The following is a 72,089-nucleotide window of genomic DNA, read 5'->3' as shown; positions in this document are numbered from 1 at the left end:
AGATATATAGGATCATAGGGGAGCCTTACATTTGTGTGAGGACATATGTGATATAATATTAGAAACATATGTCAAATTAGAATTGGCTAATCTTTTGACAAAACGCACTTTACTCGTAATTGGGTAGATCTAAGATGTGTTTAATGCTTCAAGAAATAAAGTTTCAAAATCAAGTGTTAAAACCATGTAAGTCTGTCCAAGAAATAAGTGAAGAGGTGTTGGATTTTAAAGCTCAACAGCTAGTATTTATCGAGATTTAAAAGCTGCTAAAACCCGATGCTAGATAGCTATCTCGACAGATAAGCTTTCTATCAAGGTTTATGAAAAACAGATTTTCAACTCTGATTTTCATCAAATCTGTGCGTATATGTTTGGGTTTTATTTTCTCACAACCCTAAACATATATAAGGATTATTTTAAGGGCCATCAAAAGTTGCGCGAGTGTGAAGCAAAGTTATGTTTATGCAAATTGTGACCGGAGACAAAATTTTTTCTAGTTCATATTTCTTTTGAAGAAGCTACTGTGTTTGTACATTGTAGGGTTTTGTGACCAAGGAACTTCGTGATCTTCATCGTGTGATGAACATCTTTCTCTTGAAGAAGTTATTGTATATGTACACCGTAGGGTTTTGTGACCAAGGAGTTTCGTGATTTTCATCGTGTGATGAACATCTTTCTCTTGAAGAAACCGCTGTGTTTGTACACCGTAGGATTTTGTGACTAAGGAGTTTCGTGATCTTCATCGTGTGATGAACTGAAGAATTTTGCAACCAACATCTTTCTTAAATTGTAAGTAAGCCGCATATTGGGATCCGCACATTGAATTTGTTAGTCACGTACTAGGAGCCTTGCATTGAAAATGAAAGATTGTCACTATAGAACAAGTTCAATTGGGTATTGGGGTAAGGGTTCAACTATAGGTTGGTATAAAATATTGGAATTCCTTTACTTGTAACCGCTTGTTGTGATAATAGTAAATTCTCAAGAGTGGTGACTTTAAAATCACCCGGTGGAGTTTTTGCCGTGTAGGTTTTCTCCATTCGTAAACAAATCACCGTGTCAATTTAATTTTCGCTGCATTTAGTTAATTGGTGATTTGTTTGTGCTACCACGCATATTACATGCTAATTGAATTAATTAATTAACTTGGCTAATTAATTTGTTAATTCATCATAAAGAGTCAATACATTCTTGGCCTATCAATTCACAAGTTAACTAATAAAAAGGCCTACGCTAGGTTTGAAAAAGAAAGTGACCAATTCTAGGTGCGTCTCAATTGAGTCAATTCTTACTTGGTTGAGGTTTTATTTATGTGTGCATGATAGCAGTTTGTACTTTGTAACTTGTAGTATTGTATGCGTGACTTTTAATGCATTTCTAGATGATTACATGCAGTTGATTTCTCACGTCATGGACCAACCATGGCCAGGGGCTTCCACCATTAAAAGCTTACTAAATAACACGAGGACGCACGGACTCGAACAATCAAAAACACCAATATCTAATACTTAAGGTCATCTTGAAACCCAATAATTGATTTAAAGGTATACATTGTGTTGTGAGTCTTGTAACATTTAAAATCTTATTCTATCCAATACTCATAATTTATTTAAATTCTGTGGCATCATGTTCATATTTAGATTCATGAAAAAATAAATCTTCACATTAAAATTGTTTTTTTTTTTTTTTTTTTTTTTCATTTAGAAAACAAATAGGGAGGATCTTAACACACCATAATTAGTATAAGAAAAAAAAAACCATTATAATGCAAATTTATGCTTAATGATTATTTTTTTATTGATTAAATATCTATTACATGTATGAAATTAAACAAGGGTCGTCTTTTTTTTTTTTCTTTTTTAATTGCCAAATTGATTTAGTTTTTTTTTTTTTTTTCCTTCCATATAAAAATGAATTGCAACGTGATGAAGGGACCATTTGAGATAATTTATTTTCATTAGCTTATATTAGTTAAAAAATAAGTGGTTCAATTTTTATTTTATTTTTTTAGGAGGGGGGAGTAAATAATGATTAATAATATTATAGAGAAGAGGCAAAAGGGTACCTAAGGAACCTGCCCATCAACAACAATAGCCCAAGAGATAATAGAGGTGATGGGTTTGGGTCCCAAATCATACAAGAGGAGGCCCAATAGACCAAATCATGAGCTAGCCCATTAAAGGATGTGATGGACACTACAGAGAACGGGCCCGCCCAATAAAGAAATCATTTGAAGTCCCAGAGAAACGACACCGTTCCCCATACTCCGACATCATTCAACTAAAAGCACTACCCACCGCCATTCGAACTCAGCCAATAAAAGCCCAAGCCCAAACCTTAGGCCCAAACACGATGCTTCAAAGGGCCTGAGCTATTTTGATTTTTTTTTTAGTTTGCGAGCTATTTTAATTTTGAGATTAGAGGATTTGAATATGTTCATTAGTTTTGAACCACCTTCCTAATTCACATAGATACATTCATGTGTGCGTGTAGTATTCAAGCACCTCCATTGAAACATGCCAATTTTTTCTCCATTTAAAATTACAGACAATCCACTGATAGCATTGTTGATATATATATATATATATATATATATATTTATATATATAGTTAATTTGATTCAAAAGCCATTTCCATTAGTCTCTTTAATTTCTGTGTCCTGTCAAACTATATATTTTAGATGTGAACACTTCTCTAGCCTTGGGCATTAAATTTCTCTCTGTTTTCTAGTGGAACTCCTTGCTCCTATTAACTTTTATTGTGATCCATTAAATGATGAATTTCAAACTTTGCATATGCTTCAAATAGTATTATGCTTTCAAAGGGAAATCTGAATGAGTGGGGTTCTAAAATTACTAGTCGCATACCCGTGCGTTGCGCGCGGTAATTTTTTTAGGATGGTCTCATTAAATATTTTATTAATACTATAATTTTAGTGATTAACCATTTGATTTTCATTAGTTTTTAAGTTAACAAAAACCTTAAATATACCTTCTTCTTTTCTTTTTTTTTTACCTTTACACACACACACATATAGTGAATCTTTACACATACCTTCAAAAAAACTCTATATATTCCACTTTTTTGGATGTGTAAAATTATAGACTACTACTCTATAATGATAGTGGCTAATTAATTTTATATTTTTTTTAGTGATCTCATTTGTAACACTTCTTACCATTATCATATATTTACTAACTAATGATTTGCATAACAAAGACGATAAATGAGAGGTAGCATTGTTCATTAGATTTTTGAAAGTAATAGTGCATGAAAATTATATATATATATATTATAAATAAGGTTAAATGAAATGTCAAAAAATGGATTTTTAAATTTTCTACTACTATCAGAGAACATCTCTTTTTTAGTTATGATTAATATGGTTTCCATAGTTAGAATTTGATTAGTTTTAAATTTAAATTTAGTACTATGATTGTATTTAATTGTTGATTGTTGATTTAATTTTTTAAGTGAATTAAACAGTTTATGTTACTACACTGTAAAGTTTTTAATGTTCTCCACACGATAATCTCTATTTTATTTTTTACTTCTCCTAACAACCTCTTTGTTTTCCAATCAACGATTACTAATTGACGTTTGGTTTTTTTTTTTTTTCTTTAACTACTCTTTATTACTTTGTATTGGTTTTTTTTCTATACCATCTCTCTCTCTCTCTCTCTCCATTGGCAACCTATCGCTTTCCAAAATTTGATGATGATTCTATGACATTAAATATGCATTATTAGTTTTTTTTTTTTTTTTTTTAATTTAGTGTTTCTAACTTGATTTGTTTTGTATTTCATTCTTCCTTTGATGCATTGGGTGTGAGAATGAGTGTTTCCCTATCATTACTCCACTTAATGTGGACAATTTTATTTATTTAATTTAGGCAAAATATTATATTTAAAATTTTTAAAAATAAAAAAGGAGTGGAAATATAAATAATTTAATGATATATATGGGGGATGTGGTTGAATTTAAATGTTAAATAAAATGATATGAGAAAAAAAATAAAAATAAAATACATAACAATAAACACTAACTTATCCAAATAATTCTATGTAATATAATAATAGTACATTCTTATATACTATTTTTAATTATTTATAATGAAATATGATCATATTTAACAATCAAAGACATAAAAAATAAATAAAAAAATTTAAAACACAAAGCTAAATCCCATTAACCAAAATAGAGCTCTAAAGAATACAAAACTTTATCAGGCTAAAATAGAGATGCAAGAAAAATAAAAATAAAAATCTACCAAAAAATTGAGGGAGAAAGAGTGGGAAATAACCACTTTTCTATGAGATAAAATTATGTAAAGAATAGAAGAGTGAATGATAAATTTATACTAAGAGGATGATAATATGAAAAAACAAAATAAAGGAAGATAAAAGGAAAGAGGAAGAGTGATATCAAGGTAGAATTTTTGGGGAGATGAAAAGGTAAAGAGAATGAGAAAGGTTGAAGAAAGTGTAAATGTTAAAAAAAAAAATGAGTACAACTTGATGAGCACAATTTTCTTTTATTTGAATTTAAGTAAAATATTACATTTTTTATTTTTTAAAACAAAAAGAGAGAGAAAATATAAATAATTTAATGATAAGGAGGATGTGGTTGAATTTCAATATTGAGTAAAATGGAAGAGAAGAAAAAAATAAGAAAAATTAAAAGATAACAATAAACACTAAATTATCCAAATTATGCTATATAATGGAATACTATTTTATTTTTATCTACTATCTTTAATTTTTTATAATGTAATCAGATAAAATTTAACAATCAAAGAGCAAAATAATAATAATAATAACTTAAAACACAAAACTAAATCGTATCAACATAAATTAGAGTTCTTAAAAATACAAAATTTTATCAACCTAAAGCGGAGATGCAATAAAAAATAAAAATCCACCAAAACATTGAGAGAGATAAAAATCCACCAAAACATTGTGAGAGAGAGAGAGAGAGAGAGAGAAAACCTTTTTGTGAGAGAAAACTATGCAAAGAATGGAAAATAGTGACAAATTTATAATAAGAGGGATGGGATAAGAAGAGACAAATAAAAGAAGATGAAGAGAAGGATGAATAGCAATATTAAAGTAGAGGGTAGTGGGGAGATGAAAAGGTGAAGGAAGAAGAAAGGTTGAAGAAAATGTAAATATTTTAAAAAAATAAGTGAATGTAAAAAAAAAATTATAGGAAAATTGGAAATAAAAAAGAAATATATATAGATGTTAAAATCGACAAAGATGAATATGTAAAGTCAATAATCTATTTATATATATATATATATATTTGTAAAAAAAAAAAAGGAATAAATATTAATTATATATAGATATTAAAACCGACAAAGATGAATATGTAAAGTTAATAATCTATATATATATATTTGTAAAAAAAATAGGAATAAATATTAATTATGTGGCGAATGACGTGGTGGTGAGGTGGCGCAACAGGAGCTCAGCAGCTATAAATTCCACGCTTCAGCTTTTAGTAATATATTGATTAGCTGTTACTTACGAGGCAAACCTGATTTGTGAGTTCCTAGTATGATTGATTGCATGTGTACTGAAATATTCAACATCAAGCTGACTTCATAGTTGTTACAAGTGAAATAACTAATGTGAACAAACATAAGGGCAATAAGGGATTGCATGCTTCTCCTTTTTAAAATGTGATAAAAGTCATTGAAAGACAGTGGATTTTCAATGTGAACACTGAGTTTGATGGATCAGGGAGGGACTCTTTTGATGCTGGATCTATTTTTTAGTGTGAACTTGAAAGTTCATGCATGAAAAGGAAAGGACAGTAGCATTGAGATTTTCATGCATGCTGGATCTATAATGAGTTCTCCTCGATCTAGTTGTTAGCAACTTATTTTCTTAAATACAAAGTTTGCATTGAGACTTTGGCATTTCCTTCCTTAAGCATTGAAAAACCTGAATGTGGTCTTTGATTCACTTGCTGGTTTGGCCATAAATTTGGATTGTACTTAGCCAATCATTTTTGTCTGACATCTCATGCATTGGATGCTATGGAACTACACAAAATTTTAGCAGCATATCGTTCCTTTGTGTTCTGTGTAGCATTTGTTTTTAAGCTAGAGATCAATCATCAACCCATAAGCAGAGTGTCCACAATTTTTAGAATTGACCCTCTTTGCCCACCATGTACGGTATGGAATTTGGACCAGAAATCTTGGTTTATTTAATCATTAATCATCAAGGACTCATTTATAGTTTGTTGAATTTCTTCAGCCAAATTAAATTCTATGCATTTATTGATTGTTAGCTAGTTGAGGACTAATCCTAAAGCTCAAGAGGGTTGAATTTATATTTCTGCAGTCTTTGCTGCCACACTATAGTCCATTTGGTTCAGATATATAGCAACATTTCAGAGGGTTTCAATCATTGCAATTAGTACTGTTTTAAGTTATTGTAAACACTTCACTCTCTTGTGGAGGGAATCTCATATGGTCAGAAAGGAACAGCTTGGTGGAAGGCTTGAATTTGTTGGTATCATAAGGACAATCTAGGCCTCTTTTGAGAGGCTATGATGAGTATTGAGATTTTGTGCTCTTGATTTAGCCCTTGGTGGGCTACCATCTAATTTGAATATTGAAACATGGATAAACCACATGGAGAATCAACTGTTGTGCTAAATTTTTGTGTCTTTCTAGTATAGTAAATCCTTATGAGTGAACCAATCACTGCATTACAATAAAATTTACATTCTGCACGCCTGTAAAATCCTTTTCAGAGAACCAACACTGATTCAGAAGCAGAACACCTGATAATGCTGCAACATATACAAATGCCATGATATACAGACGATTGTTGTAAATAAGGCCCAAAAATCCAAATGGACAACTTCAGTATGTTAAAGGTTGTTCTGAGTTCTGTACTAATATTAGAACGATTGCAGATGAAGAATTATGACCAAGCCTAGTTCTTGTTCTAAAGTTGTATAGCCTATGTTTATGTGAAGTAGATGGAGGATTATGCTTTTATTTTGTGAAACTTATCAACTACGATTACAATCAAACCTTAATTCCAAAATTTTGGAGTCGGTTATAGATTCTTAACAGACTAATTTTTGTAAAACTTGCCATAAGTGTCTTGACCTAGTGGTTGTTCATATGAATCTTATGAAGCAAATGTGTGATAGAAATCCTACCATTTGACCCTACAAGAAATTATCAACATTAAAAATTTAACATTGTACATGAAGAAGCAAAGAAGTTAGTACCTGATCACTGATGTAGTAAAATACTATTCATCTGAGGAAACAGAAACAAAACATTTCATACTTTTGAGTTGATGGTAACAAGATTTGGAAGACTTCACTGGTGAAGAGAAATTGAAGGGTTTGTCGTTTGTGTGTGTGTGTGTGTTTTTTTTTTTTTTTTTTATTTCTCTTGAACTCAATTGTCTAGCTTGCATTCACACTTTTATTTTTACTAGTACTCACGTGATCTTGCTACATGGTTAAGAATTTAATGAGCTATGTGTGCACAATAACATGCATTCACTTGGAAATTGCTAAAATTGGTTTGATTGTGCCGACAATATTAAGGCTACCTAACTAATTGTTTGATGCTGTTAAAGATGTGATAATTGTTTGTGCAGGCCATATTGAACCGAGCAATTATGAGAGAATTACAATGAGAGTGTCTCCGTTCTTTGATTTCATTTTTATGCCTTGCTACTTTGATTGTGTGCAATCAAAGTTATTGACTCCAATCTAGCATAATTGAGCACCTATATGATGATGTTTACTTAGGATCATGACATGATTTGAAATATTTGAAACATGAACAGTGATTTTAAGGTTTTTAAAAATTTTCTACCCTTGCTCAATATTTGGTATTTGAATTTTAGATAGAAAATCAGGTTGATTCCAACACCACTAATATTATTTACTTAAAAAATATGATAGCAGCAACAACAAAATGATTATTAAAAATGTGCATATATAAGTTTAGAGCTAAAACATAGATATTAGTATAAAAACAATGTTATTCCAATTACAAGTAACCACGTTACGTTAGTAAGTAATAAAGAAAGTTACAAAAAATGTTATATCCCAAACATTACTCAAGATATTGATAATCACAAAATGTGCAACATAATTTTAAGATTTGCAATACGTAATGAGTAATTTTCGAGAAAGTTGACTGATTGCAGGAAAAAAAACCTCACATGATGAGTTGACTGTTGATGTTAATATGGGCATAGATGCGGGTCATGCGGCGTAGATTAGACTTTAGAGCTTTCAGCACATGAAGCAAAGGTAGATTGGCAAAGAGTCATTGAAAAGAGAGGTGGGCAAATGCAAACTTGAATTTTATCCTTTCACCAAACAAATTGAGTTTTATATGGAATTATTATAGTTGTTAAAAGAAATGAGAAGATGTAATAGTTACTCAAGTCATTGTTCTGGGACAAACCAACAAGACAAAAATAGGTTATTATTTTGTTTCCCTTGTTTAAATTAACCGCTTTATCATGACACATGCATTATTTACTGGTTGTGACAAAAAGGTAATTAAATTATTTCCTTTGTTTAAATTCACCTCTTTATCATAACATTAACACATGCATGATCTATTGGTTTTTCGAGGAAATTGGTTTGATTGACTGTCTTTGTAATCTATTAATGTTTTGTTAACTTTTGAGCATGTCTTCTAGAAAAATTATTAAGTCCACCAAGAGGATTGCTGAAGTGGTACTCCCAACCAATGAAACAATGTCATTTATGTAAATGTGTGAGTTAGATTCCTAATCAGCACAATAAAAACCACTAGGTGATGTCACTTTTACATAAACAACAACATTTTATTGATTAGAAGGATCAGGAGGATCATGGAGGTGTAAATTCAACTTCTCAAACGATTTCTCGAACTACTGATTCTCAAAAAAGAAAAAAACTTCTAAGCTTTTTTAAGAATGAGGTGAATATATGAAACCCAATTTTCTCATAATCAACTCTTTACGGCATATACTTTGAAAATTAAGCCATTTAACATGGAGGGGTGGATTAGGGTAGGAAAAACACAAGGCCTCTCTCTATTTATGTTGTACAGTTGTACCGTACCTAATGATCATAACAAACAGCAGATAATTCAAATGTTTGTGGTGTAGGTTTGTGCTGAATCCGACCGTGAGTATTTATTTAGGTCACACTGAATTATATAGGCGATTATGAGGACTACTAATTATAACTTTCAATAATCTTTTTGAAGTTTGAAGCATATATGACTAGCTAGCATTCTTGGCTAGCAGAATCTTATAGAGGTGTAAATTAAGGTGCATCCCCTCCAAGGCTGAAGGCACAAACCGATTAATGTCATCCTCATCCATTCTTTGTCTTTGGAGGGCCACATTTTTGTTCAGTCATGTTTGGAGGTTACATTAAGCCATTAAGTGTACCTAGCTAATTACATTATCATTGTAACTTCAACTTCTCAAACGAGGCCCCACTCATTATGGCTACTTTTCACTTGGACCAATTCCTGGTCGGTCCATGAGGCCTCATTAATGATGTTTGCCATGTACAATGAATGAGCTTTTTATGTTATACCTTTCATGGCTGAATTTCTTTCAATAACATTATTATTATTATGTTGCATGATTTTTTTTTTCTTTTCCTTGGTAAAATCCAGGAATTTTTATAAAATAAAACTGCTCAAAATCTAGAATTTGTTCTCGATCTCTCAAGGACTTCCAAAAATATCCTAAAGACTACGTGCTTTATATGTTGTTTAAAAAGATTTAAACCAATTGTGTGTTTCTATTTTCATGCTATATATATGGCAAGGAGAGAGGGAGAGAGAGAGAGAGAGAGAGTGCCAAACTTACATTGATAACGACTGTTCCGAGGACCTAAAAAATTTGTGACATATATATATAAATGATGCAATTTGTTATTTCAATTTCAAGCCAATATAAACCACATCCAACTATAGTACTGCTACTGCTGGGATGATCGATGGCAGATCGGTTGAGCCTAGATGAGTGAGAGTATCAGGTTAACACACACACACACACATATATATATATATATATATATATCCGCAAGAATCCCTAAGAAATCTTTGTTGTTGTGGGGATGGATGACCGACGACGAGAGTTTGATGATTAAGTTATTGAAGGTATTTTGTCAAAATATTAGTAGTGGTAGTTTTTGAGTCCTCTTCCATTCCAAGTGTATACAATTGTTAATCATCATTCATCACCCCCATTTTCCTACCCCAAATTAAAGCCCGACTTTTTCTTGTTGATTTGATGCTCATCTTTCTGGTTTGGACACCTTCGACCTCGAGGGTGGCCCTTTTATAACTTGCTTTTAGGGAACAAATCACGTTGCATTACTTGCGACGTCGGGAGGTCATTCATGGAACAGCTGACGTTTCTTCATAGCTACTTAAATTTTCATTTTTTATTCTTAATAGCAGATGATTTTTTTATAACATAGCAAATGATTTTTTTACTGAATAAATTTAAGTAGTTCTCTTTACCCCCACCAAACTCACCTTCATACTACAACTATAAAGGTTAATTAGACTATTTTGTAGTTGTATTCTGGTTATATAATATATTATAAACCTGATTTAAAATATTAATATTACTATTTTCGTATGTATTCTAATAAGTATTACTTTTTAGTTTTTACTTAAAAAAAAAAACTCACCCTAAGACTTATTGAATCTTAATTAAATTATTCTTCTCCATGTGATAAATTAATCAACCAAAAACATCCTGCGAAGTGTGAACTGAATTTAATTAGTAATAGCCAGGTGGGGGCAAGCTAATCTCCAAGTAGTTGAAGAGGAATATATATATTTTTTCATTGTCAAGAATTAAGCGCCGAATGTGACGGTCAGATTGGGCTTCCAAATGGGGAGCTGAATTGAATTGTGAATAATTCTTTAGAAAAATCGGTCCACTCAATCAATTCCCACATGTCAAAAAGTGACCATCTCCATCTATATATTACACAATTTTCCCACCCCACGAAAACCTACTACGTTAAATTGAAAATAAATCTAATTGGTAATCTTTATATCAATTGTGGATCATTTGATGCAAGCCCGACACCACCAAAACCCCCCCTATTCCTATACTTTCTTTTTTATGTTATATTTGATTTCTAGATTTTCTTTATGTTTATATATATATATATATATATATATATTATATGACATGTATAGTTGAAAAAGTATACACTCAAAAAAAAAAAAAAAAAAAAAAGTATAAAATTAAATGATAAAATACAAAAATCATTTATGATATTTGGGTTGATGAGGTAGAATCAATACTCTTAAAACATATTTAATTTAAATCTCAAACACAAACAACATGAAGGTCTTAAAGAAACTTATAATAGTGTATATCCAAAAGAGTCTAACTCTTGAATATACAGCATAAGTCTTAAACCTCTTTAACTCACACTCATTTTTCAATGTGGGATTAACCCACTGTGGTGTATATCCAAAAGGGTCTAACTCTTGAATATACAGTACAGATTTTAAACCTCTTTAACTCACACTCATTTTTCAATGTGGGATTAATCCACTGTTTTTTCTTTTGAAAATACTAGATATTTTTAACACACACACACGAGGAGAGGAAAGAAGGTCTTAAAGAAACTTATAGTGATGTATATCCAAAAGGGCCTAACTCTTGAATATACAGTACATACTTTAAACCTCTTTAACTTACACTCATTTTCTAATGTGAGATTAACCCAGTGTTTTTTCTTTTGAGAATAGCTTCAAGACAATTATATGTATAAAAAAATATAATTCAACTTATTCAATTGTCAAAAATAATAATAATAAGGCGTAAATGCACTTTTAGTCCCTACATTTTGACATTTTTCCATTTTAGTCCCTACATTTTATTTTTTCCACTTTTAGTCCCTAAAATCAATTAACGCGTTCCATTTTGGTCATTTCCGTTAGCCCACTACCGGAATTTGCTTAGGTGGCAACCGGAGGGATTAAAATAATAATTAAAATGCCACATCACCATGACACTTCAACATATAAATTTAAAAAATTAATTTATTAATTTAAAAAAAATTTAAAAACATAAAAACAAAATTTAAAACATAAAAATACATCAATTTGAATCAAACACACAAAAAATCCAGAATTGTGGTGACTTTTTTTCTCTCTCTTCATTCTCTCATCTCCTCTCTCTCTCTCTCTCTCTCATGTTGCTCTCTCTTCTCTTCAAACCCATTCTCTTCAAGGCTGAAACCCATGGTCATGAACACCATCACTAGAGCCACCCATGGCCGGACCCACTGTCACAGTCCACTGCAAGCCACCACCCACTCTTATTATTTCTCTTCCCTCTCTTCCTTCTCTCTCTCATTACAAATCAGCGGATGGTGTCGAGATTGGTGTTTAGGGTTTGGTTGTTTGAAGATCGGCATTTGGGGCGTGGAGATCTGCCTTTGCCGTAGTGGAGATCGGCGTTTAGGGTTTCTATAGGGCGTGCATATCAGCGTCGGCATGGTGGAGATCGGCGGGTTGTGGAGGTTATGGGCCGTGTGGGTTGTGTGGTGGAAGTTTTGGGATGTGTGGGTCATATGGTAGAGGTGGGATGTGTGGGTCATATGGTAGAGGTGGGTTGTGTGGTGGTGGTGTGGTGGCAGTTTCTGGGTTTGGTTGGAAGTTTCTGAAAAAGCAACCCATGGTCTCCACCAAGCAAAACCCAAACCCATAACAAACAAAACCCAGATCCACAACGAGCAAACCCACGACAAACCAACAGCGAGCAAACGACGAGCAAAATACATGCAAACGGCGAGCAAACCGAAAACCACCAACCCAGATCGCAACCACCGAAACACAAGACCAACACTCTAAAACCCAGATCGCAAACCGAAAATCACCAACCCAACTACCATCCAAATCGGCCAACCACCACCATTGAAACCCAAATCGCAACCCACTGACCAAAATCTTAACCCACCGGCCAAAATCTTAAACCACTACACCCAAATCACAAGACCCACTGATCCACAGCCGCTCCAATCCACTGCCAAAAAATCGAGAGAGAGAGTCCAAGAAAGAATAAAGAAGAAAGAAGAGTGAGAGAAGATGATTTTCTGGGTTGTAAGTTGATGGCTGATGACGGATGTTCTTGGTTTGATTTTCTGATGTATTTTTATGTTTTAAATTTTGTTTTTATGTTTTTTAATTTTGTTAAAATTAATAAATTAATTTTTTAAATTTTTATGCTGATGTGTCATTGGTGATGTGGCATTTTTATTATTATTCTAATCCCTCCGGCTGCCACCTAAGCAAATTCCGGTAGTGGGTTAACGGAAAGGACCAAAATGGAACGCGTTAATTGATTTTAGGGACTAAAAGTAGAAAAAATAAAATGTAGGGACTAAAATGAAAAAACGTCAAAATGTAAGAACTAAAAGTGCATTTACGCCTAATAATAAATAAAATATAATATACTATCTTTCATGGGCCTTCTAACATATAAATACCATTTAATATTTCACATGGGTGACATTTATGATATATTGAACTATGAAACCATAATTTACACTTGCTCATACACCCACACACAATAAACAGTAACTTAGTATCTTTAATTCTCTTTTTTTGATAAATTTTTCTTCAAAGCCATATAATGAAATCTCCTTCAATCTATTATGTGACATTTCATAAAATTATTAATATATATTAATTCACATAACTCATTAAAGATATTTAATTATCTATTATCATTTGAATCGTGAGTTAGCGAGGGGTTGTTTTAATTTGGTTATGATAAGCTCTTTGACAAAAATATAATCAATTTCCCAACATGCATAGAAAGTATGGAATATGAGTTCAACAATGATTTTTATTGCTTTTTTTGTTTATCAAACATTAACCCTAGGAATAGCATAGCCAATTAATTAGTCCCCCAGGAGACCCTTTTTCCTTCCTCTTGACTTTATCGCACTCTTTAATTAGCACTTTTCTTTTTGAGCATGCGTGCGACTCAATTTATATTAAGCTAATGTCTTTCAACATGGCCCCTTATATTAAAGCGTTTGTAAGTCATAATTTAAAATTAGTGATTTAAAAAAAAGTTTTTCCTTTTTTAAGAAATACCTTAACTTTCATTAAAAATAAGAGAAATTCAATACATCTTGAGTTAATGAAGACTCGATCATATTAGGATTTTCCTCTATTCATATTATAAAATTAGCAATACTCTTGACATATTGAGCCAATACATGTGCTGATTCGTTCCCTTATCGCCTCATATGACACACTTGTACCATTCTGAATTCTTGTAGTTTCTACTAGATCCCCTTAATTTAAAAATAAGTTAGATAAGAATATTCAAGATTGTACCGAAAAAAAGGGATGCAGATTTTAAAAAAACCTATACATAAATTGACTTCAAAATAAACTATGCTTCTAAACTCAAATAAATTCTATTTTCACCCTTTATTTTTACCATACACAGTACAATTAGTAACAGTATATAATCTAGGAAAGTAGGAATAGAATGGCATAGACAATTAAATTTTTTTTTTTAGAGATAATTACAATATACTGCTAATCCCGCAGTTCAAACCCTTTCCCCCTAGACCCCCAATCACTTTGTACATGAGAATGTGTCAATTCAGCTACAAGGCTTTTGGCAACATAGACAATTTAATTAGTGCAACCTTTTTTCTTCCTCTAGACTTTATTGGACCCTCTCTACCATTTTTTTTTCTTATCTTTTTTGGAGCTACTAATTCAGCAATTGAGTCAAGCAACTTTAATGGACTGGGTATTTATTATAGGTTAGAAGAGAAAAAAAAAAATGAAGAAGAAGAAGAGAGAGAGAGGTTTTAGTATACACTGACAAATGTTGCTGGTCAAGACTTACTGCGGCCTTAAGACATGAGAATTCATACCTCTCAGTTTCTCACTGTTATCAATTTAATGCTTAATATATATTCTCAAATGAAGTCACTCGTACCATAAGAATCCTCTAGTAATTGACCAAAAATATTACTACAATTTAAGCACTCACATTGACAAAGAATAAATCTTTTTCATATGATTTATGGTATCTATCTTTGGGTTTGGCATTCATATATATATATATATATATATATATATATGCGCGTGGGTGTGTTGAAAAATGACTATGTGTCGATTTTATATCTCATTTAATACACAATGCTCAAGTACACTTAGACAAAAGCCTTGACCTAAATCATTTTTATTAAAATGCATTTTACAAATTTGAGATTGTTTCTAAATCAATCGTTAGATTTTTGAAAAATTGCAATTTATGTTCTCAACTATTATAATGATGTTAATGTGCTCTTTTGTCATGATTCTTCACATTTCAATTTTTAACCCACTTAGAAACAATATCATTTTTTTTTTTTTAGTCCTTGTTCAAAACAATGTCATTTTATATGAGTTAACTATAAGATTCCAATGGATTTGACAAAAGGTTGCATGAATAATGTTTTAATACATGTAAATTGCAAGTAATTAAGGGTCAATTTACAAGAAACTGAAATTTTAGAAGGGATAGAATTTTACCCAATCTTTATTTAGTGTTAACAATAAGAATGAAATCATTTTTTTAATAATTGGATAAATACACTAATCAGGAAGAGAGGATTCAAACATTAACTCTCTTAATAAGAAAATGATAGACTATGCCACTATCACTAAGTTACAATAGTATTGACCAAACCCAAAAATTAAGATATGCAAGGGTGTTTGGTATGGGATTTTGAGCAATAATTTTCAGTTTTTAAAAAACATTATATGTATTTCCACATATTTTTTCATCCATACGTATTTTCAAAAAATACAAACAATGTTACTAGAACAACATTACCAAATAGGTCTGCAATATCATGAGGGAGTTTTTTTTTTTTTTTTTTTTTTTCATTAAGATATCGCGAGGGATTTTATAAATAACAAAAGTGAAATGAACTTATTGTGCAAACAAATAACATTGTTATTACTCAATGTAGTCTATATTTTCAAGCCTATACACACACAACCACTCCATTATATTTTGTAATATAAATATTATTAATTTGCCATTACTATTCTTTTGCCAATAGTAAAGCAGGACAATCACTCAATCAATGTACTTGATGGTAGACAATGAAACCTTCAAATGGTAGGAAACAATGAAATTAACCCGATATCTTCGTGGAAATACCTTTACTTTCCTCGAAATCTTTCTGTTTCTCCCACTATAATCATATTTGTCTTACTTGGCAAGTGTGACACAATTAATGGCAAAAGTGACACACAATTATGCAAAAGCAAAATTCTACAGTGAGGGAGGTCTCAAAAGTTGTCGTTTTAGACTTTTTCAGCTTTGGATTTTTTTCAGCTCTAAAGCATGTGTTATGTCAGTTAAAGGGAGGCCCATTATGATTTGATTCTTTTTTCTTTTTTTTCTTTTTTTTTTGGGGTAAAAAAAAAAAATTGTATACAAATCAGACATAGAGAGAGAGAATATTATATTATATTACATTTGTGTGTGTCAGAGAGAGAAAGATAGCTTTAGCTTTTCTTTTCTGTAATGTTGTATTATATAATAAACCAGACAAATCCAGCAAGGACACAGTAGTTGCAGTTTCTTCATATTTAGGCCTCTTCTACTTCCCCCCATGTGATTTAATCCCCGTCTCCTTTCACTTCCCATTCCTCTCTTGTTTCTTTAAATCTATTTTTCTATGAGTCATGCTCATTTCTGAGTTGGACTTGGCAGAGAGTTTTGCCAGTGAAGCAAATCTAGGTCCTCAAGCTTTCTTTCTCTTTTCTCTCTCTCATATCCAAGTGGCTTCAAGAACCAGACACCCAGATCAAGTTGAAGGCTTTAGAAGCTGATCTTGAAACTTATGGATGATGGATGCTTGAGTTCATCTTCACTCAGTTGAGGTAGAACTTAGAAGACTCTTTTCTGTATATTAATTTTTACACTGTCTGCATTTCTCTTATTTAGTAGTGAAGGCTCTAATTGTTGCATGGTAACATTATAGTCATATCAGAAAGAAAGTTTCTATTTTTTATCTTTTTGGATTAGCAAAGAAAAGAAAGAAAATATTTTGGTTTTAATTTTGGTATCATGAGAGACTTTCCTTCTTGTTTTGGTGAAAACGGGGTACAAGTTGCTGATTCATCATCTTCAAGTAGTACAACTAAAGCTGCTCAAAATGTGGTAACTTGTGTCTATCAATGTAAATTACATGGTCGTTCTTGCTTGATCACCATTACATGGACCAAAAGTTTGATGGGTCAAGGCCTTAGTATTGGAATTGATGATTTGGCCAATCAATGCCTTTGTAAGGTTGATATAAAGCCATGGTTGTTCTCTAAAAGAAAAGGGTCTAAGAATTTAGAAGTGGATTCTAGTAAAATCGAGATTTACTGGGACTTAACTAATGCTAAATTTGGTTCTGGGCCAGAGCCGATGGAGGGATTTTACTTAGCTGTTGTGTTTAATCAAGAAATAGTTTTACTGCTTGGGGATTTGAAAAAGGAGGCATACAAGAAGGTTGACACCACTGACCCTATTCATTCCAATGCAATTTTTATTGCCAAGAGGGAACACATATTTGGGAAGAAGCTTTATGGGACAAAAGCTAAATTTTGTGATAAGGGACAAATGCATGATGTCACAATTGAGTGTGATACTGTTGGGCTCAATGATCCATGCCTTGTGATCCGAATTGATAGTAAGACAGTGATGCAGATCAAGAGGTTGAAGTGGAAGTTTAGGGGCAATTACACCATTGTAGTGGATGGTCTTCCAGTTGAAGTGCTTTGGGATGTTCATAATTGGCTCTATGGGAATGCTATGGGCAATGCAGTTTTCATGTTCCAAACTTGCCTCTCAGCTGAGAAGTTATGGTCTAGCCACTCTATATTTGATCCTTCAGTATTAACTTGGTCTTACTCTCAGCAATTTAGAGATTCCCAATCACAAGGTCTTGGTTTCTCACTGATTTTGTATGCTTGGAAGAATGAATAGAAATGTATTTTTCATTTTTGAGTGTGAACAAATACTTGTAGCTTTGTTTTGATTAAAAAAAAAATGTGAATTACAAATCTCCATTATTCCTTATCATTTTACTTCTCAATAATTCATAAATTAAATAGCATAGAATTGTCACTCTTGCATGCTTTTATTAGTTCAACTAAGAATTCTAGTTTTGATTTTCCACTGAAAACTGTTTGTTGAGAATGACTAGTTCTGCAACACTCTGTTGGCTTATTGGAATATACCAAGAAGATGTTTTTGAGAAGCAGTTCCCTCATCAGTGTGATTAGCAAAGAATTGGGAACTTTTTTTCAGAAAGAAGAAAAAGAAAACAAAAGGTTGGCAAGCATTTACTTGATGTATTCCTTCAAGTTACAGGTGTCTAGATTGTTGGCATAGAATATGAATCTTACTTTTGGTTGATAAAGATTGAAAGTTCTCCAGAATCCATATATATATATATATATATATATATGAAAGTCATGGAACAAGTGCGGCGAATATCTCCCATTGTGTGTGAGTGTGTGCTCGCATATATGTGTTTGATAGGGTGCAAGAGGCAAATTCTTTGAACTGGAATTTGAGGCTCCTCTTAAGAAATTTGTGGTAACTGTTGGAAAATTTCAACTCACAACTGACCTTTAGATGTTCATGGAAAATACTGTTCTAATGGATAATCAAAATTTTAATGTTGAACTATGATTGATTCCTTGCATTCATGTCTCCTAAATTCTTTGTTTACCATCTGACCCATTAGATAGCCTACAATCTGATTAATATATATACTACTATATATCTGTAGGCATGGCATTAAGTCACAACTTTAACTTGATATTAAATCAGTGACCTCTGTACACTCCAAAAGAACCAGAATTATTCATTTTCTTTTCTTGTTATTTCTTTTGCATATATTGCAGGCCACATATTATAGATAACCAGATTTCTGTACTTTACTGTGAAACAAAGAGCGGTAGAACCAGTTCCTTATCAAATGAGTGGAGAGTCAGGAAGCTTGACTTCTTGTCTTATTGTCTTATCAATGCTTCAAATAATTTTCGTAGGCCACATATTACTTTCAAGCTCGACTTCTTCCTTATTGACATAGAGGTTTTTATAAATTTATTTACAACACTGCTCCAGATTATATTATGGGACGTACAAATATGAGGTATTGAGACGGTCCAGAGATTTGATACCTGACTTAAAAGGACACCTTTTCAATTTATCAAAAGAGTAAATAAAGTTAGTTTTCAAAGAGAAGCTTCTTTTGTCAATTCATCACATTTTCTGCAATTGGTGACATTTAACTATATTGGTTGTTTATGGAATATATAAATCAAGTGACTTAAACCAATTTCTTTTTTTGGTAAGTAAACTTAAACCAATTTCACTTCAACAATGATCAACTTGCTTTCCTTTGCTATGGTATGATAGACATGCTATCCCTACTGTCAAGATCTATCTGCATGTTAATTACACCAAGCAAAGAATTTTGATAGAGAATGTCTTAACTTTTCTTTCATCCACTTCTCTCCCCTTTACTTCTTATGCAATGCCGCATTGGATGGTCAGACCTTTTTTTTTTTTTTTTTTCTTTTTTCTTTTTTATGAAACTTTTATAATTATACTTATACCAACATTGGTTCAATCGTCTACTCAAAAAATAAATAAATGAATAAAAAATCGGATTAATTGATGTTCTAGAATATTTATTTCGTTAATCAGTATAATATCAAATTGCATTATTTATATGGAATTTGGTTTTACAAGTTAGGACTCAAAGTTCAAGTAGATGCAAAAAAAAAAAAAAAAAAAAAAAAAAAAAAAAAAAAAAAATCCTCGTGAACTTTTTGGATATAAATATCAAGGAAATTTAAGTTTGGGGGATTATACGGGTAAACAGAGAGACAACCCTAGCCTTTAAGGAAAAGTAAAGAAGCACTTAAGAGCGAGCAATGCTCAAATTCAATATTATAACTTCGAAATTTGATAAATTGGATACAAGATGGCCTTCAATTCAATAATAACAGTTCCTATGGATAAAGCTAATCTCAATAAGCGAAATAATAAAAATAAAATCCTAAGACTATGGGACACAAATAAGTATAACTAACAATTTAGAATAACAGAATCTTATTTAGCATGTCCATGCCCATCATTGGAACACTAGTGGCCTCCATAAACTGTATACTAAAAGAAAGCAGGGAGACATGTCATAGCCTATCTTTGCAGCCTAACCCAAAGTTTCCCAACTCAATTATTGGTTGATTTGAAGTCAGAGACAGTGAGATCTAGCAGCACAATCGATGTTTAGCTTAAATCACTGCCATTTCCCAAGCCAAATGTGTCTTCAACACCACTTGCCACCCTCTTCCTTCGCTCGGCAATCATCTCTGAATATGCCTGACAAAAGAGAATAATTCAATACTCAATTCCTTCCTTTCTTCTTTTTGTTTCTGTTTCTCTGAATGCAGATACTAGAACAGCTGATCCAAATTCTATATCTTTCTAAAATTCCAAAAGGAAACAAACAGTATGTGAACATGTTTTAAAGAATCCTGAGCAGATTTATGTCTATCTATTTCATGGTTCTTGATCATTCCCTCTAAATTCTAAGCAAGGGAATAACATGATTATTGCGAATAACTATTCATCTAGAAAGTACCCACTACGAATCAACAAGAGAAATATGAATTCATCATTCCAAGCAAGTACAACATGCAGTCCATGGTTTTGTGACCTTTTCTAGATGCCTCATTGCCATCGGTTTTCTAGAACCAGGACATAAATGTTTTAAAAGAGAAACACTCATATGTATGCAAACAACTTCCATATACATGTCAAATCGTACATGTAAAGCATCTCGTCATGAACAGTAAGTGCAGTCATCAGTGAATGTTATTTCAGCAACTAAAATTCAAGAATCCCAAATCTATAATGTCATGAAGCCCTTTCAAGAACCAAATAATCTTATGGATAATGGTTCATCATTGCTTCAACAGATGTATCTTATTTCCATAGATATCACAGTAAATTTTGTATTTTTTTAATTGTAAATAAATTAAATGTTTTCGTTGAAGTAGAAAGGGAGTATGTATAAATGTTTGTGTGAGAGAGAGACTTCAACTATTATATAGGGTTCCCATCCCCTGCAAATGTCTCCAAAAATTTTAAAATCCAGTATAAGAAAGAGAAACTGCTTCAAGCAGAGCATAATTAATTAGCATTTTCATGCTCCAAAAGAAAAAATAAAATGGGGGAGGAAGTCGAATTATTTAAAAAATCATACACTAGCAGAAGATGCACAAACCTGTGGATATGAATACAAAAAGATGTACCACCATGTGCATATTAGTAAGAGTATGACTACTGTGACTACTACTGAATGCCAAATTAACCAGCTACTAGCAATCACCGATGCTCCAGTTAGAATTATGGTCCATGGTTGACACCTAGCAACAAAATGATGGAAGGAATCAAACCAGATGATAAAGCAAGCATAGATGCAAAAATGGTCATTTTAAGATATAAGCATATTCCTTTTTATTTTCGAACCTCAACTCTTACACATGTCAAAACTCAAAATGCTCAATTCACCATAAGTTATTTGTTCAAAATATCAATTATACATGCCTTGCCTGCTAAACAATTTTAGTCGTTGCTGCTCATCTCCACTTTCCAGTACATGAACAAAACTTATACAATACACTGTTGCTCTATTTAGTTGCCAAAAAGTGGAAGGAAGGGAAAGAAAGTTTGGATTCCTAAAACTACCATTTTAATCCCAGATAGCTATAAGATCCCTCGGGAAATAAATGAAGCATAATTCAAATGTTTGTCATGACAAACTGTGAAAAAAACCTGAATATACATAAAATTTTATAAGAACTTATTAAATGGCAGAAAGGACTCTTAGGAACTCATTCGGCTTAAAGTCATGTATCACACCGTAGTTAACTAGATATGCTTATTGTTCAGATCAGCAAACTTGCATTTTATTCTGTCCATCTTCCACTAGATTCCTCTAGTAGTTAGCATTCAAAATTACAATCAGTTCAGGCCACATTGGTTTTGACATGAAAGGTGGACCTATCATCTTAAATAGGACCAAGGAATAAAATTGAAACCACTGACTATACCAATATAGCACGTGGCCGACCTTGAATAGTCTGTTGATGATCTGTAGCCGACCCTGAAATTTTGGGACTAAGGCTTGGTTGTAGTTGTTGTTACTGATGTTGCCCATACCAATATAGTATGGGGTCTTTATTATGATCTCATGACTAGCCATCATATCAAGCTCAATTACCATGTGGCAATGACTATCACTTTAAAATAGCACCATGCAAGGGGACACACATGCCCTCTTTTTCTTGATAATCTGAAGGTTATGGTCAGTCATCTGGACTATAATCTTTATGTCTTCAATTAACCAAAACCTAAAACTAATGTACAATTAAATTCAAAACTATGTAGGCAAAATTGCACTAAAGTGTGAACCTTAATACAAGTACCCATCAGAACCATTATAAACATTAAGAAAGAAGCAATTCAAAAAAAAAAAAAAAAACATTAAGAAAGAAGAATACCAGTTCAGAGAATACTATACAGTACCAAAAAACCAGGAAAGATAAATATAATTCAAATCTCTAGAGCCTAGAGGGCACTCTATCCATTCATAGACTCAAAAATAACACATTTATATGTATACATGCTTTTAACATAAAAGGCGAAACACAAAACATTAGCAAACTTTGGAATCACAGTGAAAAAGCAAAAAGGTAATGACAAACAATGAGAATTGTGAAGTATCAGTGAAAATGAGAGAGACCCATGAAGGGAAAGATTCACCAGGATGGTTTGGTGTCCCAGACAGAGTCATATTCGAGAGACAGGTAGTTGAGATACCCATCCATGTCATCAACACCACCGTTTTCATCCAAGAAAAGAGACTCTTTTGGGTCATTTGTGTTGCTCCCAAAAGCTATGGTTTTGGAGGGAAACTGAAACCTTTGTGATTTTCTGTGAGTTGTTGAGGAGAGGAGTGGGTAGAATATGGGGTTGGAGAGTTGAGTTCTGAAAGTGGAAGAAAAGGGATTGGGTCGCAGTGTTGAAGATAGGGAGAGAGGGAAGAGAGATAGAGTTCCCATTTTGTTGGTCTTCTTGTAGAAATTGTACAGTAAAATAACTCTGTTTTTTTCAAGTTCCACTTTAGTATTTTTATTTTTGGGTTTCGTAAACTCTCGTCTTTTGTTTTTTTAAAACGAAAGAAACTATATGGGCAGGCTTATTTCCATTTCTACATACATGAGAAAATAACATTTTCTTAACATTATGGGTAGAACTTTGAATCCCATAAATAATATGATGTGGATGAAAGAGGATCCTTGTTTCTTGGAACAAGTTCTTTATCGTGATGTAATGTTTTCTTCTGTTTAATAAAAGTTTCAAGTTTGTTATCAAAATAAAAAAATAAAAAACCGAAAGAAGTGTAACCTAGCATTATAAAAACTTAAACTTAACTTAAACTTTAATACACATTGATAGTGTTCGAAATCAGTAAGGTAGAATGGCCTGGCTTCGGTGGGCTGTTCAAGCGGTTGATGGCCTGCAAGGAAGAGAATGCGATCAAAAGAGGAGACCGGAGAAGACCGGTCGAACCCCCTCCGATGGAGAAGTTAGATTTGTAGAAGAATAAATTCCAAGTGTTTTGGAAATGTGTCTGAGAGAAAAGCCTTACCTCTGTCGGGTCCAGACCGGTCTCTTATATAGGGAGCCTGGGGCGGTTATTTGTTCGATAACCTCCCCAGGTTTTGTGGAATCCAACAACTCCGGAGTAAACTCCCTCAACGGATATAAAATGGTAACTGCTAAATGGAAGTTAACTTATTCGAAGGGTTTGTCGAGATAGTTGAGGGTTGCTGAAAGTCTAAGTGTTGAGGTTTCGTCCATCTGGTGTAGGGTAGTTTAGTCGTCCAAGGATATTTGACGACTTCTCATGGACGAACCTCATGGACGAACCTCATGGACAATCTTGTCGTCCATGGGAGACTTAAACTTATGGAGTGGTGCTATTATTTAATGGACGTCTCTCCTTCTTCTGGGTTGACTCTTGGATCAACCTGCGCTGTAGGCTCTGGACGAACCCTTTGGACGAGCTGGAGATGGATTATTTTCCGCTTCTCTATCAGTTGCCCCTTTGTTCAAAGGGTCGTCCAGGACATCGTTGTGATTTTGGCTAAATTTCACTTTTTCGTACGCCACGTGTCGCGAAACTGTTGGTTGGCCAGTCCTGTCGATCTCGTTTCCCAAAAGAATCGCCACGTGTCTGTCTCTGAGTGGCGAACGTCGTTTCGTTGACCCTGTTGCTGGGGCCTATAAATAGTACATTCTCTTTCATGCCCCTCACTTTTTTCCTCATTCTCTCTTCTGCCAATTCGTCCAAGATTCTCGTCTAGCTCTCGTCCTAGTTTCATCAGGTATTTCCTCTTTTCTTTTTCTTTTTTTAGGCTCTCATTTTAAGTCTTCTACATTCCAAACATGTCTTCATCGTCTAGTTTAGAGAGAGAGATAGACGACTACCTGGACGGCTCTAAGAGTGAGGGTAGTATAGGTAGTTCGTCCTGTAGTGATTCCTCAGACGAGCATTACTCGTCTGGGGTTCCTGGCATTCCTTTAGAGGAATTTCAGGAGCAACGACGTAGGGCAGCTTCTGGATCTAAGGCTAGTTCGTCCAGACAGCCATCTAGTCCTCCTCAAGACGAGGAAGAGGACGAAGAAGATGTAATCTATAGTTGTGCCCCAGAGGTAGCATCCACCTTAGACGGTGCTAAGTTAAAAACTCTTGTAGATAGATACCAAATCCCTAAAGAGCTTAACCCTCGTCTACCCCAGCCTGGTGAATGGTGTTGTTCCCCTTCCTCTGGCTTAGGGGTATATACTTCTTACCTATTAGCTGGCCTTAGGTTTCCCTTAAACTCTTTCTGCAGAGACCTCCTCCAAAGGTTGGGTATTGGGCCAAACCAGCTCAACCCCAATGGCTGGAGGACGATTGTTGCCATGCAAGTATTATGGCGTGAGGCATTGGAAGGGAACCGTCCAATTACAGTGGACGAGTTCCTTTACTGCTATAAGCCCTCAGAGATCAAAAAATCTGCTGGGTTCTACCAGTTTTCGTCCAGAGGTACATATTACAGTTTAATAACGGGCCGTAGTTCGTCTGACCGGCTTTGGAAAAAAGAATTTTTTATTATTTCTGGAAATTGGGCTGGGGACCCAGCTGATGTGGGTATTCCCCTCTTCCCACCTTTTACCAGCCCTCTAGGTCGTCTTCGTCCTGAGGGTATGTCTTTCTTTCCATTTTACCCTGTTTGTCCCTTAAAATTTCTTATCTGTTACTCGTCTAACCATTTATCTTGGTGATGCAGCTGTTGTTCGTCCACGCTTGGACAAGTTTTCCTTGGACCGGATAGACGTGGTTCGCACCTTTCCAGGAAGGACTTTCCACGACTTAGTTACTCTTAGTCGTCTAGCAACTTGGGGACTTGGTCCACTTCCTACTGCTGAGAACCTAAGTCACGAGGAGGTCACTCGTCGAAGTAAGTGTCGTCCATTATATTCTATTATTTCAGCTCTCTTTTCTTTTGATTTTCTTTTTAAATTTTTCTGATTAATTTTTCTCGTCATAGGGATAAGCACAATGAGGGAAAACAAGGAAAAAACAGTGGCTAGCGGGGACGAGGATGTTGCTGCTCCAACTCCCAAAGTGGCTTCCGTCCAGGCTGGGAAGAGGAAGTCCAAGCCAATTTCAAGCAATGTGGACCTGGACGACCTTCCCAGTCGTCGTGGCCACAAAAAGCAAAAGCCAAGTAAGACTTCCCTTCCCAAGGTTCCAAAGTTCGTACCACCAACAGTGAACTTGGACGAGCCTGTGGACGTGGAGCCCGTCCAAATAGTTCATCCTGTCCAGTCTGATCCTCCCCCTGCTCCCAAAACTTCTTACAAGCCTAGCCCGTCTGAGCCCTCTGATCGTCCCTCTAATTTGGTTCTGGACGAGGGTTATGCATGGAGGACGTTCAAAGGGATCGTCACTGATCATGAAGTTAACGAATGTTACAACATGTCAGTGAAGGAGTTTGAGCGTTCTGGCATCCATGACCTTTTCAAGGTAAGTTTCTTCCTCGTCCTTGTGTGTAAACATTTAACTTTGAATGAAATGTCTAACTCCTTTTCGTCCAAATGCAGGCCATGTCAAAGTTTTATACAGCGACTTGCCAGGCCAAGGAGCTTGCTACTGAGGCCAAGACTGCCAAGGATAAGGCTAAGGAGCTAAGCCATGAGGTCTTATCCAAGAAGGGGGAGGTCATTAGGTTGACCGAGGACTTTAATCGTCTGCTGGGGAGCGAGACGAAGCTGAAGAACGATGTCGAGGAGCTAAAAGCTGACAACTTAGAGAAGGATACTCGCATCGTCCATCTAGAAGGACAAGTTGCAGAGCTTACCTCGTCTTTGGAGAAGGCACGTGAAGAAGCAATTGCTGCTTTTAAGAAGTCTGACGAGTATAAGAATCGTCTAGACAGTCATTATGCAGCTGGGTATGAAGACTTCCGTGCTGATGCCAAAGAAGCGTATCCTGATTTGGACTTCAACTCGTTCAAGCTTCCTCTTGCTACAGAGAGTTCTGTGTTGCAGACGAGTTCCGAGGACGTCAACATCATGGACGATGCTAACACTGAAGTTACTCAGGACGAACCCAAGTGAAGTCTATTTCCTTAGAGAATTTGTTTTTATTTGCTTTTTCATGGAAGTGCCCGTTGTTTTGGGCTTTTTACTTCTTTTTTTTTTTCTTTTATTTTAAAGCTCATGCAAGTACAATCATCTCGTCCAGGATTGTGGACGAGCTTTATATACATATTCAAAACTAAAGGGGTTTTTGGACGTTGGTCGTCCACCCTTTGAATGAAAGAAATGAATAATTCTATTTTTACCTTCATTGTGTTTGAATATATATGTTTTCAGCTTTATGTATGAACTTTTTATTTTCATATCAGCAATGTGGTTCGTCCATCTAGGAATTCAGTTCACCTCGTCTTGGTCATGGGGGTGAATTTTATTACATCACCAAGATAAAGTATGTTGATTCCTTTGGCTAGATTTTCCATCATTCCGAAATTATGGACGATCATTTTGTCGTCCTGGATGATTAGACTTTTAGCGTTTCTCGTCCAAGGTAATGGATTGTTAAGCTAATTTTGAAGTCTTGGCTCGTCTGCGTTTCGGTCGAATACTTTTGGGAATTCATCTCGTCTTGGGGTCTAGACGAGTATGCCCATTTCATCTCGTCCCATGTTCTGGACGGATGAATCATGCTTTATTTTTCGCTTGGGTTTCATCTCGCCCTGTGTTCTGGACGGATGGACTTTTGTATTTTAGTTTGGGTTTCATCTCGTCCTATGTTCTGGACGGATGAAACTTGCTTATTTAGCTTGGGTTTCATCTTCGTCCTATGTTCTGGACGGATGAACCTCCGTATTTTAGCTTGGGTTTCATCTCGTCCTATGTTCTGGACGGATGAAACTTAGTTTCACTTTCAGGTTAGGTTTCACCTCGTCCCATGTTCTGGACGGATGTACCTTTTCATCTTTCCTTTGGAGAAAGGTTTATGGACGATATATCCTTGCGTCCAAGGATTTCATTCGTCCATGCTTGATTTCTTTTTGCGGATCAATCTGAATGAACATATAAGGATTCCAATAATATATTTGAAAACAATATATATATATTTGAAAACCCAAACTTATGTAATCATTCGTCCACAGGCATGGCACATGCTTATTAGCTAGTGCCTTATTGAATTTAAAAATACAAACCAATTCGTCCATGAATAGCACAAAAGTGAAAACACTAATGTACTTTCTAAGGGATTATTAAAATACTTAAAAACACTTAACAGTAGTAAAATACTTCTTCTCGTCCATACATCTCGTCCAAGGACATCGGTGAAGAGTCAGCACTTATTGATGGTACTTCCTGAGGTGCTCAACATTCCAAGGGTGTTCCAGCCTCCGCCCATCCAAAGCTTCCAAATAGTAGGATCCTTGCCTTTTGCAGTTGATAACCCTATAAGGTCCTTCCCAATTTGGGCCAAGTTTCCCGTAGGCTGGGTTTCTTGTTGCCAAGGTAACCCTCTTCAAGACGAGATCTCCAATGTTGAAACGCCTAGGCTTTACCATAGCATCATACTGTCTTGCCATGAGATTTTTGTACCTTGCTGTCCTTTGTTCTGCATCCATCCTGACCTCGTCCCTAAGGTCAAGGTTAAGACGGAGCTGTTCGTCATTTTCTTCAGTTTGGTACTTCCTAACCCTGTGGCTCGTCATGTGTACTTCTGCTGGTATAACTGCCTCGCTTCCGTAGGCTAGCTTAAAAGGAGTTTCTCCTGTTGGAGTTCTCGCTGTCGTTCTATAAGCCCATAAAACACCTGGTAATTCATCCGGCCATATCCCCTTTGCCCCTTCGAGCCGAGTCTTGATGATCTTCAGCAAGGATCGGTTCGCTACTTCTGCCTGGCCATTGGCCTGTGGGTGGGAGGGTGAGGAGTAATGGTTCTTCATTCCAAGTTGTTCACAAAAATCCCTGAAGGGTGTGTTGTCAAACTGTCGTCCATTGTCAGACACTAGTACTCTAGGTACTCCGAATCTGTATACAATGTTCTTCCAAACGAAGTTCTTGACATTCTGCTGTGTAATTTTGGCTAAGGGTTCGGCTTCCACCCATTTTGTGAAGTAATCTATTCCCACCACCAGAAACTTCATTTGCCGAGTTCCAGTCGGAAAGGGCCCCAAAATATCTAGTCCCCATTGTGCGAAAGGCCAAGGGGCCATCATTGGTGTGAGATATTCTGCTGGCTGTCTGGGAATGTTGCTAAAGCGTTGGCATTGATCACAGACTTTGACATATGCTTTAGCGTCAGTTTGGATGGTTGGCCAATAGAATCCACTTCGGATGACTTTATGGACGAGTGATCTGGCTCCCGAATGGTTCCCGCATGCTCCTTCGTGAACCTCCCTCAACATGTAATTGGCCTCGTCCGGAGCCAAACATCTTAAGAGAGGCTGGGAAAAACCTCTCTTATACAACACCTCGTCCATAAGCACATACCTGGCTGACTTGACCCTGAGCTTCCTAGCTTCGTCCTTCTCTTCTGGAAGCCTTCCGTCCTTTAAGTATGCCACTATCGAGGTCATCCAATTTCCTTCTCCCTCTATCTGCATCAGTTCTGGAAGGTCTATGTTCGGCATGTAGTGTACATCATTCATCTCGTCCAAGGCCTCATTCGCAGATGCTTCCTTCGCCAGAGTATCTGCCTCCACATTCTCTTCCCTTGAGATTTGAATAAAATCTGCTTTTTTGAATTTCTTCACAAGGCGTACTACCTTCCTTAAATATTTCTTCATTCTGTCTTCCTTGGCTTCACATGTCCCATTGACTTGGCCTATGACCAGTTGAGAATCTCCCAGGACAAGTATTGAGTCTGCTTCCACGGACTTGGCCAGTTCCAACCCCTTTAAAAGGGCTTCATACTCCGCTTCATTGTTAGTAGTCTGGTATTGCAGACGGGCCTTGTATTTCAATTTGTCCCCTTCTGGCGACTGCAAAACAACTCCTATTCCTCCAGCATATAATGTAGACGATCCATCAACATGGACGACCCATTTGTTGTTGTACTCGCCTTCCCCCAGGTCTTCATAACATGGAGTGAACTCCGCAATGAAATCTGCCAAGGCTTGAGCCTTTATTGCACTTCTCGGTTGATACCGAATGTCGAATTCACTAAGTTCAACTGCCCACTGAACGAGTCGTCCTGCGGCTTCCAGCTTGTTCATTGCCTTCTTAAGCGGATGGTCCGTCATGACATTAATGATATGAACTTGGAAGTAATGTCTTAACTTCCTAGAAGCCGTTATTAGTGCGAAAGCCAATTTCTCCATTAACGGATATCTTCCCTCTGCTCCTCTGAGTGCCCGGCTAGTGTAGTACACCGGCTTTTGTATTTTCCCTTCTTCTCTGATTAAAGCTGAACTTACGGCATGTGGGGACACCCTCACTCTCAGAGCCGTCCAGGTAGTCGTCTATCTCTCTCTCTAAACTAGACGATGAAGACATGTTTGGAATGTAGAAGACTTAAAATGAGAGCCTAAAAACAAAAAAAGAAAAGAGGAAATACCTGATGAAACTAGGACGAGAGCTAGACGAGAATCTTGGACGAATTGGCAGAAGAGAGAATGAGGAAAAAAGTGAGGGGCATGAAAGAGAATGTACTATTTATAGGCCCCAGCAACAGGGTCAACGAAACGACGTTCGCCACTCAGAGACAGACACGTGGCGATTCTTTTGGGAAACGAGATCGACAGGATTGGCCAACCAACAGTTTCGCGACACGTGGCGTACGAAAAAGTGAAATTTAGCCAAAATCACAACGATGTCTTGGACGACCCTTTGAACAAAGGGGCAACTGATAGAGAAGCGGAAAATAATCCATCTCCAGCTCGTCCAAAGGGTTCGTCCAGAGCCTACAGCGCAGGTTGATCCAAGAGTCAACCCAGAAGAAGGAGAGACGTCCATTAAATAATAGCACCACTCCATAAGTTTAAGTCTCCCATGGACGACAAGATCGTCCATGAGGTTCGTCCATGAGAAGTCGTCAAATATCCTTGGACGACTAAACTACCCTACACCAGACGAACGAAACCTCAACACTTAGACTTTCAGCAACCCTCAACTATCTCGACAAACCCTTCGAATAAGTTAACTTCCATTTAGCAGTTACCATTTTATATCCGTTGAGGGAGTTTACTCCGGAGTTGTTGGATTCCACAAAACCTGGGGAGGTTATCGAACAAATAACCGCCCCAAGCTCCCTATATAAGAGACCGGTCTGGACCCGACAAAGGTAAGGCTTTTCTCTCAGACACATTTCCAAAACACTTGGAATTTATTCTTCTACAAATCTAACTTCTCCATCGGAGGGGGTTCGACCGGTCTTCTCCGGTCTCCTCTTTTGATCGCATTCTCTTCCTTGCAGGCCATCAACTGCTTGAACAGCCCACCGAAGCCAGGCCATTCTACCTTACTGATTTCGAACACTATCACACATAATCAATGTGACATAAATATTCTTATTTTTTTTAGATAATAGTAATATTTATTAGAACATACAAAAAATATATATATAAAAATATTTATATAGAGTTTGTTAATAGCTTATTTTAAACTAGTTTTAATACAATTTTTATAATATATATATATATATAAAGTTGTTAAACAAATTAATTTTTTTTTCTTTTTTTATAAAAAAAAAAAATTTCTAAAAAAATTTCCTAATATATTCCTTGGGTTGAAAGTTTAAACATTGTTATCATTTATTGTTTCTCAAACCAAAAAAAAAAAAATTGTTTTCTTTATTTATAAATATAGTAAAAAAAAAAAAAATTTAACGAGAACATATTATAATTGATGCCAAAATGGTAAAAAGGGTTATTAGTCCATAAACTTTGGTCCACTCCACAAGTGATTATAACCCCTAAAGTTTAAAGTGGTTTTTTTTTTTTTTTTTTTTTTTTTTTTTTTTTTTTTTTTATGACTAATAAAACTAAAAACTAACATATCATATAACAATGATGTTTCGTTGGGCATGCGGTTCCCAATAAATTGAGGGCTGTTTTCTAAAAGATCATGTTTTATTTATTCAGCAAAAAAAAAAAAAAACATTTTTTTAATGGAATAAAAGATCACTTTTAATTTGTTAATTACTCCAAATGATTATTTTAAACTTTTTAAACAAAAATAGTTCATAGACTAGAATTTAAACATTGTATTTTAGCTTAATAAAAAAAACAGTGTTAATGATTAATCCATGTAAAAATGATATATTGTTTTAAGAGAATAAGTTAGGTCCAAAACTGGCGTAAAAGACATCTTTTACGCAGCCAATCAGCCAATCATGAGAAGACACATCAGCCAACAAATTTAAACTCAATACACCTTATTACATGTAATTATAACCCAATTAAAACCCCAAATATTCCACAAACACGTTCAAAGGTTCTTCTCCAAATGGCAAACCAAGCGCAGACTCTCCTCCTCCTTCCCACAACGGAGCTTCATTCCACCACAGTGATCGCCAAAGTTGTTTTTAGTGCCTGAAATAGATGCCGAATCCGCCGTTAGTCTAGTGTCACAATCTCAAGGTTTGTGTTTCTCATGATTTGGTGGTTTTCCCCTATTTTTAATTTTGAAATATCAATGGGATTGAGTTTTTTTGGACGTTAATCACTTGATTTTGTATGGGTTTTGTTGATTTGGTATGGGTTTTGCTGTTTTTCTTATTGGATTCTTAAATCTTAAGTGGTAGGTTCAATGGGAGGGAGATGGATTGAATATGAACGTGGTCAACTTTTCTTCATTTTTTTCAGAAAAATTATAAATCTTAAGTAGGTTTTGATTGGATTCTTAAATCTTAAGTGGTAGGTTCAAACCCATCTGATTGTGTTTCTTCAGTGATATGAAGGAGAATAGGATTTTTCACAGTAAAAGACAAGAACTAGAATGATGAGAATAAGATTTAGGACTTCTCTCTACTTTTTATAAAAAATTTAAATAATTACTTCCTTATTTATACTACTAATTTAGAAAATTCAAAGAGAACTTATAGACTTTCGTTTGGAGTAGTATTTTTAAGAAGCAATTAGAGTGAGGGTTGTATATAATAGAAGTGCATAAGGATTAAAATGATGTTACTAATGTTACTAATTTTCCCTATGAGGTAGAAAAAAATTAAAGAAATTAACCAATTGCTGATTCTTGTTTAATTTCAAAGCAATAAACTTATGGTCAATCCCATTGTGCTCAAATTTCAGTTCAGTCAAAAGATATGCTAATAAAAAAAATTACAATTTTTACAAGCTAAAGTCATAACAGAATTTGAAGTACATTGGCATTGTTGGAAAAATACACGTTTGTATCGCATATAAAACAACGCAGCAAAAAATTAACGGATCTACTTCATTTGCAATTGATAACATGTACTATTTAAATTTCAGAATATAAAAACAAGAAAGTGTACATTGGTGTGGTGAAATTCAATACCAAAGATTAGAAGTACTTGGAACACTTTTAATCTTCACTCCAATTTCACTTGTGCCCAAGAAGTATGGTCTCTTAATCAGTTTATATGTGTGTGTTCAAAGAAGAATAAAAGTGTCCTACACTCACATACAAACCATTTCATTCTCACACAAAATTCTGTATATTTCTTTCCTTATAACTGATTATCTAATTAGGCTAACCTATTGAGTCATTCCAATTAAGTTTTAGTATGTGGCTTGGAGTGGAATCAAAATGGAACAAATAAGACACTAGCTCCAATGGGCCTTGGACTTTTTTGTCAACTCTTGACAAGTCCAAAGTTACCATTAATTATATTTAATACTACTATATAAATATAATTTCACTCTAGACCTTATTAATAAATTATATCTCAAGACTTTATTATACATGCAAGCCCTTCATAAAATATTCCTAGTAATTCAAAGTTATGTAGGTTGACTGCCACTTTGAAGATCACTACATCTTAATTCTTGAGTACCCGATTTAATCTTTTAAGTTATTCATCATATATTTATGAAATCCAATTTTATAAATATATACTTTAGTAACTCCTTACTAAAGTAGTTAGACCTAACATTCTAAATAACCAAACTCATTAAAATTATCTCAAGAGAATATTGTATATCTCCGTTAAGAGATTATAAATTCTATCTTGAGAATATATATTCTATCAATACTAAATGTGGTTGCCCAACATACTGAGGTTTTGAACGTGACTTTAGATCTCACTCCTGATATATCAAAGCAACCTACACTTCATAATTAGGTTCATTATTCTCTCAGGATTAAGAGTTGATGTAAATAAAAGTCGTGAGATTTATTATTCATTTGACTGTCGTTAAGAGAATAATAAATCTCACAGCGGTCCAATTCAATATGTCTTAACTCTTAAAACATATCAACTAGAAGTCTCCACTTCCATGATCAAGACAAATCATCTTATTGTTATGTTATAATCTTCGCAAATGAAATGCCCAATTTCATCATTGACTACGAATTAAAATTCTGAATTCACAAAGAACTTGTGATTTATATTTTCTGTGACTAAATCACATACTATGTATCTCATGGACTATATGATAATGTCCAAATATTCATGTTACCATTATTTTAGATAATAATAAAACAACTTTATTAATTACAACATAATGTTATACATAGCATCATACAATAGGATTTAAGGGCACCAATCCAATCCTAACAGGCAGGTGCTAATGACATACTTGATACCACTTGGACAGAGTTTACTTAAAAAAAAAAAAAAAAAAACTGGTAATCTTTCTAGATGTTCCAGATCTGTTGGTGAGAATTTCAAACTAGGATTGATGGTTAAAAGGAATATATATAAGACTAGATAGATGACAGCAAGCATTATGACTTAATGTTCACCATGAGGTTTGATATTTCTTTTGCTTTGTTGTATAGTTGTACCCTTCATTTTGTGTTGACTTCTCAAGATTCAAGTGTTTTTATTGTCTGGATTTTTCTACTAATGTTGGTTGCAGCTTATTCTCAATTTTTTTTCCCAGCTATGATTATTTTTCTTTTTTCCCAACTATGATGCAGAATTGCAGATAGATGGTTTTGAATACTTAAAAGAAAACTTCCCTACTGGCTTGACTGAGTTCTTGGAGTATATGGATAAAGTTGGTGAACAATCTGTCATCCTATGCTAATGTGGATATGAAGCCTAAACATCCTATATTTTGGTGGAACAACTAAATCATTAAGACTTCCAGAAACTTTGATATGGATGTATTGTTAATTAGGAACTTTTAGAAAGAATTGTGATAGGTTACTTAAATGTATTTCCAATCCTATGATCCTCTTTTTGTACAATATATCGTGACGGGTTTTATTTCAAATGAATGTATTTTGAATTAGAGACCTTTAAATAGAATTGTGACTTTTTTTTTTCCTATTATGGTTCCAAACCTATGTGATAGGTTTTATTTCAAATTAAATAATGGAATTAAAAACTTTTCAATTATTGTATTAAGTATTTACCAATCTCATGTTCCTTTAAATATTGAATTGTGTCAGGTTTTATATTACATGGAAGAAATGATTAAAGGTTTTTTAGATGTGTTGATAAAATTTTCAAGTTTTATTCACCTTTTTGTAAACTAGCTAATTCCTTCAACAAATTAACATTCTAATTAGTGGAAGTCTATCTGAGTGACATCTTCAGATTCAATGAGATTCAACAGAGAAATAATTGCCACTAGAAAGATCTATAGAAGATTAGATTGTGATGCCAAAGGTATAGGTATTATTTACACAACTTCTGTAATAAGCCAATTACCACTTGCAACATGCTATTTGCATGATTTATAAATTCAGTTGTTCTCCAAGATACAAGGTTTTGCTGTGAAAAGAGCAAGAACTACAGAAGGTTAAAATTATATAATTTCCTCATTTGAGGGTTTTATCCCCTCTATGTCTATATAAATAGAAAACCAAATCTAGGAAGTGACTTTTGCTAATTCAATTCTCCAAAATACAGGATTTTTAGGCTTCATTTCCATGCTAGTGTTGGATGACAAAGTGGTCACTAACACTAGCCACATACTCCAAGATTTCAATCAAGACAGTAGGCCACTTTCCTTTAAATATTCAAAATCATCTGTCTGCATTATAGCTGAGAAAAAAGAAGAACAGAATAAGTTGTAGCTAACATTAGCAAAAAAAATTTAGACAATAAAAACACTTAGAAACCAACTTGACTCTTGAGAAGTCATTAAAAAGAAATTAAAAAAAAAAAAAAAAAACGAAAAGTCATGTACATCTTGAGAACACTCATTCTAACCATTAACAAAAACTCTGTTAGCTATGTAATGCAAATGGCACAACTACCAAACTTCCCACCCTCCCCCGCCACCACCCCCCCCCCCCTCCAAAAAAAAACCCAAAAAAGAGCATTAGAAACTCTATTTTAATCTGTGCTTCCTTTTAGTCATTCATTCTCATGTAAATTTCCTTTAAATATTCAAAACCATTTGTCTGCATTATAGTTGGAAAAAAAAGAAAAATAGAATAAGTTGCAGCTAACATTAGCAAAAAAATATTCAAACAATAAAAACACTTAGAAACCCACTTGAATCTTGAGAAGTCATTTAAAAAATAAAAAAAGGAAAAAAAAGGTCATATACATCTTGAGAACACTCATTCTAATCATTAACAAAAACTTTGTTGGCTATGTAATGCAAAGGGCACAACTACCAAACTGTTGACACCCCATTTTGCAACCCGCATTTAACCTCACATGGAGGGTAAAAGGATAATTTCACTTTGGAAATATGCATCTTGATTCTGGTCATTAGATCCTTAATTTCACTTCACCAAAATTATCTTGATGTTGTAACGATCAAATCGACTGGTCATAAGTCTTAATCAGACCATCAGATTGAAAGTTATCATCAAATCAAGTTTTGGTCGAGATGCACTATCACAAATTGAGTCTCATTATATGTGATTATGAACAATTTATTTCAATTGGTTATAATTATAATCAATTTGAGATTAATGATATGTTATAATTCGATTGGTTAGGACTACATTTTATAGTGATGTTGCATACACCTAATTAATTAGATAGATAAACATTAATTATTCAATGAGTAATTTATGCAATTATCTTTTAATTAGGGTAAATTTGAAACTAATTAAGTCTAAAATGGAAGTGATTGGAGCTTATTAATGTTAATTGAAAACTAATTTGGGACCTATTAATGTTAATTGTGTTGAAATTATTTTCTAACAAATGACCTCTACTCACTATTTCATTGATATCTCTCAGAATATTTTGAATCTGTGAATGAGGTTAATTTTCCCAAAAAGTAGACATCCGAGATTTCAATTTGAGTACAAGAACGAGACAATTCCGATTAGAATTGAGGAAGATATGATTTTTTGAATTTGTCTCTACAAGTTGCTACAATAATTACGAGAAAACCGAATTTTGCTTGCTCCTCACTCCCACCAATCTCTAAATTTAATGTACCCGATTTCCTCAAAGGCTAAAATAAAGTCTAGGTTCATGATTCTTTGTCAACCCTCATTAAATGACATTTCATTCATATTTTCTCTACCACTACTATATAAACCCCCCTCTCCTTTATTGCAAAACACAAAAAACCCCTATCTCTTTTCCTCTCTTAAGTTCTAGTGAAGTTGAGTAATCTTGTCGTATCTTAGTTTTCATGAGACTCAAGGTATTGAGTGGGACTCACTCTCCCTCTCCTAACTCTTCTTTTCCTCCACCCTTAGGACCTCCCTCAAGAGTCTCCTCCTCCACCATATAGATCTTGCATGAAGGTATAATCCATTTCTCTAATTGTTTTTTATGTTGCCATGATGAGAGTTTAAGATTAAAGCATGATAGTAATCATTTAAATTCCTTTGAATATGTTTAAATGTTCTTAATTGTTCTTATATGCTCTTCACATGTTCTTGGTTGTTCATCATATGTTCATGCATAACACTAGTTTCAATCTTAAATCCACATAAAAAAAACATGAAAAATATGTTTGTTTCATAATTCTTTCAAATCCTTGAATCTAGGATATCACCATCTACACACATTCACTAGAATTTATTTTTCAATCTATATGCAATGCTTAATAAATTGAATTAGGGTTTATCATATGCACACACATTAAATTCAACATGCAAATTGATTGACATATTGGATGATATGATATGAATGTTGGCCACCATAGTCTAAAAGATCGGTTTCACTAGACAAGGTGGGTGCCTAACACCTTCCTATCTTGTAACACAGCCTCCGAACTTAGATCAAAGGTTGATAGACCAATGTTTATCCTTGTAATTTTCAATTTATAGATTGTAACTAGAAAGCAAAGTTATGTACTTTATCTTTGATTGTATCTAGGACCAAAGCCATATAATTTTCCTATGATTAATGTAAATTCAATTGAAAATTAATAAAATGAGGAATTTTTCAATTTTGGTTTTCTTATTTATCCTAATAATTAAATAAGTGGCGACTCCTTTGTAAAACCCTTAATCTAAAGGGAAAAATATAATTAGTCAAATCTCTATTTTAAGAGGCAATAACACGATTCCACCCATTCACGTGGGTTTGGCCCAACATCCTAAAAAAGCGGGTCGGGGCGCGGTCTCTCACACAAACTTCCCACCCTCCCTCACCACCCCCACTTCCCAAAAAAAAAAAAAAAAAAAAAAAAAAAAAAAAAAAGAAAAAACCCAAAAAAGAGCATTAGAAACTTTGTTTTAATCTGTGCTTCCTTTTAGTCATTTATTCTCATGTAAATTTCAATGTTACTTAGTATAACGAATGCAGGTTTATGACTAAAATGTTTACCCAAAAAAATAGAGTTTAGAGCTAAAAACATTATGACACATAAAGATATTATTAGTATGAACATGAGATAACATAATTATATATTATCCAGGATGACAACTGCAGGGTAGGTCACTTGCCTTCAAAACTAAATTATTTTTGTTTATAAGTACCTTCAAAACTAAAACTTCCCATTTGGATGCATGATAAGAATTCATACAGTACTTAATACACTTAATCAACCTATATGGCTAACTAATGGACATCAGAAACTCACAACTTGGCCATTTCAAATCAATTTTTCTCGTTGTCATGAATAAAAAGCCTACTAGGGAAGACAAAAGAACAAACTTGCCAAATTATTGATTGGCCATATCTTGATCAAAACAATTTGGGGCCTATCACACCAACTCCACATCGCCAATTGAAATTAAAACAAAAACTTCATTAAGGAGAGAACAGGGTAGCTCAATCATTTCTAATATAGAAAGCCGATTAGAACAAGTGTAGCCATACAAAAGAAGATATAACTGAATCCTGTTGTTCTTGGTTTCCATACAAAGGCATAATCTGGTTTAAGTAAATCTCATCTCACATTTTTAAGACATAAAAGAGAATAAAAAAATCTCATTTCCCATGTTATATATTATAGGAAAATGAATGGTATGTATGTAAATATTAACATAAAGAACAATTCAACTAATTAAATGAATCTTTTCAAAGAGGCAACAGTAGAGCAATACTGGGGATCCAAATACATAAGAAACCTAAAAAAAAAAGGTAGTCCAGATGCTTTTTCTCGCCTAAGCTTTTCACCAAACCGAAGGACATCACTTTGTAGCAAAACAGACCTTGACTGGTAATGAAGGATGTCTTCTCTTGATCTACCTCGTCCATCCTTATCTGGTTATAACCTGAGAAGGCGTCCATGAAACTTACCAACTTATAACCCGCTATTGAGTCTACTAGCTGGTCAATACGAGGCAATGGATAGCTATCCTTGGGGAAAACCTTGTTTAAATTAGTGAAGTCCACACACATTCTCCATTTGCCATTAGCCTTCTTGACCATCGCCACATTAGCTAACTAATTCGGTTAATAAACTTCCTGAATAAACTTTGTTGTGGTTAACTTCTAGACCTCTTCCTTGATAACATTATCTTGTTCAAGAGCATCGTCTGACGGACGGGCTTAGAGGAAGGATACACATTCAGACAATGGGTAATGACACTTGGGTCAATCCCTAGCATGTCTTCATGACTCCACGCGACAACATCAATGCTCTTTTTTAAGAAATGGACAAGATCTTGCTTCATCTTCTCTTCCATGCTTATTCCAATCCTGATAAACCTAAGGGTTACTTTTGTCCAGAGGAACATCTTCCAGTACTTCAATGGGCTTTGTAGCAACCCTTCTCTCTTCTATATTCATCATCTGCACATGCTCGTCTATAGCCAACATGGCTAAGTAACATTCTCTAGTTGCTAACTAATCTCCTTGTACTTGTCTTATTCCATAATCTGTTAGAAACTTGACAGATAGGTGGTAGGTGGACGTCACTACCTTCTAACTATTCAGAGTTGGTCGTCCAATGATGGCATTGTTGAAAGACGAGCAATCTACAACGAGGAAATCCACCTCTTTAGTTATCCGCTGTGGATATGCCCCTACCACGACGGGTGCGTTCACTTGTTGATCTAACTAAAGGTGCGTTCACTGGATGAAGTTGATCTCTTCCAAACCTCATCTACTAGAAGGCGGGATAATATAGGATATCTATTGAACTCTTATTATCTATTAGCACCCTTCTAGTTGTGTAGTCTGCAATAAGCAAGGTTATGACGACTACATCGTCATGTGGATGATGGACCCTTCTAGCATACTCGTTCGTGAAGGTGATAGCCTGCTCGTTTACCCCCTTAGTCCTTGGTGGTCGTCCAGAGAGTTAAACGTTCTGCACCACCTTCAAGTAAGTCTTCCTTGACTTGGAGGATCGTCCTGCTGAAGTTCCTCCTACAATAACTCTTATTTCTCCAAGTAGGGGTCGTGATGGTTCTTCTACCTTTCCCTTTAACTTTTCATCCTTATGATCTTGTCCAAGAAAATTCCTCAACTTTCCCTACTTGATGAGATTCTCAATCTACTGCTTCAAGTCATAGCATTCGTTCGTGTCATGCCCGTGGTCTCTATGGAAACGACAATACTTGTTCTTATTACGCTTATTAGGATCTCCCTTCATTTTCTCTGGCCACTTCAAGGATGGGTCATCCTTGATCTGCATAAGCACTTGATCAAGCAGAATGTTCAAGGGTGTGTAATGCAAACTTCTTCCTAAAGACGAACATGCCTCCATGTTGTCTCTATCCTTCTTTTCTCCCGTCCGGGCCTTCTTTGGACGAGTGCCTTGTTCAGAATGATGTGGGAGCTCCGCTTCCATCTGCTCTGCTCTCTTCCTCTTCTTGGTAATGATCGCATTTTCTGCATTCATGAAACTTTGGGCTGAGTGGATGGGTTTAGCTGTGGTATGTGGTTCTTGATCATAGAGCTTGTGGATGAATAAATCTGAACTAACTCCATTGTGGAAGGCTGTTAACAGCAGCTTATCATCCATCTCGTCCGCCATCAAGGATTCCCTATTGAAGCGAGTGATGAAGGACCGTAAACTTTTATTATCTCCTTGCTCTATAGTCAGCAAACAGGACGAGGAGCGCTTATGCCTTTGACCTTTAATGAAGTTATTGACAAACAACTTACTCAACTCATTGAAGGAACTAACAGTATTTGGAGGAATCTTACTAAACCACACTCGTGCTGGTCCTTTAAGGGTGGTTGGGAAGACCCTACACATTATTTCGTCCGGAACCCCCTGAAAGTGCATCGTGGTCTTGAAGGTGGCAATGTGATCACATGGGTCACACGTTTCATCATATTAGTCTAATGCAGGCATCTTGAACTTTGAAGGTAGGGGATGACTATTGATGGACATTATAAAAAGGGAATCAATTCGATAAACTAAGTCATCTACATGATTCGTCATTTTCATATTTTCCCTCATCTCGTCCATAGCTCTCCTCATTAATCCATCTCCTTTTCCAAGTATGGCACCTTGCGTGAAACGGTACCCCTTGAGTGATTCTCACGCTCAACATTTTCTCCTTCTCTAGCTTCTTGACTTTAAGCTTGCCCTTCTACACACTATTCATGACGTTGCCTTCTTTGATTGATCTCGCGAGTTAACTCCTGATTCTGATGGGTTAACTCTACCATGGCGACTGCCATGGACTGTATTTGTTAGACAGAAGGCGGTTGCAATAGTAGGTGTAGACTGTTGAGCGTGATTGGGGTGGCTTGAGGCTTTTCCACTCTTCTGGTGACCTGGACTAGTAGTCATTGACCTTGTCTAGATCATACAACCTTTTGTCAAAGAAAGATAAATTGCAAAGCACAAAATTAACTTTCCCACAGACAACGCTAACTGATGATACATAGAAAATTAGTAGGCTGAATACTCCGAGTTTCAATGGACTTGAGGTTGCTTTGAAGGCCTGAAAAGAAAGAAGCACAAGATCAAAGGTAATCGAGGTGAACTGGCCAAGAACCTTCCGATGCTTAGGTTAGTTTTCTCTCTCGAACTCAGGAATTCCAACTTTATAAGTGGTGAAAACTTACCTTAATTTGATATGACTGAGTTCTTTTATAGTGATTTTTGAAGTGGTTACTTGTTTAGTAACTTCCCCAACGTGGGTGGTAGTTAGAAGGTTCAAACTAAACTTCTACAACTGCTATTGGAAGTTAAGAACTTAGAGGGAAGTTAGAGCGATAAATAAGAATTTCACTCCCACTTCAGGATGGTAGAACGTAGTTCGAATTATAAGTTTTTGGATAGAGATTTACTCTGAAAATTTCTAAGTGTTGGGCGATTGTCCAAGTGACTCCATGCTGGACGACCTTCTTGCACTTGAACAACCTCCTTCGGAGGCACTCATAGGTTAAATCTCTATTGCAATTCTGAACATTTAATACATCAGGTGGACGACCTTCCTAGTCTTGGACGCACAATGGACAAACTAGAGATAAACCAATTTTTTGTTTCACCGTCAAAGGAGAAACAAAACCCTAACTCAAAAAATCCCATCCTTTTTATTCAAGGAGAAACAACTTGTATACAACTTTTTTTTCTTTGCATTTAGAGAGAAGGGATGATCGACCCTTCATACTATCTAATTTGAAATCTAGATTAAAAATAGATATTCAATTTATGTACTATAAATAAGTCAATTTTGGGAAATTAAGAAATAAATAATGTATAATGTATTTCTTGTTCTATTTAGAAAATTTGGGTTATGGATTATTTGCTACGTTATGAATTACCAAAAATTAGATGATTGAAAAAAAAACTTTCATTTTTTTTTTTAATAACCTTAAAGTTCATATACATAAAAAAGCAAAATCGCATTCATAAGCACTCGGTTATCTATTAAAAAGTGAATTCTAGTTAGTTCAATTAATAAAATCTCTAATGTTTGTATAAAAGATCTGAGGTTTAATCTCTGTCTACACCAAAAACTTATTGTAATCTTAGTCTGATAATAAAGAACTATCATCAAGAGTGGACACTATAAGTTGAAACACTCTCAAAAAAATGTTTTAAAAGGTTACCTATTAAAAGAACCATACATTTTATATTTAATTCAAATTAAAAAAAAAAAAAAAAAAAAAGGTTAATTTATACATTGATCCCCAAACAGTTTCTTAAACAATCATATCTTTTCTTAACAAATCATGGATCTTGAACCCAGACCTTAATAGTTCTATCACGATCAAGGCCTGCAGAAGCAATTTTGTTCTCAGCTGGGTGACAAGTAACAGAAATGACAGTATCAGAGTGGCCCTCCAGTTTTTGAATCATAGTTTTCTGCTGAAGATCCCACAAATAAACACAGTTATCCTCCGACCCACTAACAATGTATTTCCCATTTGTGACAGAAAACGTGGATGTTATGCAGTAAACTTTGTTCAAATGCCCTGTGTAAACCTTCAAAAACTTTCCAGTTGAGTAGTTTGACAGCTTCTGCACCAAGAATTGGAAAAACAGAAAAAGGAACATTACAAGGGTATTTGAAAACAGTAAAAACAAGAAACTATATCCTCAGTCCATTAAGAACAATAGGACCATTAGAGTCAGACTGCACATTCTAATTTCATTCTTTCCTCGAGTTTTTCAAAATTACCACAAAGGATAAACTAAAATGGTCAAGCTATCAGAAACATCTAGTGAATACTCTGCACACACTGGATTTATGACTACCTACCTTTATCCTTAATGTTACAAAATCAGCTATCAAGTCAAAAAAAATCTAATACATTTTAGCCACACATAAAAGTTTCCTCATGTTTCTAATACAACACTAACTTGTTGGCACCAAGGTTGAATTACCAATCAAAACAGATCCATTTCTCTTAAATTTACATGGTAGTGCTACTAAAACAATTTCAAAAGGTGCCTCATATAAATCCAATAATGCAAACCCATTCCACTGCCCTTTGCCATGACCACAATAAAACCCAAACTTTTCACCTTAAATTGACTTAAAAATGGATATTAAAGCAATTTCAGGATGCTTACAATCCAAATCAAGCTGAAATCCGCAAATTAAATTCTTTTGAATTGCCCATTACACAAACCAGAAAATGCCAGACCACAATTTTCTTTCCCTTTAGATTTACACTCTTAAATCTATGCAAAATTAATCAACTGCAATGCTTAGTGCACAATTTTTTGAGAAAAAAAATACACAAAAGCCGAAAAGGTACACAAACCAAAAGTGAAATGTTTGAACTCAAACCATCAAAAAATAAAATACATAAAACTCGAAACTCTTTTGCTCACAATCAAGCAGATATTTGCTAATCAAATTACTTTAAATTACCCATTTCATAGATGCGAAACCTGCATTGTTTTCCTTATCATTTTCGCACTCTTAAATCTACACAAAATTAATCAACAAATAATAACAACGCTTAAAACACAATATAAAAATGGCTAAAATACTATTTAGTATTCACATCCTTTTAAGTTTAAGGCCGCTTCTTTTTCCTGGTATATATATTTACACTCCAAGTTTACACAAAGTTAATCAACACCAACTCCTACTAGTAGCATTTTAACTCAAAATATCTTATACCCTAAAATTGAAAAAAGAAAAAAAGGAAGAGAGAAACTTACGAGGGTGTCGTTTAGCGTGGCAAGGAGGATGAACTTGCCGTTTGGAGAGAACTTAGCAAACGAAACAGAAGGAACCTTATCATCAATAAGCGTTTTCAAAAGCGTACCCTTAGACGAATCCCAAATCTTACAACTCCCATCGTGACTCGCCGATACAATCAACGACCCATCTCGATTGAAATGCACAGACGTAACAGGCATAGAATGCGCCTTGATCGCATGCAAACACTTCCCAGTCTTCACCTCCCAAACACGCACCGTTTCGTCGAAAGACCCAGACACGATCAGATTCGATTGGGGGCTGAAGTTCACGCAGAACACCAAATTGGAGTGGCCCTTCAGGGTCTTGACGTGGGAGGAGTCGCTGCTGGAGGCGCGTGCGTCCCAGATGCGGAGAGTGCGGTCGTCGGAGGCGGAGCAGATGTAGTGCGAGTCGGAGGACCAGGCCAGGTCGGAGATGCCCTCTGAGTGGCCGCTCAGGCGGTGGAGGAGAGTCAGGCTTTGGGCGGACCAGATGATCAGGGTTTTGTCTAACGAGGCTGAGGCTAACAGGTTTCCGTCGTTTGAGAATTTCACGCACGACACCGCGCGTGTGTGGCCTGTTAGGGTTTTCAGGTGCCGGTACGGTTTGTATGTTGTTTGGTTTGTTGGAGTTGTGCCACTGCTTGACATGGTGATGATCACTGATCAATTACGATCGAAATCGATGCCACCCCGCCGCTGCCTTTGGGATTCACGTTCTCCACACCACCCACTATTCTCTATTCTCTATTATTATTATTATTATTATTATTATTTAAAGGAAGGAAGGACTACTTCTTACTTCTTACTTCTTACTAGACTTCTTCTTAAGTCGAACAACAGACACATGGCATTTAAAAGTGTACTGTTGCCACCCATTTATTCATGTTGCACCATATTTCTTGCTGCAAAACAAGGTGAATTTCTTTGCCTCTTCCTCCTTAATATCCGTTGCTCTACATGGAATATTCAATTTTGACGCCAACACAAGGTTCTTTCCATTTAAACTCATTTTAGTTTTTTTTTTTTTTTTAGGTGCCTTATCATAGAACAAGGAACATGAGAGAAAATTTCATCTACTATTGATCTAGTCATTTTGTTGACCAGTTGCTACTGATTTTATATAAAACTCTACAACCCAAAAAACAGTTCTATCATACCATATGAACTTATATTTGATGTATAGTTTATCAATATCATCTGGCAGGGTGAGATACAATTACAGGATCCTACAAGACTGATAAAATTGGTTTTAGCATATGTGACTGTAAAAATTACAAGGGAAAAATACAAGTAGAAAAAAAAAAATACAACAGATTTTACATTAAAGATTGGTACTAAAAAGGACGCCACCCTCTTCCTCCTCCCCCAACCCCCCCAAAAAAAACAAAAACAAAAACAAAAAATGGAAGAAGGTTCTCTTGATAGTAGATACTTATTGATTTAGAGACAGGTGAATGCATCAACCATTACCCTCAAGACTAACAGAACAGGAATGGATGATAATTGGGGGAAAAAAAAAAAAAAAGACAGGCGTAAAAGGCCCTCAAGGTGGCATTCCATCTTGGTAAATTGGACAGGAAGCCGCTACTGGACGTTATAAACCAAACTGGGATATTTTGCAAATTCAAAAGCCCCCAGCCACCAGCTGTAATAAAGTCGGGGATAAATGGCCAACAAGGTCCATGAATTAACTTGCCAATGAAACTTCAGCCTGCGCTCCATAAAAGCCTCCATTCTGTTAGAGAAAGCAGAAGAGTGTGTAAGAAACAGCAACATTTTTCACAAATGCTGCGTGTGCAAAGACAGCTACATTTTTAATCATAGCCCACACTCAGGGGGTAACCACTAACAAACATTATCAATCACTTAATGGGATAAGAAAATTTTAAGCACTGCTGGACCAGTGAACAAGATACAAGAATCATGCTTCAAGACAATGCTATATTGTGAGCCACAAGTAAGACCGACATGGCATTTACCTAACATCTGCAATCCTCAAAAAACCTTGCAGTAAATTACATGTCTTGTATTATTAGCATGGAAGAGCCATTAAGGTGTTATTTAAAAGTGACCTTGCTATACAATTTTTGAAGCTAACATAAACTCAAGTATTCCTATACAGAAATACCAACCTTCCAGATGGTCAGATTCCATAATTTTCATCAGAGAGAGAGAGAGAGAGAAGGCGTTACCAAATCAATTTCCACTTCATCTGAGCTTTCCTCATACATAACGTAATTGGCATCATGGCCATCCTCATTGCCACTACCTTGATCACTGTTGTAGCTACTCTCAGACGAGCTTGTAAACATTGAAGCATCTGATATGTGACTGCTAAGCTGTGACGGCAGACCAACGTCACTCTCTTGCACGATGTCAGCCATTTGATCAATATCAATGTAACTGCAAAACAAGCCAGATTCCCAGAACAGTATCATACATTGTTCCAAAGACACCATTCCATTGGATCAACCATAATAAATGAAGACTAAACCAACCTTCCTTCAGTTGGAAACTCAGCCAGCAAACAGACATCAGGCCTTTCTGCCAAAACCTGCTTTATAGGAATGACACTGCACAATATAAACCAAAATTAGTTTAAATAGAAATTAAGGCTATATAGTCATGACAGAGATAATCAAGAAGGGAGAACCATTACCTAGATTTGTAGCATCTATCATACCAGTCACCCTCAGAAGCTAAACCTTCCTTGTTGGATATGTCCTATTTGAAGTAGTATTAAGAATTAGAAGAGAAACTACACATCAAGCCATAATATCAAAATCACATTTACATAAAAAAGTTGTATTATCAAAATTTCTATCCACCCACAAGATGTTTAAGGCACTTATAATCCCCTTCGATAACAGCTGTCAATAACCGAGCAACTTCAACCTGCACACAAAAATTGAATGTTAAAAAGAGAGATCATTTTTTCTTTTAATTGGCCAGTTACATGCGCACTCAGTGGGCTTTGAATCCACAGCCTGAGGTACCATGTGAGCCGGAGCTCATTGGCAGGGAGAGGGAGATCATTGTACCTCTTTGAGATGCATGCAGTCCCTTAAAATCAAGACCTCAAGTAGATTTCCACCCATGCTGCTTCCAAGGTTCCTAAGCACAAAAACATGACTTATCTAATGAGATAATGCATCTAAAAGAGACGATTCAAATACAAGGAACAGGATCCTGAAAGTGCATTTTACGGTTAAGATTTTATTTCTTATATCTAATAATGTACACAGAGCCACATCATTTAACATTTTAAATGACATTGCCCTAGATACAACTTTAGATTTGTAATAATTAATTCAAGCCAAGAATTGAATCCATTTGAAATGGGAAGAATCTTTTCCAAAATACAAAAATATAGAATGACTCTCAAAAAGTCTTGTACATTGAAGATTCACTGACCTTAAAAAGCCTCCAGTGATAGAGTAAGATGTTGAAAAGTCAACATATCTTAGTTTCCGAAATCCCTGCATGAGCACCGACAAAGATTGGACTATCACAGTTCAACTCAAAGTAGTTCTCTGTAACTAAGTTTTGATTCATATAATAAGGGCCAAAGAAATTCCAAGAAAATAAAAAATTACCCACTATGCAAACTTTGAAAATGATATATCTAACCAATAGAATAACAATGTAAAAGCCCATTTCACAGTAATGGATATATGACTCAAACTTTCACCTTCTGTGTTGAGTTAACAAATAACACTACATAGTATGATTGACAATAATAAGCTTATAAGACCAACTGAATTCCTCCTGACAGTGATAAATTGGATGATTTATATGCGGCAAAGGTTAGTCCTCCTGATAGTGATAAATTGGTTTGGATCCCTTCTCCTAAGAAAGGACTTCAAATCAAAAGTTTATATAGAGTGCTTCGAACTAGAGGTACTAATACATCCAAGTTCCCTTTGAAGTTCATTTGGAAAAATCTTTCCCACCTAGAGTTTCTTTATTTGTGTGGGAGGCAGCCCTGGGTAAAATTCTGATAACGGAAAATCTGCATTTTTATAGCAGATTGGTGTTCTTTGTGCAGATCAGGTGGTGAAACTATAAGTCACTTGTTGCATTGCCCAGTTGGTTCTGATCTGTGGGCTTTTCTCTTCTGCCTAGCTGGGATTTCTTGGGTTATGCAAAGTGTTCCGTTCTTCCCATGCTGAGTCTTGGAATGGTATAATGGATCCTCGTAGATATGTGACAGTGTGGGGGGCAGCCCCAGCGTGTTTGATGTGGTGCATTTGGGGTGAAAGGAATCACCCCACTTTCAAGGATAGTGAGTCCACTGTGCCAAGTCTGAAGTTTTTATATTTGAAGACTCTACGAATGGGGATCGATGTCCTTTACTCTCTCAACGTATTCTTGGATGGAGTTTCTAGAGACTCTACATTTGTGCTGTTAATATTACAGCTTGTTTCTTGTTTTTCTTTCTTTTTTCCTTGCATTGCTGTTTTCTATGACTTGTATACACTCTGTGTACACTTTTTAATATTTAATAAATTGCAATTACTTATCCAAAAAAAAAAGACCAGCTGAATTCCAAAATTTCACATATCTAAGATTCACATCATATACCTTCCAATGTGAGAAACAGATCAATCTTTTTTTTTTATCAGTTAAAAACGGATCCACTTCCCATATGGGGGCTTCAAAGAGTGAAAATTTATACTTCCATTTAATAAGAAGGTTCCACTAATTTTTTTTTTGTTTTTTGGTGCTATAATATCACAAGTTCAAAAAGAGGAGAAATATATGGTAATAAAAATATAAAATAATTTAATGGGGGAAAGTTACAAAAGCTGTGTTTGACAGAAATGCAAGACTACTTTAGTAAATCCAGCTTGAAAAGGGCACCATATATAAGTAGTAGTAAGATTCCTTGTCCATGAATTATCAGGTGAGTTTAAGAACAAAGCACTCTCAAACATAATGAATGTCTAATATTTTTGTCAGAATCTCAAAGGTACTCTTTTTTATGGATTCATACATCCTACAAGACTACAGTTCATTAAGCATGCTTCTTAAACTCAGGAAAATCCACAAAGCATTCCTTCCACAATATGGAGTGAGTTTACACGTCCTTTCTAGTTATAATACTCATTCCTTAGGCATTAGCTTGCTTTGTTGCCATATTGAATGAGATACTAAGGCAATAACAGATTCAGGGCATAAAGCCAATAAGCTCTAGCTCAACTAGCACCTCCTCCCCCTGCATGTGCTAGGTGGAGGGTAGGGTCATGGATTCAAGACTCACTTGGGTGTGTGTGTGTGTAATTTACCCAAAAAAAAGAAGATTCAGGGCATTAAACTCAAGCATCAATTAAGTCATATGTTGTGAAGGAAAATTACATAACAGATTTATTGTTAGTAACAAAAACTAACATGGAAAATTTTCATAAACCAAATACATGTCTAATATTGATTCTCAAATTGCCAAGGAGCATACCTTAACAAGTACACGAACTTTGTTATCATGGAGCTTAAACCCTCTAAGTGCCAATGAAGTTAGATGAGGACAATTTTCTACCAGATCAGTGCATGTTGGTGTTTTCAAACTGTCATCCCTGCCTGATGTTTAAAAAGAAACACATGGTAATCAGAATATTTTCTTTTTTTTATAGCATGATAAGAACACATCCTAATGAAGGAGACACTAAACCTGTTTTTGAAGACTCAAAGAACAGTCGCTCTATTAAGTGACAGTTTGCACTCACGGACATCAATGTTTGCCTCAATTCAACATGACTAGTCAATTCAAAATAAGTGGGAAAAAAAAGTTATTGAAAGTACTAAAGGAAATAGATATGCAGTTTATAAAGACCAAAATGTGCTGCTAACTTACAAAATTGAAGGCCCAAACTAATAGAGTAACATTTGTTCAGAGAAGAGAAGATAGGTTGTATTCTTCATTCAGTAAATGATTAAACAATAAAAAAATCACTCCATCTACTCAAATTCAGAATGAACATCCACTAAAGCAAGCAGTACAAAAAATTCAACAAACCATAATGTATAATATAACAAAATTCAGATGACATTAGCACAAAAATGCACATATTCAGCATCAAAAGCAACTCACGTACAAGCAAAAGGCTAACAGCATACACACGCATATATGCTGATTCCTACCTTGTAACAACTAACAACATGGGCATGCAAGTTATTGTCCAGAATCCATAACCTGATGCTCAAATATTTTCTTATAGCGTGCTTAAACCAAGAAGAATGCAGGGAAGAAAAAGTCGGCTCATAGATATCTAAAACCAACAAATTTCACATTTCTTAAATCAGCAAGAATCAGTAGAAGCATGAATCAGTTCAAGCCAACTTACAGGCCAACAATTTCCAGATCAAGGAGAGATGGACAAGCTGACAATGCCCCACAAAGTGATGTGTTATCCATTCTTTCAATATTGTAAAGGTGTAACCTTCTCAAAAGAGTCCTTAAAATATGAAAAATAAAATTTTATGAATAAAACAAGTCACTTATAAATGCCAAATTTTCAAGCGAAAGGATTCAGCAGTACCCTGGAGCACCATTGTCCCCAACTAAAGGGCTTAAGCATGATCTAGTAAGAATTGATGACTCCTTCCCTTGTCTTGATCTCTTATCATTCCATGAAAACTTAGACACATCAACTGAATTTCTGATGGAATAAACCAACGGCTGACAAGATCCAGGTGATACTATTGGGCCTGGAACTATACCAAGCTTAAGAGACCTGAATAATCATTTAAGAGAGACACAGAAAAAAGATAGAAATTATGAAAAAGAGACTACCATATATGCATGATTAAAGCATTTACTAGACAAACAGCCAATTGCTCAAAAAACTTGCATAGTCATTTGTTGCACAAAGAACTTTCTATAACAACTTATGGGCCTCTGCATCTACAATAAAAACCTTCAAAATTGACAAAGTAGAGCAACAGAGTTTCACAGGATCATCAAACCTTATGTCCCTAATACATGAGCACAACAGAACCTAATTACAGCGACACAGAAGTATCAAATTAGATACGATGTTCTTAAAAGTGCACTTAGGTATGCTTAAAACTCAAAGGTTGGAGTTGGCCAAAGCGCTTCGCTTGGTTGAAGCTAAATGCATTCAATGAAGCGCACCTCAAGCACGCCCTTTGGGTGCTATAAGGAATGCCTAAGGGTTTTTTTTTTTTTTTTTTTAAATATATGTGAATCACTAACACTAAGTGACTAACCATCGGATAATAAAGTAAATGACACAACCATTGATGATACATGCACGATTATTATGATGCTATACTAAAGAAACCCTTCCTTCTTCTTCTTCTTTTCTTCTCTCTCCCCACCCCCCCTCCCCCCCTCTTTTTTTCTAAACATATTAAAAAACATGATCAAGGATAGTTTACCATTGGCTATGCTTTGACTGAACCATATACTTGGGTTTGAACATGACTATTATGATTGCACATATTTTGTAAAGCATAATAGAACTTATAAAATGTTATGCTTATGTTTTAAATAATTAGATGACTTTCATATTTTCTATTGATTATATTTTTCAAATTTATCAAGTAATTAATCATTTTGAGTTTTGTTTGCACAACCATTGAGCCACAGTTATCATAATAAGTAAATCGAGCAAAATACAATCCAAGATTCATGTAGGAGTAAATATAGAACGCAGCATAATGAAGGATTTTCTTAGCTGAAGAATATTCTTACTGAAGTGATGTTCCAGCTCGATGGATCATCGTGGACACAACTGCATTGTTAACTTTCGGGACAATTGTTGTCAAGTCAATATTAGCATAGCATGGAGGATCTCTCGCATACTTATTGAACATTGAACAAGCTGCTGCCGCATAGCATAGGCTTTGTGTATCAAGCATTGAAAATACCTACAATCACACATTTCCTTTCCACTAAGTCCTAAGATATAACTTTTCACATTCTCAAAGTCATTAAAGCAATACAATAGAGCACCATCAGGATTGGGAATGGGAGTCTTTATCCAATTTCATGGATAGTATTTATGGAGTCTCTTTGAGAGGAGTTGGGGAGGATAAGATTTGTTGGATACCTACCAAGAGAAGAGGTTTTGAGGTTCAATCATATTACCAGGTCTTGACTGGAAGCATAGACCAGTCCTTCCCTTGGAAGACTATTTGGAAGCCTAAGGTCCCTCCTACAGTTGCTTTTTTTGTTTGGACTACAGTTTTGGGGAAAATTTTGACTATTGATAATCTACAGAAACTGAAAATTTGGATTTTAGATTGGTGTTTTATGTGTAAAAGGAATGTGGAATCAGTAGACCACCACCTTACCCATTGTTCTATTGCCTTTGACTTGTGGTATATGGTGTTCACCTTATTTGGTATTCATTGGGTTATGCTGAAGATGGTGGTTGAGCTTTTAGCTTGTTAGCAAGGAAAGTTTGTGTGACATGGAAATGGTGCTATTTGGATGGCTGTCCCACATTGTTTGATGTGGTGCATTTGGCGGGAGAGAAATAACTAGAGCTTTGAGGATTCTGAAAAAACAGTTCCAGATCTTAAACGTTTCTTCTTTAAAACTCTTTTGGATTGGGTTGTGGTGTTAGGATTTTGATCCTTTTTTTTTTTTTTTTTCAGTTCATGCTTTAATGGACTCTTGTAATTTTTGCACATGATTGTACTTTGTCCCTGACTTCCTGTATACTTAGCTGACACACTTTTCGCATATTTAATATATTTTTCATTACTTATAACAAACCAAAATAGAGCACCATCATCGCAACATAAAAATATATGTTATGTAATGCAATGTAATTAACTATTCTAGAATCTCAAAGGCATACTCTGCTCTCAATCAACAATGAATCCAACCAGATCATCATCTTTCTATCCAAAATCAACATTGCAAGCATTCATCGAGAAATCTCAACCACATTTCAACATCAAAGTAAATCAGAGAGAAATCAAAGCAAAATACAGAATGAAACGAATTGGACCACAAAATTGAGGGACATTTCAGAAAGAGCCACACATACACAACATAACATCCAATCCAACCACACATTTCCTTTAAAGTTTTCCACAAAGCCCTAACACATAATTTTTCACATTCTTAATATCATTATACATATGCAATAGAGCAAAATCACATTGAAACTTTATATAAAACTCAATTCATGATCATTTCTATCCAAAATCAACATTACAGAATTCATCTACAAACCTCAACTACAAATTTTCAACATCAAAACAAATTGGGCAAGAAATTGAGAGAAATTACAGAAAGAGCCACGGCGAGAAATTACTCAATCTATGATCATTTCGATCAAAAATCGACATTGCAATGATTCAATCTACAAATCTGAACCACACATTTTGAAGAAATCAAAGAAAATCAGTGTATGGTGATGACCAAACTGGATACGAAATTGAGTGAAATTATAGAGAGAACCACTTTGAGAAATTACTCAATTCATGATAATTTCTATCCAAAATCAACATTGCAAGCATTCATATACGAATCTCAACCACAAATTTTCAACAATTCAAAAAAAAAAAAATAGGACTTGAAATTGAGAGAATTACAGAAAGAGCCACTGTGAGAATGGAATTATACCTAGAATCACAATCATACACTAACTACTCAATTAACTATCGTTTCTATTCAAAATCAACATTGCAATCATCCAGCCTAATAATCCAAACCACACATTTTGAAGAAATCAAAGCAAAACGTAGCGTGTTGGTGATGAAACAAATTGGACACAAAATTGAGAGAAATTGCAGAGCGAGCCATGCAAGAGAGAGAGAACATAAGAACTCATCATTTCTATCCAAAATCAACATTGCAAGCATTCATATACGAATCTCAACCACAAATTTTCAACATCAAAACAAATTGGGACACAAAGTTGAGAAAATTACAGAAAGAGCCACTGCGAGACTGGAATTATACTTAGAATCATAATCACACACTAACTACTCAATTAATTATAATTTCTATACAAAATCAGCATTAGAATCATACAATCTACAAATCTGAACCACACATTTGGAAGAAATCAAAGCAAAATGCAGTGTATGGTAATGAAACAAATTGGACACGAATTTGAGAGAAATTTCAGAGAGAACCACTGTTAGAAATTACTCAAATTGTCATTCCAAAACAAATTCTACATTGCAAGCATTCATCTACAAATCTCAACCACAAATTTTCAACAATTCAAAACAAATTAGGATACAAAATTGAGAGAAATTACAGAAAGTTCCATTGCCTAGAATCACAATCACAGTCAATTGATGATCATTTCTATCCAAAATCAGCATTGCAATTATTCAATCTAATACTCTGAACCACACATTTTGAAGAAATCAAAGCAATACGCAGTGTTTTGGTTACGAAACAAATTGGACACAAAAGAACTCATTATTTCTATCCAAAATCAACATTGCATGAATTCATCTACGAATCTCAACCACAAATTTTCACCATCAAAACAAATAGAGACATGAGATTGACAAAAATTACAGAAAGAACCACTGTGAGGATTGAATTATACCTAGAATCACAATCAGAGTCAATTGATTATCATTTCAATCCAAAATCAGCATTGCAAATCATTCAATCTAATAATCCGAACCACACATTTGGCAGAAATCAAAGCAAAACGCAGCGTAAGACAAATTTGGACACGAAATTGAGAGAAGTTACAGAGAGAGAGAGAGAGAGAGAGAGAGCGTACGTTGATGGTGAGCTCGCGAGGGAGAGGCCAATAGAGGGAGTTGTGAGAGGAGGCGCGTTTGCGAGCGGAGCGTTTGGCGGCGTGGAGGAGGGCGGAGCCCAAGGCGACGGCGGTGTCGATGAGATGAGCTTGGTCGGAGTCGCTGGAAGCTCGGGACTCGAGGAGGCGGTCGAAGGAGAGGTCAACGGAGAGAGAGGAGGAAGAGGATAGGAAAGTCTCTAGAAGCTCGTCCATTTGGTTGAGAGGCGGCGGGGCTGCCGGTGAAATTTGTGAAGGGCAAGGGCGTTTTGCCATCGATATTGGGTTGTGGAGGAGAAGGGTGCCCATACCTGCTACTGCTAGAAACCGGATATGGCTAGCTCATACAGAGAGATTGAAACAGAGGACTTTTTTTTTTTTTTTTTGAGAATCTACTGGTGTGATTGAAACATAGCTAATTTGTCTTCTTCTTTTTTCTTTTTTTTTAATATTTGGGAAAATGAAAAGTTGGAATTTTGGAATATATATGACGCCACTCGTTTTTCTTTTCTCTTTATTCTATTTTTATTTATATATATATTAGTCGCTAACCCATGTGATGTACAGAATAGTTAAATAAAAAGATAATTAATCAATATCACAGTAAAAGAAAAGGCTAAAAGAACCAATAAGAGACTACTTTGTCCATCAAGTAATCAACCCAAGTGGCATCGTAGCTCATGAACAAAAGTCATTGTTGCATTTCATGGCTGCATACTTGCTAATAACTTATTGATGACAAATATAGAGAGGGGACTAATGTAAGTCCTCAATGGAATTTGAGTCAGCATCTCATTGCAAATGGAATATAACTCTATATTAAAACTAAAAGTAAAAGTTCAATCATTCTTTTTCTCTAAAACGTTATCAAAAACTATAAGTAATTTACATCAATTTCAAATAAAAATCACTTGAAGAATCAACTACTTTGAATCATTATTTGAAAGAGGAGTGACATAAAAACTTAAATAAGTCTCAAAGATGAAGTTCTTCGAACATATTTCAGCACCAATTTCCCAATTTAGTTCAACTCTATGTATGGCAACCAATTATCTTAGTCACTTACAATTTTCATCCACCTCCCTAGATCAATAAACTATATATCTACTAATCTACCTACCCTAACTTCAAATATTGAATACAAAGAAAGAGCCAAAATTCCTCAAACAGATTGTGTAGTGTATATAAACTTAAATTGTTTATTATGTATGATTTGCCGTATTCAGTCACCAATGCCTCCCGTGTGAACTGCCACCACTACCACCTTTGTTCTTTCCAAAGAAGGCATTCTTGGGTTTTGGGATCTCATGGATGTCCATCACCTGAATCATTCTTTGCCTTTTGGCTTCACCAAAGTAAAACACATAAACACAAACAACTTCAGCATAAGCCAAATTGATGAATCCAGTAAAATTACAGTAGAAGCAGAAAAGAAAATAAGAACTATTTTAAGCTTCTTGGTAATTCTCTTGAAGCCTTTTTCTTGTTGAAGCCAGTTTTCAGAGTCAACATCCTTTTTTTGTTGTTTTCTCTGTCTCTGCAAAATCCCAATGAAGTGATTCAAATTCAATTAAATAACATTCACAATCCGTTTGGTTGGCAAGAAATTAAATATATCTCAAACTTCATTATATTAGGGAGCGTCATGGGAAAACTTACACCTCCCATTCAATTGAGCTAAACTAAACTATTTGATGCAATTGAGTTTAGTTTCTCATATTTTGGAAACAATTCCTTCAAAAACAAATTTTCTTACTCCAAATGATAATCAACCAAACATTAGAGCTAGAGACTCTTAATTTGGTATTCATACATTTTGATGTGCCGAGGTAGATACAGGTGCTACTCTAGGAGGAGGAGCTTCTTTCCGAGGAATAACTTTCGGCTTCGACTCGGATTCGGAATTATTCTTATCTGATCCAGAACTCCCATCTGTGCAAGCAAGTTGGATCATTCAAACTCCAAACAAAAACACACTCACACAAAGCTCAAAAGTTGAACTTGGAATCTGATTCTACTACTCACTGTGTGGATTTAGAGAGTAAGCAAAAGCAGGAACCTACAAAAGAACAGAATATTAGAAACCTCTAAAACAAAACCCATTTTCCAACAGTTTTTTTCTCCTAGACAAAACAAATTAGTTGGCTCAAAAATAAAAAAAAATAAAGAACAAAACTTAAATACACTTCCTTAGATGCTATACATTACATTCCCCAATTAATTGTCCTTCAAAATATAACAATGTTTGAACTGCAATGACAAATGCAGTAAATGTTTGAATTTAACAGGGAAACCGTACAATACCTAAACAAATTGTTCCTACAAAAAATAAAAGATTTCTTCAACCTAGTGATAACCATTTTAAGTAACTTCCTGCTCAGGTGAGTCTCCATCAGCTGCCAACAACAACAATTACCAATTTTAACTTACTTTCTATAATGCAATCTGCACTCAGTTACTTACTCAAAAGAGGAACTGAAATTAAATTCATTCCAAATAGTACAAACAGTGTTACCCATTAAAGCAGAGGATGTGTTCCCCAAGTTGATTCAACTTCACCCATTCATCCACAATATCCTTCCACTTCCTAACAATACAAACAAAAATAAAGGAATTCAGCAAAAACCCCTTTATTCTTCACATCTCATTTTCCAATGACTTAAAAAGTATACCAGTACGAATTGTGCTAAGGTAGAAAATGATATTATCTTTTGCCATATATAAATACAACATGACCTGAGACCTCAAAAGCTTATGTGAATCATGTTTAAATTGTACTATATAATTTTATTCAAACATTAAGAATACAAAAACCACAAATCTAGATATTTATGGCATTTGTTTCAAGTTTATGCCAAACCAAAACTAAAGGCATGCGTGAGTGCAGTTCACAAAGGCTTCATGGCATGGTAGTGTTGTCAAAATTTAACATATAACCTAACATTCATTACATCCATCTCTACGTATTAGAGATTTCTTTTCTACTTTTATGGATCTTGGTCATACTTTTTGACAGCCTTTATGGTAATCTTTTATATTATTTTCTGGTAGTCTTATAAAGTCAATGATGATATTGGTTTTTTTACAAAATGGTACTTTGTTATTTCCAAACATTTCAAGGGTTTTAACTAATTGCTCATACTCATACTCTTTCATCTCCACCTCTACCCCTACTTTTTCCACCACTCCTACACCTTATAAATAAAATAAAATAACCCAATGATGTCGTTTAATGCAATCTCTTTTAAATTAAATAATTGACATAATAAAAAACGATGAAAAATATCATAACTTTGTGAAAAAAAATAAAAATCAAAATCAAACATTTGGAAATTTAAGTTTTGGGTTTTGATTTTGTGGGAAGGAAAGGGTGAGTTTTAGGTTTAGGGGAAAGTGATATTGGTGTGTGAGAAAAGAAGAGAGATTTTGCAGAAGCATCAATTTTAGGTTTAGGTTTTGAAGAAGTAACCGGTTTTGTAATGCGTATTTGGTGGGGGGAAATAATGAGATTTAATTTTTATTTTTAAATTAATAATGCTGATGTGAGTAAATGGGTTGAAAAAAAATAATCAAAACATATAAATCAAATTAAAAAAAAAATTAAATGCTTACGTGGAAAATTGTGGGAGCTTCAAAAGTTTCGGTTTTATATATATATATATATATAGATAATATAAATTATAAATTACTAGAATTTAAGCCCTGTTTAAAAACATAGTATTTTTCATAATTGCTGAAATTATAATTAATGTATAATAAAAATTTATAACAAAAGTGTTATTATTAATAAATGAAAATGATATTGCTCTAATCACAATATAGTCACCTTGATAAGTGAAAAAATTGTGAAATTTGTTATGTTGCTGTAACATTGTTGTATATTAATAACACGATTCATTGTTTGAGTTTTAACTTTTGCATACCAAAATACCTTCACACAAATTCTTAAACTCTCTAAAATACTCATATCTTCTAGTTAAATAATTTTAAATTAAAAAAATACAAACTTTTAAAAAAAAATACATATTGATTAAAAGAGTAATTTACTGTTCCTAAGTTTTAGAATTTTTCATTTATCTTCTCCGAAACTTAGGACAATATTTTTATCTCATTTTTAAACATTATTCTACATGAGAAGTGCTACGTTCACAATATTATTACAATATTTTTACAACAAATCACAGGTGGTTAGTTGTTATTGGTTCAAATTTGAATTTAGTAATGGGATTACTTTTTTAACCCAACAATAACAACCAGTAACAACTTGCCACTTAGAATTTGTTATAAAAATATTATAGACATATCATTTCTCATTCTACATTACCTTACCTTTTTCTTTAAAAAACAAAATATACACAGTTGTTTATATATTACTTTTAAACATTACAACACTAAACCAAAAAAATAAATAAATAAAAAATAAGAGTATTATTACATACGCAAAGCACGTGTAATAAGTCTAGTTGTTGTATAAAGGTGTTTCAAAAAAAAATTGTGATTGTTTCAAATTTAACTCTAAAATTTAATACAATCTCAAATTAAATCTTATCTTATTGGATTATTAGTTTCAAATCATAAATTTTTAAATACTATCTATAAGGGCAGCATTTTGGTTCCTAAGCTTAAAAGGTAGAAGGATCCAGACCCAAAGAACCCAACACAATGAATTTTCAAAAAGTGGGCTGAAAACTAGGTTTCGGTGAGTTAGACAACGCCCATAATGAATTTAAGATTGAAATAAAACAAAGGAAAACATGTTTTATGCAAAGAAATCCTTCCTCGGCAAAGTCCGAGGAGAGTAGTCTGGAGTATATTCTTCTTAAACTTGATTACAACTTTAGTTCTTTGTGTTACAATGCTTTTTATATTTTTTTAGATGACCCCATGTCCCTGGAGGATCTCTCATATTATATAGCCTACTTTGTCTGATCTTGGCCCTCCATTTGTTGATTATGTAGGCCATTACTTGAATGTTTGTCCCATCAAACACCCTCCCAAGTCTTCTGTGAGTTGCGGCAACCAAGACAGCACTGTTCAAAAGTCTTCTCCACATAAATGCGGCCAGGGTTTTTGGTGAGGTGCATTAAATGTGGTGGCAGCTACCATCTCTCTAATCACGTCAGGGCTAACCCCCTCTTTGAAGATCTTCCTCTACAGTGTGGCCCCATCCTGTAATGTGTCATTGACATGGCCATGGCTCGCCTTTCCAACCTTACCATTTGAGTGTATGGACTTCTCGGAACTGTATTGGCCTCCTCGGCCTTGGGTATGACACATGGCATGATCACCTTATTGAATTTATGTACCCCACAATAGCTCTTCAAAATTCTAGTTTTTCCCTCTTGTCCGAGGAGAAAAAGTGGGGTTTTGACCTTGGATGATTAGTCCCACACACTTCTTTGTTTTTTCCACGTGAGAACGTCGCTTCGCGTGTCCTGTAACTATTCCTGATGCTTCGGAGTCCGCAACACTTCATTAAATGCTCCACGTGGTGTCTTGTCTCCCACGTCCTACGGTGAGATGAAGATCCTACGGTTGATTTTTTTTCTCGAAATTTGGGGCGAGGTAGCTCCCGTCCAACTCCACCTCCTATATAAAGCGCCTGGGGGATTCATTTCTCCCACTTTCCAAATCTTCAAGCTTTCAAGACTTCCCAAATCTTCAAACTTTCAAGACTTTTCAAAACTTCAAACTTTCAAGAAGCTCTGGAAGTGACTCTTGTGTTTATTCTCGTAAGTTCTTTCATTCTTAGGTTCTTTTCTCCTCGGCCTTGTGTTTTCTACTCCTTCTTCACAAAAATTTCTTTCATTTCTCCTTAATCTGCTTTGATTGGTGGGTTTGCTCATTTAGTGGATACCCCAGTAGATATGGAGGGGTTTAGGGCCTTATATCATATTCCCCATGGGGTCTCCTTGCAGTATTGCCCTCTGGGTGAGTGGCATACCCACAGAAAGGAAGGGGAGGTCGTCATTCAATGATCACCTTCATAGAAGGGGGAATGAGACTTCTCATGGGTAGAGTGACCAGGGATTACTTGATCGCCTATAGGATACGCCCCCACTAATGCGTGCCCAACCTATTTAGGGTCCTAAGTAGCGTAGACGCTCTTAAAGAGCAAATGGGGTTGGGCCTCACCTGGCATAACATTGTTTGTATGTACGAGTGCATTTGCTTGCAAACTCGGGCTACTATCTTATGTCTAGGACTCTTGTCATTAGGCTTGTCTCGTGTCTCTCCAAATCCAACAAGGGCATGAAAGATGACTTTCTAATCGCCTCGAGTGAATGGCATGACGGTCTTCACTACCCAACCCATAATGGAGCACCAGGTAGGGTACCTTGGTTTAGGTCTTTTAACATGGGAATTAGTTTTGTTGTTTGCCTCTTTCTTTCCTTCTGACTGAGGGCTCATTTTGCTAACTATGGTTTTGCTTTTCGGCTGTTTTTGCAGATAAAAGATACATGGCTCCCAACCTTAACTTCGTCAACGTCCCCAATCTCAACAAGGTGCTAAGATCCGAGGTGTTTGTGAGCGAGGACAAACAACTGAGAGCCGTTCATCTAATCCTCGACTTTAAGCCTCTGTCTGATAAGTTTCAGGACGTGGGCAATGCGATTAGATCAGGTGATCCTCAGCTAGCTCGAATTGATGTCTCAGTGCCCAGATTTTTGGCCCAAAAAGACATTGTGCAAGTTGAGCTACCCTCCATTATTCTCCCCGTAAAATAGCTGCTCCGAGAGAAGAGACAGCTTCTTCACATTTATCACTCGAGGCAGAGATAGACCAATTTTATCTCGAGGAAGGGAGGGAGAAGTAGGGAGAGCCCGTGATTCAGGTCTCGTACTCGGAAGACAAGCTTGATAGATCCTTGGGCATTCGTGCTCCCGGATTCATAGTTGCATGTGTAGCCAACAGTTTAGAGGAAGAAGAAGAAGAAGAAGAGATGTTGTTGGATAGGAAGAGGGGTCTACGCGAGCTCCTTGTGAATAGGGCCAAGGGATCAGCGCCCAAGGATGCTTCAGGGCTTAAGCTTCCTCCTTATCCTCCTCCTCCTCCTCCTTCTCCTATAGTCAACCCTTTTGCGCCTGCCAACCTAAAAAAGAGGAAGAAGGATAAGGAAGTGGCTAAGGAGGGGGAGTGATCCCTCATAATGAGGAGGTTCCTCCCAAGCTTCAAAAAAAGGCCAAGGGCAAGGGGAGGGCTTCCTCGGTCAAGAGCAAGGAGGACTAGCTCATGGCCGAGGTGCGCCTTCAAACCCCAACGTGGGACCCTCAGTTGGAGCTAGACAGGGCAGCTATACCTCAAAACTTTACCATCAGGGAGTTCCAAAGAGGGAATGCTCACTACCTTGCCGAAGCCCTGAAGCAGCCCCTCTTGTTACCAAAGGACATGGCTACATTGAAGACTATGAGGCAGCAAGACCTCTTTTTCTATCCCTGAAGAAGGACTTGGCCTTGGTAAGTTTCTTGACACGCCTTACTGACACCATGCTAAGTTACCCTTTTTCTTATTTGATAACGTATTCCTTTGTCGTTTCTGCATAGCCATCCAAGAGATATTCATGGCCGAGGAGTGGGTGAAAGATGCCAAGAATAAGGCCAGGGTCGAGGCCAACCTTCTCACCGAGACCAGCAAGGCCTTGGGCACCACCGAGCAAAAGATTTAGAAGCTCACTACGAAGGTGATTGCTTAGGAGAGGGAAAGGAGGAGTTCTGAGGCTGACCTCAAGAACCTTCAGGATCAAGCTAAGGAGCAATGCAAGAAGCTCCATTATGTTGAGATAGAGCTGGCCACGGCCAAGCAGCAGGCTGCGGACTTGAAGGCAGAGTTGGCGAAGGCCAAGGAGGCTGCTTGGTCAGTTAAGGAAGCTGCGGAGGCTTCAAAGCAGAAATCCTATAACCTTGGGGTGTAGAAGACTGAGGCTTGCCTGACAAAGGAGTTGGCTAAGGTCTGTAAGGAATACTGCTAGGAGGTGTGGACAGAGGCACTCAACCTAGTGGGAGTTCCTGTTGCTTCAGAGTGGAGGAAGGCTGAAAATATCTATTATCCCCTAGACCTCCGCGAAGCTTCAGCAGCACTTTCGGGCCCTAGAACAGATGCTGCACCTGTGACAACTGTAGCAGCTCTCTACCACGCAAGCCTCTCTTCCTTCTCCTGAAACCTCCAAAGGGCCTAGCAAGGCTAGTGACCAAGGCCAAAGGGTGGAAGTGGCCAAGGGCAAGGGGGCTGGCCAGGGTGGTTCTCGGTCAAAGGACAAGGGCAAAGGTAAAGAGGCCAAGCCCCTACCAGAGACCAAGGGCCCAAAGGCTGCTTCCAAGGCCAAGGATGTTGCTCTCAAGGCAAAGGATGTTGCTCCCAAGGCAAAGGAAGCTGATCCCAAGGCTACTGACCTTCTTGTCTCCCAGCCAAGCAGCAAAGAAGACCCTTCTCCAACCAAAGCTTAACTTAAGACCTTTCTCTTTTCTTCTTTTTTTTTCTTTTTTTTTTTCCTTATGTAACTTCTTTTGTTGTGGCAGTTTGCCATGTTTAAGATGTACCTCCCTTCTTAATCAATGAAAAGATATTGACTTTTGTTTTATGGCAAGTGAACCTTTGTTTTTCTCCTTTTTACAATATTTATCTCTAATTGGTTATGGTAACTGTTCTGCCTTTTGTTGAGAGGTTAGATTAATGAAGCTTATAAGGGTGAAAACCCATATCTTGACAAAAAGCTAACAGTAATGAATCGTTGTTAAATCAAGTAAATTGAGTCCAAGTAAATAGTGAGAAAAATAACTAAGTGTTGGTGCCAAAATCTGTATAATAAAATGCTTAGCAGAAAAAGGTGTGTCTGAGGTCTCTCATTTTAAGAGTATCTTATGAATGTACCTTCAAGATCCTTTAATCAAAACACAGGGTGAGTCCTCGTGTTCCTGGGATGATGAATGTGCTGAGGTCCCATTCTTGGTGAAATTGCAAGGTGTTAATTTACGTAAGGCATGGGTCCAAAGGACAAGCATGGCCGAGGTTCTGTTTAACCCTTAGAGGATTTAATTGAGGCGTTAATTTACCCAAGGTATGGCCGAGGTTCTGTTTGACATCCACACAAGTAATTAAGAATATTAATTTACCCAAGGTATGTGGTCCGAGGAACCAAGCATGACCAAGGTTCTGTTTAATATTCACACAAGTAATTAGGAATATTAATTTACCTAAGGTATATAGTTCAAGGAACTAGGCATAACCAAGGTTTTGTTTAATATTCACACAAGTAATCAACACAACACATAATGTCACAAATAAAAACATGGTAGAGCTGCCTTTCATTAATAATAGTACCTTCGTAGGTTATTTACATTCCAAGGTCGCGGTACAACATTGCCGAGGTGATACGGTATGGCCCTTCCTAATTGGGCCCTAACTTTCCCCATGTTGAGTTTTTTTTAGTTCCCAAAACTTTCTTAATACCAAGTCTCCAGGGGCTAATGGTCTTAATTTCATACTTGAACATACCCCTGTTTGAGCTTCTGCTAATAGTATGCTAATTGAACCATGGCATTTTCTCTCCATTCTTCAACTAGATCTAGGCTCTTTTCCAGTAGGTTGTCATTGCTATCTGGAGCGAATAAGCTTGTCCTCAGTGTTGGGAATCCAATCTCCAGAGGAGTCACAGCCTCGGCCCCATAAGTCATTGAAAATGGGGTTTCTCCTGTGAACCTATGAGAGGTAGTCCGATATGTCCAAAGAACATATGGCAGCTCTTCCACCCATTTACTCTTTAAATCATCCAACCTCTTCTTAAGTCCATTTACTATGACTTTATTGATAGCCTCGGCCTGTCCATTCCCTTGTGGATAGGTCGGAGTCGAGTACGTATTCTTGATACCCAGTTTACAACAGTACCTTTTGAAAGTTTTGCTATCAAAATGAAGCCTATTGTCCGAGATGAGGGTATGAGGGATCCCAAATCGAGTGACAATATTTTTCCATACAAATCTCTTGGCGTTCACATCTTTGATATTTGACAGGGGCTCAGCTTCAACCAACTTGGTGAAGTAATCAGTGCCGACCAACAGCCACCTCCTATTTCCTGCTGCTTTAAGAAAGGACCCCATAATGTCTAAGCCCCACTGAGCAAAAGGCCAGGGGCTAGACAAAAGTTTGAGGACACCCTCTAGCTGATGAATATTTGGAGCATATCTCTGACATTGGTCACACTTCTTCACGTATTCATGTGCTTCCTTTTGCATATTTGGCCACCAATACCCTTGGGTGAGGGCCCTATGAGATAGTGACCTGCTTCCTGTATGACTTCCACGAATCCTTTCGTGTAACTCTTCTAAGAGTGGGTCCACTGCCTCAGGATGAATGCATAGCAAATATGACCCAGAAAAAAGCGCTTGTATAACTTTTGATCCTCGAACAACCAAAACTGAGGAGCTTTTCTTCGCACTTTATCAGTCTCCCCCTTCTCCTCGGGGAAGATGTCATCCTTAAGAAATAGTACAATAGGATCCATCCAACCAAGCCCCACCCTAATTTGGTGAATAAGGACCCTTTCCTCTCTTATCTTGGTAGGCTTGCATAGATCTTCAATCAGGATAACCTGAGGTAAACTTTACGTCAAAGAGGTTGCAAGAGTAGTAAGAAAGTCACCATGCATGTCTCTGCTCCTTGGGATTTGTTGTAAGGAGAAAGATTCAAACCCTGATCACAAGTGCCTAACTCGATTCAAATAGTCCTACATTCTCACATCTCTGGCTTCCAATTCTCCCTTTACTTGACCTACAACCAACCTCAAATCTAAAAATATCTCTACTGTTCTTCCTCCCATTTTCTGAACCATAGTCATTCCCACCAACAAAGCCTCATACTCAGTCTCATTGTTTATGGCTGAGAAGCCCAGCCTTAAGGATTTCTCAATAATGATCATTTCAGGAGATACTACAACTAGCCCCACTCCTAATCCCTTTTGATTTGTTGTGTCATCAACATACACCTTCCAAGATAGAGGTTTTTGCAAGGAGATTATCCTAACTGATTTTCCATCCATGTTCGGCCTTTCACCATTTTCTTCTAACAAAGGCTCAACAAACTCAACCACCAAACCTGTAAGGACCTAGCCTATTAGAGAAGTGCGAGGCATATACTTAATATCAAAGGCTCCTAGGATTGTTTCTCATTTTGCAATCCACCCTATGTAATTAGCTTTCCGAAGTAGTGATTGAAGAGGGAGTTGGGTTAAGACCATAACAGTGTGAGCCTGAAAGTAATGTGGGAGCTTCCATGTAGCATGTACTACTGCCAAGATGGCATTTTCCAATGATAAATAGCGAACCTCTACCTCACGTAATGATTTGCTCACATAATAAACTGGTCTTTACACCCCATCATCAACCTGTATCAGTACCAAACTCACTGCATGTGAGGCTATAGCAATGTAAGCAAATAGAACCCCCTCCTCCTCGAGCTTGGACATAATAGGTGGCTGAGAAAGATATTCCTTCAATCGCTAGAAGGCCGAAGAACATTCCTCTGTCCATTCAAATCCCTTCCACTTATACAATAACTGGAAGAAGGGCCTACACCTGTCTGCTGACCGAGAAATGAATCGATTCACGACAGTCATTTCTGTAAACTTCTGGACCTCTTTGGGATTTCAAAGAAGCTGCAAGTCATTAATTGCTCTAATCTGATTAGGGTCAACTTCAATTCCATGGTGGGTAACCATATAACCTAGAAACTTGCCAGAGCCTATGCCAAAAGTACACTTAGCAACATTAAGGCACAATTTGTGTTTCCTCAGTATCTCAAAAATATTCCCAAGGTCATCCATATGCTCGGACTCCACTTTACTTTTTATCACCATATCATCTATATACACCTCAATATTTTTGCCCAACTGAGGCTTAAACATCCTAGTCATCATCCTTTAGTAGGTAGATCCTGCATTTTTTAATCCAAAGGGCATTACTTTGTAGTGGTAATTCCCAGTGGATGTAAGAAAAATAGTCTTTTCCTGATTGTCCAGAGCTAACGGTATCTGATGATAGCCCTAAAAGGCGTCCAAAAAGCTCATCTGAGGATGACCTATAGTTGCGTCCACTAATTAATCTATTTGAGGCAGAGGAAATGGTCTTTTGGGCAAGTTTTATTTAAATCTATAAAGTCTACACATACTCGCCATTTCCCAAATTTCTTTTTCACCATCACTGTGTTGGCCAACCACTTGAGGTAAAACACCTCCTTTATGGCCCTCACCCGCTTAAGCTTTAGCACCTCCTCCTTGATAGCGTCAGAATGTTCTTTAGATGAGCGCTGAGGTGGTTGCTTATTGGGGATGACAGATGGATTGACGTTTAAACAATAGCAAATGAAATTTGGATCCACCCTAGGGGCTTCGTAGGTGCTCAATGCAAATACATCAATATTTTTTCTAAGAAAATCTATCAGCTCTTCTATCTCCCAATAAGGCAATTGAACTCCGACCTTAAAGAACTTCTGCTTGTCATTGCCAATAACAACTTTTTCTAATTACTCACACTTTACCCCTTCTGCCACTACGTCCATGGGCAACACTGGCACCTTTGATTGCTATAAATCCCGCCAGTAGAGGCCGAGGACTGACCTCTAGTCTGATGTCTGATCACGGTCACTATGCACTGCCTGGCCATAGATTGGCTTCCCACTAACTCCTCAACCTAATCTCCAAACAGATACTTTATCTTTAAGTGCAGGGTGGAAGATACGGCTCCCATGGCGTGAAAACAAGGTCTTGCCACAATAGCAGTATAGAGGGAGTAGACATCTACCACGATGAAGTTCACCTCCACAACCTCTGTCCCTACCTGAACGGGTAGTTGGATTTGGCCTTTCGGAAAGACAATCTTCCCGTCAAACCCTATTAGAGGGGAATCATAGCAGGTCAGGTCCTCGAACCTCAGCTTCAACCCCTTAAATAGGTCATGGTACATGATCTTTGCGCCGCTGCCTTGATATATCACCTATCCTAAGGGTGACCACGAGGGCATCATCATGTGGCTACAAAGTTCCAACCTTATCCTCATCTGAAAAGCTTAAAGCCAGTCGGACTTCCATTCTACTCCTCTTCAGATCAGGGGACGAACCATCTGTAGATGGCCAAGCTACAAGCATCACCCTAGATGGCTGAGAACCAGCCCTTCCCGGACCAGCAAGAATGACACTGATTGTACCTAGAGGTGGTTTTGTAGAAGTATCTCTCTGAGCCCCCCCGACCCTGCCTGACCACCCTATCCGTTGGGTTGATACAGGAATTGCTTCAACTTCCTTACCTTAACCAATTGCTCCAGATGGCTCCACAAAGTCCTACAACCCTCGGTAGTGTGCCCTCGTTCCTGGTGGTACTGGAAATGAAGACTCTGGTTACGCTTCATAGGGTCTCTTCCCATCTTAGTTGGCCACTTAAAGTATGACTCGTTCTTAATTTTGTCTAAAACCTGATGCATGGGTTCTCGGAATACAGTACTAACCATTTGTGTGGCAGCCGAGCTAAGGTGCCCGACAAAATCTCTTTGAGGTCGACTGCTATTGTACCTATCCGACCTAAAATCCCTCCACTTTTGGGGGATCACCTTAGCCTTTCCCTTTCCTTACTGCTGATCCTCCTTGACCCGTTTGTACTCGTCGATACGATCCATAAGCTGACGCACACTCCCAACAGGTTTCCTTGTTAGAGATTTTCTTAAATCATGCTCAACAGGCAGGCTGACCTTAAAAGTCCTTGTGGCCACGTCATCGAAATTCCCATCAATCTCATTAAACATCTCCTAATGCCTGTCAGAATATGTTTTTAGGGTCTCTCCCTCCCGTATGGTCATGGACAACAAGGAGTCCAAAGGTCAAGGAACCCTGTTGCAAGTAACATAACGAGCCCCAAATGCCTAAGTAAGCTCCTTAAAGAAGTTGACAGAGCCTTTACTCAGGCCATTAAACCACCTCATCGCCACAGGCCCCAAACTGGATGGAAACACCTTACACATGAAGGCCTCATTCTTAGAGTGTATTCTCTGGTTGAAGTGGCTCACATGCTCCATAGAGTCTGTTTTACCATTGTACATGGTGAACATTGGTTGAGTAAACCGGCGAGGAAGCTTTCCTCATTCAATTCTATGTGTAAAAGGTGACTTGGAAATTTGGTTCAACGCCCTACTCAGAGTATTGTTTCTTAGGCCTTTGCAAGACGGGCTCTTATTATTGCGCTCGTAATGGTGATCCTCATCACACGCAAAAGACTCGCTAGGGGGAGTCCTTGACTTGGGCCTGTAACTGTCATCTCTATCATCATCAAAAGAAGGGTCAAAATCTACGGGAGTCCTTCTCCGTTGCTCGTAGCGTAGCCTCCTACGAAGACAGTAAATCTCCAATTGCATGCTTCTAGTATTCTCCTCATGAGAGATGTAACTCTCGTCTCGAGACTGGCTCTTACTAGTATGTGTGGTGTGCACACAACATTGAGAACCAACAAACTCCTCCCGATTGGACCCCAAACCTACCATAGCTAGACGTTGATCTCACTAAAGCTCAAGCCTTCCCGCAGACAGTGCCAATTGTATGGGTAGCATTTTGGTTCCTAAGCCTAAAAAGTAGAAGGATTCAAGCCCAAAGAGCCCAACACAATGAATTTTCAGATAGTGGGTTGAAAACTAGGTTTGGGTGAATTGGACAATGCCCATAATGAATTTAAGATTGAAATAAAACAAAGGAAAACATGTTTTATACGAAGAAATCCTTCCTCGGCAAAGTCCGAGGAGAGTAGTCTAGAGTATATTCTTTTTAAACTCGATTACAACTTCAATTCTTTGTATTACAGTGCTTTTTAGATTTTTTTTCAGATGACCCCCTGTCCCTAGAGGATCTCTCACATTATATAGCCTCCTTTGGCTGATCTTGACCTTCCATTTGTTAGTTATGCAGGTCATTACTCGAGTGCTTGTCCCATCAGACGCCCTCCTAAGTCTTTTGTGAGTTGCAGCAACCAAGACAGCACTTTTCATGGGTCTTCTCCACATAAATGCGGTCAGGGTGTTTGGTGAGGTGCATTAAATATGGTGGCAACTACCATCCCTCTAATCACGTTAAGGCTAACCCCCTCTCTGAAGCTCTTCCTTTACAGTGTGGTCCCATCCTGTAATGTGCCATTGACGTGGCCATGGCCCGCCTTTCCGACCTTACCATTTGAGTGTATGGACTTCTCGGAACTGTATTGGCCTCCTCGGCCTTGGGTATGACACGTGGCATGATCAATTTAAAACTATCAATTTAAATCCTAGATTTTAATGGTTTAAATTTTGAGTTTAATTGACATTCAATTTAAAACTAATGAAACCATAAGTTTTCATTTTGAGATTTATTAAAATTTTAGAGTTTAATTTGAAACAATTAAGAAAATACAAGGTTTTAAATGTAATTTGGTGGTATTTTCTTTTTGTTTCCCCAAAGTAACTAAAATGGTCTAATACTTAAAGAGAAGTGCTACATAAATCAAATTGTTGTAAAACAAAATAAAAAATCAATCCAATAAGAAGATCGACAAATGGGGGTTGCTTTAAGGTGATGGGTTTTAGGAGAAATTATAAGGTCATAGTGGACAAGTGACATGGTTCACCATTCTAATAAAAGACTTCCACTTGTTTAAAATTGTTGAGTTAGAAATTTTTTTAAAACAGAAATTGATTACTGACTCAGCAATTTTAAAAAAGTGGGAGTCTTTTAGTAGAATGGTGGACAAGTAACGTGGTCCACCAGAGGACTATATAATTTCTCGAGTTTTAGACCCATTATATGTAACTAATTTTTGCAAATTTTGCAATTTGCTTTATGTTTGCTAAATAAGCAAAATCTTATGTAAGGTGGATTCAGTTATCAACTACACACATTGATTATTGAATTTGAACAAATAATTGGATTTTTTTTTAGACAGTTTGGGTGAAGAAGCTTTACAAGCATCATCTTTGCTAAAAGTTTTATAATTTAGTAATATTATTTGGTTCTTCCCATTCAGACCTCCCTACTTTTGTAAGGTAAAAAATAGTGCATTATCTTTGATTTGAGTGTACATAACATGGTAGGCCTACACATTTTATTTTAGGTAATCCCAAAGGAATAGAATGACTAATGTGTTGTGAATATTCTTCTTATAATTACGAGTTAAATATACTAATTTATTCCATAATGTCCGTAACTTATCAACAATCCAAAACACCACAATCATGGTCACAAAATCACAACAATATTAATATTATATTAGTTATAGTAAGAGAGTGAGATTCATAGTGTAGTGACCCAAAAGGAGAGTCTTGCATTTCATGAAATCCCACATCGCCTAGGAAAACACATAAGAATGTGTTTATAAGAAATGACCTTCCTTTAATGTGTAGATGCCTTTTCCCCTATTGCTGTGTGCTTTGAGGGAGAACAAAACCGTGAGGGGCAAGGGCCCCAAAGCGGACAATATCTACACAGTTGAGACGGGGTTGTTACACATAGAATTCCGCGTCCAATTCAGGCATGAGTGAAGCCGAGACTACTCT

At 36.0% G+C, this 72,089-nt stretch overlaps 5 protein-coding genes across 5 annotated transcripts; 1 reads left to right on the top strand and 4 right to left on the bottom strand.

The window, feature by feature from the left end:
• The first annotated feature begins 16,562 nt into the window (after window positions 1–16,562).
• LOC126709862 (uncharacterized) lies at window positions 16,563–18,132 on the top strand. Its single transcript, XM_050410223.1, has one exon. It carries the CDS (start codon window positions 17,136–17,138, stop codon window positions 18,039–18,041), a length of 906 nt encoding a protein of 301 aa, XP_050266180.1. The 5' UTR covers window positions 16,563–17,135; the 3' UTR covers window positions 18,042–18,132.
• Window positions 18,133–19,992: 1,860 nt separating this feature from the next.
• LOC126709441 (uncharacterized) lies at window positions 19,993–23,258 on the bottom strand. Its single transcript, XM_050409687.1, has 3 exons — window positions 22,902–23,258; window positions 21,361–21,502; window positions 19,993–20,453 (listed from the first exon to the last, which is right to left on the bottom strand). The coding sequence occupies exons 1-3, from the start codon at window positions 23,198–23,200 to the stop codon at window positions 20,361–20,363; spliced, it is 534 nt and encodes a 177-aa protein (XP_050265644.1). The 5' UTR covers window positions 23,201–23,258; the 3' UTR covers window positions 19,993–20,360.
• Window positions 23,259–40,684: 17,426 nt separating this feature from the next.
• Window positions 40,685–41,422, bottom strand: LOC126708286 (uncharacterized). Its single transcript, XM_050408088.1, has one exon. The coding sequence runs from the start codon at window positions 41,420–41,422 to the stop codon at window positions 40,685–40,687; it is 738 nt and encodes a 245-aa protein (XP_050264045.1).
• A 1,732-nt stretch (window positions 41,423–43,154) lies between these two features.
• Window positions 43,155–45,682, bottom strand: LOC126710466 (COMPASS-like H3K4 histone methylase component WDR5B). The gene is made up of 2 exons (XM_050410930.1): window positions 44,771–45,682; window positions 43,155–43,615 (listed from the first exon to the last, which is right to left on the bottom strand). The coding sequence occupies exons 1-2, from the start codon at window positions 45,440–45,442 to the stop codon at window positions 43,325–43,327; spliced, it is 963 nt and encodes a 320-aa protein (XP_050266887.1). The 5' UTR covers window positions 45,443–45,682; the 3' UTR covers window positions 43,155–43,324.
• A 245-nt stretch (window positions 45,683–45,927) lies between these two features.
• On the bottom strand, window positions 45,928–55,937 carry LOC126710465 (F-box protein SKIP17-like). The gene is made up of 13 exons (XM_050410929.1): window positions 55,522–55,937; window positions 52,509–52,684; window positions 51,331–51,525; window positions 51,136–51,246; window positions 50,463–50,548; window positions 50,250–50,371; window positions 48,209–48,273; window positions 47,836–47,908; window positions 47,627–47,689; window positions 47,454–47,518; window positions 47,293–47,367; window positions 46,987–47,197; window positions 45,928–46,529 (listed from the first exon to the last, which is right to left on the bottom strand). The coding sequence occupies exons 1-13, from the start codon at window positions 55,846–55,848 to the stop codon at window positions 46,482–46,484; spliced, it is 1,617 nt and encodes a 538-aa protein (XP_050266886.1). The 5' UTR covers window positions 55,849–55,937; the 3' UTR covers window positions 45,928–46,481.
• Window positions 55,938–72,089: the final 16,152 nt, after the last annotated feature.

The sequence above is a fragment of the Quercus robur genome, chromosome 12 (genome assembly GCF_932294415.1).
Source record: "Quercus robur chromosome 12, dhQueRobu3.1, whole genome shotgun sequence".
Lineage (NCBI taxonomy): Eukaryota > Viridiplantae > Streptophyta > Magnoliopsida > Fagales > Fagaceae > Quercus > Quercus robur.
This window is presented reverse-complemented; position numbering and strand designations above follow the sequence as displayed.

What these genes read in the sequence shown, in the direction of transcription:
- LOC126708286 (XM_050408088.1), bottom strand. Translation starts at nt 41,422, where the DNA reads ATGCACTTTCAGGGGGTTCCGGACGAAATAATGTGTAGGGTCTTCCCA.
- LOC126710465 (XM_050410929.1), bottom strand. Translation starts at nt 55,848, where the DNA reads ATGGGCACCCTTCTCCTCCACAACCCAATATCGATGGCAAAACGCCCT. An exon ending in ATCACTGGAGGCTTTTTAAG is followed by an intron (nt 47,909 to 48,208) that starts GTCAGTGAATCT and finishes TTTTGTGCTTAG; the next exon opens with GAACCTTGGAAGCAGCATGG. An exon ending in ATGAAGTGGAAATTGATTTG is followed by an intron (nt 46,530 to 46,986) that starts GTAACGCCTTCT and finishes TTTCTCTAACAG; the next exon opens with AATGGAGGCTTTTATGGAGC.
- LOC126709862 (XM_050410223.1), top strand. Translation starts at nt 17,136, where the DNA reads ATGAGAGACTTTCCTTCTTGTTTTGGTGAAAACGGGGTACAAGTTGCT.
- LOC126710466 (XM_050410930.1), bottom strand. Translation starts at nt 45,442, where the DNA reads ATGTCAAGCAGTGGCACAACTCCAACAAACCAAACAACATACAAACCG. An exon ending in CCACGCTAAACGACACCCTC is followed by an intron (nt 43,616 to 44,770) that starts GTAAGTTTCTCT and finishes TTCTTGGTGCAG; the next exon opens with AAGCTGTCAAACTACTCAAC.
- LOC126709441 (XM_050409687.1), bottom strand. Translation starts at nt 23,200, where the DNA reads ATGGGAACTCTATCTCTCTTCCCTCTCTCCCTATCTTCAACACTGCGA. An exon ending in TGGGACACCAAACCATCCTG is followed by an intron (nt 21,503 to 22,901) that starts GTGAATCTTTCC and finishes TTTTGTTGCTAG; the next exon opens with GTGTCAACCATGGACCATAA. An exon ending in TTTTGTATTCATATCCACAG is followed by an intron (nt 20,454 to 21,360) that starts GTTTGTGCATCT and finishes CTCTTTTGTCAG; the next exon opens with GCATATTCAGAGATGATTGC.